The sequence below is a fragment of the Salvelinus fontinalis genome, chromosome 11 (genome assembly GCF_029448725.1).
Source record: "Salvelinus fontinalis isolate EN_2023a chromosome 11, ASM2944872v1, whole genome shotgun sequence".
Taxonomy (NCBI): Eukaryota; Metazoa; Chordata; class Actinopteri; order Salmoniformes; family Salmonidae; genus Salvelinus; species Salvelinus fontinalis.
The window spans coordinates 14441418-14512656 of NC_074675.1; the positions used below are offsets into that span (position 1 = coordinate 14441418).

General features: G+C 42.6%; 5 protein-coding genes across 9 annotated transcripts in view; all 5 read right to left on the reverse strand.

Annotated features, from left to right (window-relative positions):
• Positions 1 to 14131: 14131 nt before the first annotated feature.
• Positions 14132 to 22410, reverse strand: LOC129865108 (E3 ubiquitin/ISG15 ligase TRIM25-like). 5 transcript variants are annotated; one of them, XM_055937600.1, is made up of 9 exons: positions 21491 to 22410; positions 20795 to 20890; positions 19972 to 20205; positions 19572 to 19731; positions 19423 to 19467; positions 19232 to 19294; positions 18940 to 19076; positions 15282 to 15386; positions 14132 to 15085 (listed from the first exon to the last, which is right to left on the reverse strand). In XM_055937600.1, exons 1-8 carry the CDS (start codon positions 21809 to 21811, stop codon positions 15324 to 15326), a joined length of 1119 nt encoding a protein of 372 aa, XP_055793575.1. In that variant the 5' UTR covers positions 21812 to 22410; the 3' UTR covers positions 14132 to 15085; positions 15282 to 15323. The 5 variants fall into 5 exon arrangements, 4 of the variants coding, with proteins under 4 accessions (XP_055793575.1, XP_055793577.1, XP_055793574.1 ...); XR_008761319.1 differs by lacking the exon at positions 18940 to 19076 and having other exon boundaries at positions 21491 to 22409; XM_055937602.1 differs by lacking the exons at positions 14132 to 15085; positions 18940 to 19076 and having other exon boundaries at positions 15109 to 15386.
• A 1266-nt stretch (positions 22411 to 23676) lies between these two features.
• On the reverse strand, positions 23677 to 35232 carry LOC129865110 (plakophilin-2-like). Its single transcript, XM_055937603.1, has 13 exons — positions 34692 to 35232; positions 34241 to 34311; positions 32114 to 32766; positions 31255 to 31393; positions 30797 to 31004; positions 30352 to 30529; positions 26054 to 26171; positions 25590 to 25751; positions 25098 to 25274; positions 24714 to 24867; positions 24356 to 24548; positions 23965 to 24052; positions 23677 to 23861 (listed from the first exon to the last, which is right to left on the reverse strand). Exons 1-13 carry the CDS (start codon positions 34879 to 34881, stop codon positions 23805 to 23807), a joined length of 2388 nt encoding a protein of 795 aa, XP_055793578.1. The 5' UTR covers positions 34882 to 35232; the 3' UTR covers positions 23677 to 23804.
• Positions 35233 to 40420: 5188 nt separating this feature from the next.
• Positions 40421 to 52778, reverse strand: LOC129865111 (diphosphoinositol polyphosphate phosphohydrolase 3-beta-like). Its single transcript, XM_055937604.1, has 5 exons — positions 52305 to 52778; positions 45865 to 45975; positions 44497 to 44541; positions 44140 to 44227; positions 40421 to 42836 (listed from the first exon to the last, which is right to left on the reverse strand). The coding sequence occupies exons 1-5, from the start codon at positions 52398 to 52400 to the stop codon at positions 42628 to 42630; spliced, it is 549 nt and encodes a 182-aa protein (XP_055793579.1). The 5' UTR covers positions 52401 to 52778; the 3' UTR covers positions 40421 to 42627.
• A 13273-nt stretch (positions 52779 to 66051) lies between these two features.
• Positions 66052 to 69623, reverse strand: LOC129865112 (ubiquitin-conjugating enzyme E2 N-like). The gene is made up of 4 exons (XM_055937605.1): positions 69503 to 69623; positions 67923 to 68169; positions 67688 to 67828; positions 66052 to 67375 (listed from the first exon to the last, which is right to left on the reverse strand). Exons 1-4 carry the CDS (start codon positions 69530 to 69532, stop codon positions 67329 to 67331), a joined length of 465 nt encoding a protein of 154 aa, XP_055793580.1. The 5' UTR covers positions 69533 to 69623; the 3' UTR covers positions 66052 to 67328.
• Positions 69624 to 69738: 115 nt separating this feature from the next.
• Positions 69739 to 71239, reverse strand: part of LOC129865113 (39S ribosomal protein L42, mitochondrial-like) — a 3913-nt gene continuing 2412 nt past the window's right edge. The window contains exon 5 of the mRNA XM_055937606.1: positions 69739 to 70249. Coding sequence (XP_055793581.1) covers positions 70204 to 70249 — 46 coding nt within the window. The 3' untranslated portion in view covers positions 69739 to 70203. The remainder of the gene's footprint in view (positions 70250 to 71239) is intronic.

Below are 71239 nucleotides of genomic sequence, written 5' to 3' on the forward strand. Positions count from 1 at the left end.
CTCATTGTATTAAATGTAACATTTAGGTTTTATCCATAGGATAAGATGGTTTATTAGCACAAGTTGGCAGGTAAAAGATGGCACCAATGGCAGTAGGGGTGTGGGTCAGCATACAGTATGTAGGCTGCTGTAAATCAAATCATAAACCCTCTATTGTTGCTTTGTCTTATGGACTTCAAGCTGCCACATGGCAACGACAAACAAGCCCTTGACAAAGAAACTCCTGCAGCATGGAAACACAGAGAGAGAGGTCCAGAAAACAAGGCGCACATTAACGTTACATTACAAAGTGCCTGGAAATATGTCACACATACTGGTGAGTTTGACCTATTCAATCGCCTTACAGAAACATGATTCTTTTTGTCAAGCCTTTCTGAGAGAAAAATTTGGTTCTTGTTCAGTCACACTGTTCATATAAAGGGAGACGGACAAGTAAGCACAAAAACTTAAACAGTTTTGAATATTTAATCTCTGAAAATTATGAAATTCTATTATACCGAAATTATGTTCTTTATATAGACTTCAATGTTTACATGGGTGGATAATTTTGGTCTATTTTCAGTATTCATTTCAGTTTCATTAGGAGCATAGCATGACCAGTGAAATGTGGTGTATCAGGGGAGGAGGAAAATATCCATCTATCTTGTCCTCCACTCCAGAGCGGTTATTAGAGTCTTGGTCAGAGCAGGAGGGCTCTTCTACTCATTACAGTATACAGTACGTTGACTCTTAAGGTAGGGTCAGGGTGATACCAAAACATGACTTTATGCTGTGTACTGTAGTATTGTGTTTAGTGTTCTGTTTAGATGCTAAGTTAGCCTGATCCACCAGCCTGACCACTGCGCTGAACTTTCCTTTCACTTCATGTAAGTTTGCGAGGTCAGGATGGTCGCGCGAGGCTAACACTACTGTAAGTAGACACTAAACATTGTTGTGACACTGTCATAAGAATGACTATATACCTGACAGTACATGAAATGACAAGCAATGACACTGAAGTGATTTCCTCTGAAGCATCATGGCAGTTTCTTAAGAGTGTTCGTAAGGAACACTAGGAACCAGCTGGATGGCATCCACAAAGAGGGACCTTTTGGCTTGCACCTTAGGAATCCATTAGTCCAGCAACCACAGTTATAGCTTTAGCAACGTGCCCTTAACTGACCCTTTAGAGTGGTTGTTTTATTACTGGGAAATATATTTAATCCTGGCTATATCACTGATCCTAAAGCCTGATAAAAGATGAACAACACAACATGACAGTGTTAGATTTGAAGGAGAGTGTATTTCCACTGTAAACTCTGAGACTGGTAACTAGATTGAGGGACGTAGAAAGCAATTGTCATTCTAGAGTAGTATGAGCATTAATCATGAGCACTGCGTGTGGTGCTGATCAGGCAGAATCCCTAATCACTTCTCTCGCTCCCCTCATTTCCGCTCATCCAGCCCACTCCCTATACATGCGTAAGCAGAGAAAGAGAGGGTGTGGGAGTATGATGTGGTGATTAAGAGCACTTGGAGGAAATCAATATATTACACAGGACAATACATATATAAAAAAATTAAAAAAACTGGGGGAATAACATTTACTTTTTAAAAATGTACGAACAACAACTTACAGACACACACAAACATTGACTACATCTCATCTGCCCACACCCCCATCCCTAGTGCTTGCATTATTGTTTGCCACTTGGCCTTAGATTGTACCAATCTGTTTTCTCGGTCGTTACATATTGTTTCAAGCAAGATGTTTATTAAGGACACCCCATCGAGGTTGTTCAGGTATTCACAATGACCTGTGTTTAGTTCCAATAGGGTAGGAGGGATTTGATTTGACCTCACCCTCTGAACCTTCAGGAATTAAAAGGCTCCATGTTCTGACCTTCATGCCTAACCAGATGAAGCCTCTAGGATCTTTGACAGATGTTTGTCTACAGCTTTCAGGATTTAGTCAATGTTGCAAAAATAACGGACTACTCGAGACTTAAATAACTCTTATCAATTACCTGGTCATTTTAAATTACGCCAGTCTTCCAATCAAATAAAATTGTATTTGTCACATACTTCGTAAAAAACAGTTGTAGACTAACTGTAAGGGCTGTCGCTCTCCTCATCCTCGGACGAGGAGAGGAGAGAAGGATCATCAGACCAAAATGCAGCATTAGGGAAATAAGCCATCTTTTATTTGAAACGACGGCAACACGAAAACACAAAACACTTTCAAAAATACAAAACAAGAAAACGACGTAGACGAAACCTGAACATAAACTTACATAACTAAACGTAACACTTACGGACAGGAAACAGACTACATCGAAACGAAACGAACAACCGAACAGTCCCGTATGGTGCAAGACATAACACAGATATGGAAAACAATCACCCACAAACAAACAGTGAGAACACCCTACCTAAATATGACTCTTAATTAGAGGAGAACGCAAAACACCTGCCTCTAATTAAGAGCCATACCAGGCAACCAAAACCAACATAGAAACAGATAACATAGACTGCCCACCCAAAACACATGCCCTGACCTAAACACATACAAAAAACAACATAAAACAGGTCAGGACCGTTACAGAACCCCCCCTCAAGGTGCGAACGCCGGGCGCACCAGCACAAAGTCCAGGGGAGGGTCTGGGTGGGCAGTTGACCACGGTGGTGGCTCCGGCTCTGGACGCTGTCCCCACACCACCATAGTCACTCCCCGCTTCTGTCTTCCCCTCCCAATGACCACCCTAAAACTAACATCCCCTAAATGAATGGCCAGCACCGGGAGAAGGGGCAGCACCGGGACAAGGGGCAGCACCGGGACAAGGGGCAGCACCGGGACAAGGGGCAGCACCGGGACAAGGGGCAGCACCGGTACAAGGGGCAGCACCGGGATAAGGGGCAGCACCGGGACAAGGGGCAACACCGGGACAAGGGGCAGGTCCCGGCTGATATCCTGACTGAACGGCTCTCGACGCTCATGGCTGGCTGACGGCTCTCGACGCTCATGGCAGGCTGACGGCTCTCGACGCTCATGGCAGGCTGACGGCTCTCGACGCTCATGGCAGGCTGACGGCTCTCGACGCTCATGGCAGGCTGACGGCTCTCGACGCTCATGGCAGGCTGACGGCTCTCGACGCTCATGGCAGGCTGACGGCTCTCGACGCTCATGGCAGGCTGACGGCTCTCGACGCTCATGGCAGGCTGACGGCTCTCGACGCTCATGGCAGGCTGACGGCTCTCGACGCTCATGGCTCTCTGACGGCTCTGGCTGCTCATGGCTCGCTGGCGGCTCTGGCAGATCCTGTCTGGTTGGCGGCTCTGGCAGATCCTGTCTGGTTGGCGGCTCTGGCAGATCCTGTCTGGTTGGCGGCTCTGGCAGATCCTGTCTGGTTGGCGGCTCTGGCAGATCCTGTCTGGTTGGCGGCTCTGGCAGATCCTGTCTGGTTGGCGGCTCTGGCAGATCCTGTCTGGCGGGCGGCTCTGGCAGATCCTGTCTGGCGTGCGGCTCTAGCGGCTCCTGTCTGGCAGACGGCTCTGTAGGCTCATGGCAGACGGGCGGCTTAGCAGGCTCATGGCAGACGGGCGGCTTTGCAGGCTCATTGCAGACGGGCGGCTTTGCAGGCTCATTGCAGACGGATGGCTCAGACGGCGCTGGGGAGACGGATGGCTCAGATGGCGCTGGGGAGACGGATGGCTCAGATGGCGCTGGGGAGACGGATGGCTCAGATGGCGCTGGGGAGACGGATGGCTCAGATGGCGCTGGGGAGACGGATGGCTCTGGCCGGATACGGCGCACTGTAGACCTGGTGCGTGGTGCCGGAACTGGAGGCACCGGGCTAAGGATAAGCACCTTCCTACTAGTGCGGGGAGCAGGGACAGGGCACACTGTACTCTCAAAGCCCACTCTATAACTGATGCGAGGTACCGGCACTGGTGACACCGGGCTGAGGACAAGCACATCAGGATTAGTAGGGGGAGAAGATACAGTGTGTACAGGGCTCTGGAGACGCACAGGAGGCTTTGTGCGTGGTGCCGGAACTGGAGGCACCGAACTGGATACACGCACTACAGAGAGAGTGCGTGGAGAAGGAACTGGGCTCAGGAGACGCACTGGTAGCCTAGTGCGTAGTGTAGGCACTGTAGGTACTAGGCTGGGGCGGGGAGGTGGCGCCGGAAATACCGGACCGTGGAGGCGTACTGGCACTCTTGAGCATTGAGCCTGCCCAACCTTACCTGGTTGAATGCTCCCGGTCGCCCGACCAGTGCGGGGAGGTGGAATAACCCGCACCGGCCTATGTAGGCGAACCGGGGAAACCATGCGTAAGGCAGGTGCCATGTATGCCGGCCCGAGGAGACGCACTGGAGACCAGACGCGTTGAGCCGGCCTCATGACACCTGGCTCAATACCCCACTAGCCCTGCCTGGGCTATGCACTCGTACAGGAGACACCGTGCGCTCTACTGCGTAACACGGCGCCTGCCCGTACTCCCGCTCTCCACGGTAAGCCTGGGAAGTGGGCGCAGGTCTCCTACCTGCCCTTGGCCCACTACCTCTTAGCCCCCCCCCAAGAAATTTTTGGGTGTTACTTACGGGCTTTTTGGGCTTCCGTGCCAGACGAGTTCCCTCATAACTCCGGTTCCTCTCTCCGGTAGCCTCTGCTCTCCTCAGTGCCTCCAGCTGTTCCCATGGGAGGCGATCCCTACCAGCCAGGATCTCCTCCCATGTGTAGCAACCCTTTCCGTCCAATATATCGTCCCATGTCCATTGCTCCTTCTTTTCCTGTCCCTTACTCCGTTGAGTTTTCCCTTGCCGCTTGGTCCTAGCGTGGTGGGTGATTCTGTAAGGGCTGTCGCTCTCCTCATCCTCGGACGAGGAGAGGAGAGAAGGATCATCAGACCAAAATGCAGCATTAGGGAAATAAGCCATCTTTTATTTGAAACGACGGCAACACGAAAACACAAAACACTTTCAAAAATACAAAACAAGAAAACGACGTAGACGAAACCTGAACATAAACTTACATAACTAAACGTAACACTTACGGACAGGAAACAGACTACATCGAAACGAAACGAACAACCGAACAGTCCCGTATGGTGCAAGACATAACACAGATACGGGAAACAATCACCCACAAACAAACAGTGAGAACACCCTACCTAAATATGACTCTTAATTAGAGGAGAACGCAAAACACCTGCCTCTAATTAAGAGCCATACCAGGCAACCAAAACCAACATAGAAACAGATAACATAGACTGCCCACCCAAAACACATGCCCTGACCTAAACACATACAAAAAACAACATAAAACAGGTCAGGACCGTTACACTAACAGTGAAATGCATACTTGAAGTTTCTTCCCAACAATGCAGAGAGAAAGAAAATAGCTAGATAATAGAAATGTAATAACACGTAATAGTAAAAGTAATAATAAATACACAATGAGTAACGATAACTTGTCTATGTACACAAGGTGCCATTACGGAGTCGATCTGCAGGGGTAAGTGCATTGGCTATGATGTCATTATGGTACAAAGTCCATGATCAGCGCTTTCATTTGGAAACTAGGCTCGGATTTGGATTACGACATTGGATGATGTTTTATCCTGTTTGCCATTATAGAAGATCCCAATGGCAATATGCAATACCATCTGTTGGCTATTACAGTATTGTTGCACGTTAATACTGTGGGTGGATTTAGTATTTCATTTGATTTATTTAGTGGATTTAGTATCTACTGTTGGTTGACACAAGGACAGACGTGGTATATAACAGTTCACTAAAGCCAGATACAGACATAGAGTAACTCTAAAGCAAATCCACAGTGCCAGAAATTCATGCATATGTTAAAATATTTTTGCTATTTATATACATGGTACACCACAAGTGATAAACAAATTAAAACATAAGATATTCAAGTTGTGGCTTGTGAGACTCCCTGAGAATTGTATATGGTATATGAAATTACTTTAAGCTTGTCCATTAACTTGATTTGTGACTGAAATGTCCTGCCTTTGTGACTCCCATTTTGGAGGAGAGACGGAAGAGTCACTGACCTATTCTACTCTATTCACACAAACAAGAAAGAGTCTGTGTAAGTCACTGACCAACTCTACTCACAAAAACAAGATAGCGTGTGTAAGTCAAACCTTATTTTATCAACTATTCCGTATAGGATAGCTTGCTTTGTACGATAGTTTCAATATCGTGTTTTTGTGATGTGTGTGTGTGTGTGTGTGTGTGTGTGTGTGTGTGTGTGTGTGTGTGTGTGTGTGTGTGCGTGCGTGCGTGCGTGCGTGCGTGCGTGCGTGCGTGTGTGTGTGTGTGTGTGTGTGTGTGTGTGTAAATCACTGTGCTCGGAAAGAGCTGGACTGAAAAGAAGTGATGTTGGGAGGACAGACTGATTCATAGTATAATCGACAATCTGTGGTCAAGCCCGTCGGGAAGAAACGGTGACCTCAACAAGATGATATGGTGTTTCAAAACACTTTCAAACCCCCTCTCAAAAAGGTTCTCGACAAAGAACAAAAACTTTCACATAATTAGCGGTTGCCATGGCACGGCCCCACAATGTTTGTTACATCATAGAGGGTGTTACTACATTCCATACATTCTTAAGAGATCAGAGGGATATTTTGGCATGTAATATGGGCTCCACCTCATGAAGCTGATATATGGAACCACTCTCCACAGCGCTGGGGTGAGTGCTGCATAGTACAGATCTCAATGGCTTCATTATCTTCCAGAGTCCTTCTCTGCGTGAACGTACTTCAGTGGATGATAATTCCCTCTCTTGCAGAACACCACTAACAATGAGATGCAGTGTGGGGGATTAGGAAAAGAGACAAGACACTGCAAATTGACTCTGCATGCCTTGGCTTTAATTGCTGGTTGCCTTTCAAAAGATCCCAAAAATACAATTTTTATTATGTCTGAGAGTTGAATAACAACTACAAAGCAGGGGTGGAAAAAGTACCCAACTGTCATACTTCAGTAAAAGTAAACATACCTTAATAGAAAATGACACAGTAAAATACTATTTGAGTAGTAGCATTCTAAAAGTATTTAGAGCATAAAGCATCAAAAGTAAGTGTACAGTAATTACGATAATATACTTAAGTATCAAAAGTAAAAGTAGAAATCATTTCAAATTCCTTATATTAAGCAAACTTGACGGCACCATTTTCTTGTTTATTTATTTATTTACAGATAGCTAGGAGTACACTCCAACACTCAGATATAATTTACAAACAAAGCATGTGTGTTTAGTGAGTCTGCCAGATCAGAGGCAGTAGGGATGACCAGGGATGTTCTCTTGAGAAGTGCGTGAATTGGACAATTTTTCTGTCCTGCTAAGCATTCAAAATGTATCAAGTACTTTTGGGTGTCAGGGTATATGTATAGAGTAAAAAGTACATTATTTTATTTTGGAATGTAGTGCAGTAAAAGTAAAAGTTGTAAAAAATATAAATAGTAAAGTACAGATACCCACAAAAATTACTTACGTATTACTTTAAAAAATGTTTACACCACTGCTACAAAGACAGTGCTCCACCCAAGCAAACTAGATACCCACTAGATACTTGACTGAAAACATCTGGCGCTTATTTAATGTAGACATCTTGAGGGAGTGCCAGTAATGACAAGTTGTTGACCTTAGAGATGTGAAGTAATGCTTCAACATAATGGTTGTGTTTACATCACTTCTCGCATAGTCAAGTCAAGCACATGTTCATGGAATGCTTTCAGTCATGTAATGGATATAGACACAGTAGGCTACTGCACAACATTAACTAGCCAAACACAAAGACTGCTCCTCACGTTCCAAAAGTTCTTACAACATCCAAATTGGAGCATCAAATGAACACATTCATTGTGGTATCAGTAACAAGTCAAATGAGAGTTGACTTTAAAGTATAACTTGAGCATGATATCAAAGGTTTGGTGTTATAGGTATGTAGATACTAGAAAAGTGCCTGCAAGAGCATTTGATTTATTTTTTACCTTACTAGGCAAGTCCTTTTAGAAACAATTCTTATTTTCAATGATGACTTAGGAACAGTAGGTTTACTGCCTTGTTCAGGGGCAGAACGACATATTTTTACCTTGTCAGCTCGGGGATTCAATCTTGCAACCTTTCGGTTACTAGTCCAACACTCTAACCACTAGGCTACCTGCCGCACCAATGGGGATGTGACTGAATAAACGTAAAGGTCCCGAGTGTACTCAAGCAGTTGGTGAGGTAACGTTGTCGGCTAATTGTATTAGATTCATCAGTCAATACAGATCAATCCATTTAGAGCTATGTGGAATGATTACAGGGGTTAGACATTAACCTCAAGGAACATGTCTGTAGCCTAAATAATGTATCACTTTCTGAGGAATGATAAAACAAGATAACACCTTATTTGATTGGAAGAATGATAGGTGGTGATAAAGTAATTAGCCCACCCTAAAGTTTACCAAAATGAGTTGTGTTGTTTTGCTTTGTAAAACGGTTCAAGGCACAGATGCTGATGTTAAGTGGCAGTGTATATTATTGTTGCAACATTGCCCTCTGTAGGAAATATTTAGGAATGCCTGATATTTAGGAATGCCTGACTAGAAAAATACCATTGTGTCAGTTCTGCATGTTACATTTCTATGTCCAGATCTCCAAACTAAAAGGAAGTTTCATAATCTTTTTAAAGGAATACTGTATTAGCTGTATGACTGTTTCTGTTGATGCTCCAGCTTGGTCTTTTGAAGTGAATTTGAACAAATAAATAAAGTGAAGCCAGTTCAGAAAGGAAACCCGAGTGTGGTGGCACCAAATCAAACTTTGTCACATGCGCCGAATATAACAAGTGTAGCCCTTACCGTGAAATGCTTACTTACAAGCCCTTAACCAACAGTACAGTTCAAGAAGAGTTAGGAAAATATTTACCAAATAAACTAAAGTAAAAAATAAGAAGTAACATAACAACAATAACATAACAATAACGAGGCTATATACAGGGGGTACCGGTACCAAGTCACTGTGCGGGGGTACAGGTTAGTTAGGTAATTGGTACAAAGGGGTGAAGTGACTATGCATAGATAAAAAACAGCGAGTAGCAGCAGTGTAGAAAAAAAATGGTGGCCATTTGATTAATTGTTCAGCAGTCTTATGGCTTGGGGGTAGAAGCTGTTAAGGAGCCTTTTGGTCCTAGACTTGGCGCTCCGGTACGCTTGCCATGTGGTAGCTGAGAAAACAGTCTATGACTTGGGTGACTGGAGTCTCTGACAATTTAATGGGCTTTCCTCTGACACCGCCTATTACAGTTGAAGTCGGAAGTTTACATACACTTATGTTGGAGTCATTAAAACTCGTTTTTCAACCACTCCACAAATTTCTTGTTAACAAACTATAGTTTTGGCAAGTCGGTTAGGACATCTACTTTGTGCATGACACAAGTAATTTTTCCAACAATTGTTTACAGACAGATTATTTCACTTTTAATTCACTGTATCACAATTGCAGGGCGTCAGAAGTTTACATACACTAAGTTGACTGTGCCTTTATACAGCTTGGAAAATTCCAGAAAACAATGTCATGGCTTTAGAAGCTTCTGAGAGGCTAATTGATATCATTTGAGTCAATTGGAGGTGTATCTGTGGATGTATTTCAAGGCCTACCTTCAAACTCATTGCCTCTTTGCTTGACATCATGGGAAAATCAAAAGAAATCAGCTAAGACCTCATAAAAAACATTGTAGACCTCCATAAGTCTGGTTCGTCCTTGGGAGCAATTTCCAAATGCCTGAAGGTACCACGTTCATCTGTACAAACAATAGTACGCAAGTATCAACACCATGGGACCACGCAGCCGTCATACCGCTCAGGAAGGAGACGCGTTCTGTCTCCTAGAGATCAATGTACTTTGGTGCGAAAAGTGCAAATCAATCCCAGAACAACAGCAAAGGACTTTGTGAAGATGCCGGAGGAAACAGGTACAAAAGTATCTATATCCACAGTAAAACGAGTCCTATATCGACATAACCTGAAAGGCCGCTCAGCAAGGAAGAAGCCACTTCTCCAAAACTGCAATAAAAAAGCCAGAGCACAAATCATTATATAATAATAATCAATAATTTTGCTCTTTATTTAACCATCTTACATATAAAACCTTATTTGTTAATCAAAACTTGTGAATAACTCACCACAGGTTAATGAGAAGGTTATGCTGGAAAGGACGCGCGTACATAACTCTGCAATGTTGAGTTGTATTGGAGAGAGTCTCAGTCTTAAGTCATTTTTCACACACAGTCTGTGCCTGTATTTAGTTTTCATGCTAGTGAGGGCCGAGAATCCACTCTCACATAGGTACGTGGTTTAAAGGGCATCAGTGTCTTAACAGCGCAATTTGCCAAGGCAGGATACTCTGAGCCCAATCCAGAAATCTGGCAGTGGCTTCTGATTAAAATCAATTTTCTCAGAACCGCTTGTTGCAATTGTGATGAGGCTCTCTTGTTCAGATATCAGAAAGTACTTGCGCACCCAACTCACTCAGGTGCTTCGCCATATCACATTTGACATTGTCCGTAAGCTTGAGTTAATTTGCACACAAAAAATCATACAATGATGGAAACACCTGTGTGTTGTCCTTGTTAATGCAGACAGAGAGGAGCTCCAACTTCTTAATCATAGCCTCAATTTTGTCCCGCACATTGAATATAGTTGCGGAGAGTCCCTATAATCCTAGATTCAGATCATTCAGGCGAGAAAAAACATCACCCAGATAGGCCAGTCGTTTGAGAAACTCGTCATCATGCAAGCGGTCAGACAAGTGAAATGATGGTCAGTAAAGAAAACTTTAAGCTCGTCTCTCAATTTTTTTAAAAACGTGTCAATACTTTGTCCCTTGATAACCAGCGCACTTCTGTATATTGTAAAAGCATTATATGGTCGCTGCCCATATCATTGCATAATGTAGAAAATACACGAGTGTTCAGGGGCCTTGCTTTAAGAAAGTTTTTTTTTACCATTTTTACTGTAGTGTACAAAACGTCTTTCAAGCTGTCAGGCTTTTCCCTCTCGGTGGATGCTGCAGTGTACCCAAGTGGCGTCAGGAGCAACTGCTTGCACGCGCATTACCACTCCACTATGTCTCCCTGTCATGGCTTTTGCGCCATCAGTACAGATACCAACACATCTTGACCACCAAAGTCCATTTAATGTCACATAGCTAGCTGTCCAGTACTTTAAAAATATCCTCTCCTTTTTTCCTGGTTTCCAGAAGAGGATGGCTTCCTTAATTGACCCGCCATAAACATAACAGACATATACCAGGAGCTGTGCCAGGCCTGGCAGCTGTAATGCATAGAATTCACTGGCTTGAATGCAAAGCAGTAATTGTTTCAAAACATCTCCTGCCATGTCACTGGTGCGTCGTGAAACAGTGTTGTTCGATGAAGGCATTGTCTGTATAGTTTCTTTGGCCTTTTCCCCCAGCATTGTCCCAGCCATATCCACGGCAGCAGGAAGAATTAAGTCCTCCACAATACTATTGGGCTTGCCTGTCCTAGCCACTCAGTAGCTCACCATATAAGATGCTTATAGCCCCTTGTTATTAATGGTATCTGTTGCGTTTAAACATGTCTTACTACTCGAAAATCGTCTTAATTCTCGCTCAAAAAACTCCTGACTTATTTTTCAAATTGACGTTTCTAAATGTCTGCGCAAGATTGATGGTTTCATCGAGTTGTGAGATAGTACTTTGGCACATTTAACACACTATGGCTGAGGAAAGGCACTACTCCCAATATAAGTGAACTCCAAATCAATGAAGTTTTCATCATATTTGTGCCTCTTCGATGGTCAAACGTCCCTGTCTCTTGTTCGGTGCTTTCCCAGGTAGCTCTTCAGCTGCATCAGATTCCCAACTGTCAGTGTCCATGCTAGCTGGGCTAACAACAAATGTAGAATTACTGATTCTAACATTGGATGTGCTCGTGGAAGCAGAACAACTTGTGTCGTCGACAGGTGCAGGTGTAGTAGTGCTGGTAGTAGCAGTACTACCAGTAGAGCTAATATGTGTCTCTATGGACGTGGGCATACATTTTTCTTAACCATTTATCAATTTTCGAGCAAACAGAATGAGCAGCAGCTACGTTTGGCTACATACGGACCGTTAGTGGAATACCCGCAAGAGAGTAACGGTTAATGTGATTGGATGTTACTTATTTGACTTGCCTACCTGTATTTGACATTGTGTTGTTATTTCGCTGAACACTAGATGGTTTAATTTTATTTTTGGCAGTGAAACAAGGCTACTCAGGCGAGAAAAAAAACTCACCCAAAAGTATAGACCCGTTGTAAAATATAAATGGACTGTTTGAAAATGTTAAGAATACATATTTTTTTAAATATATGTTTTTATGTGAATCAAAATTTTATTTGGCGTACCCCTGATGGCATTGTGCGTGCCCCTGGGGGTACGTGTACCCCAGTTTGGGAATACCTGGTCTAGGGTATCCGGAAGGATGCTGTTGATGTGAGCCATGACCAGCCTTTCAAGCACTTCATGGCTGCTTGAAACATGTAGGTATTACAGACTCAGTCAGGGAGAGGTTGAAAATGTCAGTGAAGACACTTGCCAGTTGGTCCACACATGTTTTGAGTACACGTCCTGGTAATCCAATCCAATCTTAATCCTGTATTGATGCTTTGCTTGTTTGATGGTTCGTCTGAGGGCATAGCGGGATTTCTTATAAGCGTCCGGATTAGTATCCCACTCCTTGAAAGCGGCAGCTCTAGCCTTTAGCTTGATGCGGATGTTGCCTGTAATCCATGGCTTCTGGTTGGGGTACGTACGGTCACTGTGGGGAGGACGTTGTCGATGCACTTATTGATGAAGCCGATGACTGAGGTGGTATACTCCTCAATGTCATTGGATGAATCCCAGAACATATTCCAGTCTGTGCTAGCAAAACAGTCCTGTAACGTAGCATCCGCATCATCCAACCACTTCCGTATTGAGCGAGCCACTGGTACTTCCTGCTTTAGTTTTTTCTTGTAAACAGGAATCAGGAGGATAGAATTATGGGCAGATTTGCCAAATGGAGGGCGTGGTAGAGCTTTGTATGCATCTCTGTGTGTGGAGTAAAGGTGGTCTAGAGTTTTTCCCCTCTGGTTGCACATGTGACATGCTGGTAAAAATTTGGAAAAACTGATTTAAGTTTGCCTGCATTAAAGTCCACGGCCACTAGGAGCGCTGCTTCTGGATGAGCATTTTCTTGTTTGCTTATGGCCTTATAGAGTTGGTTGAGTACGGTCTTAGTGCCAGCATCGGACTGTGGTGGTAAATAGACGGCTACGAATAATATAGATGAGAACTCTTGGTAGATAGTGTGGTCTACAGCTTATCCTAAGGTACTCTACCTCAGGCGAGCAATACCTCGAGACTTCTTTAGTATTACACATTGCGCACCAGCTGTTACATCAGAGAATATTCCATCAATTGGATTCGCACTCTACTTATATGCCCTCCATGTAAACTGACCAGTTCTACACATGCTACCTCGATGCCGGATTGTCGCGCGCGCATGTTCTGGTGTCTCTTGCTGCTATAACTAGCTGTTACTCGCTATGCTTGCTGTTTTCTGATATCCCAGGGTTCTGTGTTTCTTCATTTAGGGGATTTGGTATAGCATATCGTGCTCACTACCTGTAGTTATTTGATCATCTTTATATGACGCTTCACTCTGGCAGTGAGCTACCCTGAAGGAGCAGAGCCCAATGCCAAGACAATGCATTGTACTTTTTTCTAATATATAATTAAATGGTTAAACGGACACATGGTGTTTCCTTTCTGAACTAGGCCTTACTGACACACATTAAATCAAGTTGACATACACTATTTGAGAGAAGTGTTTGTCTTATCAAGGATTTTTTTTTTTAACTGTAGCAGACCTATTTCAGTACATAGATGGAATATAATCTCTTCCACACAGGCAATGTGGAAGGTGTCCTGGGATACCCATGGGACTTCAGCATTGGTCCCCAGGTAGGAAAGACTGGCCACATAACATATAAAGATATATGTGTATTTGTATGTGTGTACAAATGTAACGCCTGTCGTCGGAAATGAGTGGACCAAAGCGCAGCGTGGTAAGTGTTCATGATTTTATTTATTATCAAAAAACACTCAAACAAAGTAACAAAACAAAAGCGAACAGTTATGTCAGGTAACAGAGACTAAACAGAAAATAACTACCCACAAAACACAGGTGGGAAAAAGGCTACCTAAGTATGATCCCAATCAGAGACAAAGACCTCTGTGCCTCTGATTGGGAACCACACTCAGCCAAAAACAAAGAAATAGGAAACATAGAATGCCCACCCTATTCACACCCTGACCTAACCAAATAGAGAAATAAAACGTCTCTCTAAGGTCTGGGCGTGACAACAAAGTTTCAAGTTTTCCACCTGGTCCATACCCAAAGAGAGGCCCATGCGAAGAGAACTTTTACAGCTGCAGACATCTACTCCAGAAAACTGCATCAGGGAGCAGATAGCAGTATGTATTTTTACATTTGAATATAGGTATAGAGAAGTAGACTAAAACATTCAGGCAACAAGTCAAGTACTGTCATATTATAACAAACTATAGGTTTAGTTTCTATACATTGTTCTTCTGCTTTCAATACCTAAACCGAGTGTGTGTGAAAGACAGCCAGGCAACACAGGCATGAATACTCCAGGTATGACCCTTGAACACAATCAGTTTGGGAGTAGGAAAGTGTCAAGTCATGCCAAGGTGACTGTGGTGCTGGCCTACTGTGATGATGATGATTAAGATAGTGATGGTGATGGAGAGGATGAGGATGATGATGGAGATGATGATGGAAACGATAGTGATGTTGACTGCGGCGCTGTGCCATAGTGCCTCAGGCAGTGTGCGGATCACAGATGTCCAGCTGCAGGGTCTGTTAGTGAGGCTGGGGAACTCCTCCCAGAGAGAGCAGGACATCGGGGGGTTCCGTCTCCAGCAGGACGTCCCATCGCAAAGTTCCGCTTCCCTCCCAGAACACTCCTCCAGCCAGCTAGCTCTGTTACGGCAGGCCTGTGATGAAAACACAGACATTAATCCTTCGGTGAACATTGGTATAGATTGTCATAGTGTGTCATCTTTTGTTTACAAAAAAAAGCCTCATTTAATTTTCAGTTGAACAACTTAGTCAATCATTCTATGAGGTGGTTTATGCTTTGACAGAGGTTTTGTGAAGTCGACTAATTTTTGAATGTGGTTTGTACTGTACTGTAAGGTTTGGTCTGAAGCCTCTGGAAGGAAGAAACCGAGCTCAGGGGACTTCCTTTGGGTTGGGTTGGAGCGTATCATGTTGGGACCAGAGTGCACCACAGTCCTATGCAAAGACAATGGCCAAGTGAGAACACTGAGGGGTGAAGGATGATTGAGTGACTGATAGTATATAATTGATCCGGGACTACATTATTTGCCCTTTATCACATAATTAATGTAAACAATAAATGTCCTGCAAGTCTCTCTATATGTTAGTACTTGTATGTTAGCATTGAATGTGCCGTATACATAACATATGATGATCTGCATACTCTGGTGGGTGGCTAGGCCATAGCATGGTACACACCTGCACACTGTACTGGGATAAAGCCACACCAGGCCTGGGCTGAGCATCATGAAAAAGTGGAGAGCTGCAGAGAGGACACTTTGTCCTGTGAAGAGGAAAGCATCCCTGCTACAGAGATCAACTGCCCTGACAACACACCCTTTCTTCTGATTAAAAGGTCATTTGTGTATTCAAATGAAACATTCAAGTCATGCTCTGTTGAGGTACCATTAGAATAAGAATTGATTGAAGCATCACATAAAGTGATACTATTTATTTAATGCTAGTGGTTTAATTTTCCTACAGGAAGAAGCATGTGTTTAGGGTGTGCCACAGTCCGTGGTCCTAGAACCCTTCATCCATAACCCATCCTTCCTGCTTCCCCTCTGCTAGACTTCCGGGCCCAGCCGCAGAGCAACCCTGCAAGGCCACACACCGGTACAGACCTCCATAGTTAAAGTCAGAACTCTTACTCCGTCATTGAATTTAATTCCTTTTTTTTCTCTGATTCCTTGATTGAATTTAGAACGCGTGACACATTGAACTTGAGATATAAATGTATCATAGTATGGTTCTCAAAGTCAAACTATGTGTGTACCATCACATGCAGCCAGAGTCCAGGCCAGAAGACCTGCCACCCTACGTTACCAGCGGACTGGAGTGGGGGGAGGGCCTGTTCAATCAGCAGGGGTATGTAAATATTGCACATGCTATTTTTTTTTGTTGCTGCTGACACTGAACAATGTAACCGGTAATTTTGTGGATAGAGAAACTATATGATTCAGTAGGGGACAATTCAAAGTCAGTGTTAGTAACATCCCACTGGGCACAGATATAAATTCAATGTTTATTTAACTGAAATGAAGTGGAAACAATGTTTATTTAACCAGTGTGTGCCGAGTGGGATGACCATTACTCAGAGTACAGTAAACATATGGTTTCTGTGTGTGTTGTGTGTCAGCCCTGTGTAGGAGGAATGATGTTCCTTGGCCCTCAGCCCCCCTGCGCCTCCCCCCTCCAGCAGTACTGCACTGCAGCTACAATCCACACCACAACAGGGTTATCACTGCTTAGATGCATGAAAGTCAAGAGGTAGCTACTGCTGCACAGGCACATGACTCTCCAAGGACTACAGACATGAGACTGAAACCACCTTGGGCAAGCAGCAGAAACAGAGCCCCACTCTAATCTTCATCTGTCCTCCTACAGTTTCATTAGATCTATTTTACAGAAGATCTGCTGTACTGTCAGCTTTGGCATCTATTGGTTGCCTGTTGGTTGCCTGTTTAAATACATTGTACATGGTTAAATGGTCACAAATGTCAACATTACTCAATTGGATAAAAGAAAAAATATATATATATATTTTTTTAAATAGGCAGGTTGCAAGTTGGGATGTATTTTATTTTCCTCCAGGTCAAAGAGGTGTAAGAAATTCAAATGTATTATTCTCAGTAAAAGGTCTTACTAAAACCTGTTCTTTATCGAAAACCATTCCATGTAATTTAAAAAGAGAGTCAACTGACAAGGTCAAGGTGCTTCTACATATGCATCGCTTGGTGTTTGGGGTTTTAGGCTGGGTTTCTGTATAGCACTTTGTGACATCTGCTGATGTAAAAAGGGCTTTATAAATACATTTGATTAATTGATTGAACCAAACCAAGACAAAAACACAGGGGATGGAACAGGGTCGAGGGGAAGCACTACAACAGTGTAAGTGGATCTAGAGCTGTTCCCCACCACATCAATCATCCAAATTCCATCTCCTGGTTTTTCTCACGTAACAAAACAAAAACACCCCAATATTAACACTAACCCCCCTCTCAGGAACTTAGTTTTGTTCTTTATTTTATCAAGTTAGAAATGATGCTACAAACAAAAATGATTTATTTTATTTATTGTAATCTTTAAAACAATGGCCCCACCTCTCCCCGTTAGTAAAGCTGGAATCAAACATTGTAGATAAAGAGCGGCTTCGCAGCGGGACTCCTAAATGAAGGGTCAACTCCCTTCATCCAGGTCACGATCTTAAGCAAATCAACTTCCTCCAACTTTCCCAAGTGATTGGTCTTATATTTCCTTCCTCATTGTCACTCGGGCCGAGCTCCCTGCCATCCAGGATTTCTATACCAGGCGGTGTCAGAGGAATTCCCTAAACATTTTCAAAGACTCCAGCCACCCATGTCATAGACTGTTCTCTCTGCTACCACACAACAAGAGGTACAGGAGTGCCAAGTCTGGGACCAAAGGGCACCTGAACAGCTTCTACCCCGAAGCCATAAGACTGCTGAACAATTAATCAAATGGCTACCCGGACTATTTTCATTGACCCCCTTGTGCATAGCGCACTGGCTCTCACTGGACTCACTGGACTCTACCCACACACTCACACATACTACACTGACACTCCAACACACACACGCATATTGATGCCACACACTCACACAGACACACTTTCACTCTTTGCATACACTGCTGCTACTCTGTTTATTATCTATCCTGATTGCCTAGTCACTTTTACCCTTCCCTACATATACATATTACCTCATACCCCTGCACATTGAGGCAGTTTTTAAATTTATTTTACCTTTATTTAACTAGGCAAGTCAGTTAAGAACAAATTCTTATTTTCAATGACGGCCTAGGAACAGTGGGTTAACTGCCTTGTTCAGGGGCAGAACGACAGATTTGTACCTTGTCAGCTCGGGGATTCGATCTTGCAACCTTTCGGTTACTAGTCCAACACTAACTACTAGGCTACAGGTACTCCTTGTATATAACCTCGTCATTTTATTGTCTTACTGTTTCCTTAAATTTTTTCCCTACTTTTTAACTAGGTATTGTTGGGAAAGGGCTCGTAAGTAAGCACAGTAAAGCCTACACCTGTTGTATTCGGCGCATTTGAGAAATACAATTTGATTTGAAATACACTTGATTCTATGACGTTCAGTCAACACAGAGCCACAGATGATCCACAACCAGGACCAACCCAAAACCCAGCACAGAGGTCCTCAGTGAATGTGGTCTGGACTCTGTGGAGGAGGGTCATTGTATCCGAGATGCTGTAGAAGGCCAGAGTCCCTGCCTTGCTGTCCAGATACACTCCTACTCTGGTGGAGCAGGGGACAGGGATATCAGTCCTATTCTTATTGTGCCAATAGGAACAACTCGAGTTGCGACACACCAAACTCCAGGACTGATCATTGGAACCAAAGCAACATTCCAATCCGCCTTTCCTGCTGATGCTTCTGTATGTGATGGCTACCTCACATTCCCCCCTCCTATCCACCTCACAGTAGTGGGTTCCAGACAGATCCTCTTTACACAACACCTGGTAGTGGTCTGTGAATCTGTCTGGATGGTCAGAATAAGACAGAGCCTTGTCACTCCATGACACTTCTCTATTGCACTCAGACAGACGCAGGTGTTGATATGCCGAGTTGGGATCCAACGTGAGATGGCAGTAGTCTAAGAAAGTGAAAAAATGTAATGAAGGTGAAATATGCATTCGTGATAAGGTCTGTGTGTGTGTGTGTGTGTGTGTGTGTGTGTGTGTGTGTGTGTGTGTGTGTGTGTGTGTGTGTGTGTGTGTGTGTGTGTGTGTGTGTGACGGTATTACTTACTCTCCAAGAACTCCACTCTGGTCTTGGGCTCATGATGAAAATGTACTTCAGCAGCAGCCATTACTATATAGAGTAGGGAGATGCATTGAGTAATCCATGTTTAATTAAGAAGCATTCAATACAAATATATACGAAATTAAACCAAGATGAAATATTCACTCATTGTGTGTGTGTGTGTGTGTATTACTCACATTCTGGTCTTGGGCTGAGGACATAGACTTCGGAGACAGCCGTTACTATATTGTATATATGCAGACAAATGGATGTATTCATTTATAATCAACGCATTTAACAGAAAGTTAAAATATTTGGTTATCTTCACTATATCTGTAACACTTACCTTTTCCAGGTATCTGGACCATTTCCTCCTTCAATACATCCTCCAGTCGCTCCATCATTCCAGAGATGGAGCTCTTCACTTCCTCAAAGGAGAAGTGTTGGTTGGCAGTGATATAGGGTAAGAGCTCAGATCCAGGAGCCACACAAAGAGACTGGAATGTCTACAGCGAGCAAGAGAGAGAGAGAGGGAGGAAGAATAGACAATAAGAAAATATGCAGAATTCTGGAGCTCAGAGGTTATATGTTGTGTAGTAGTAAGGAATCCTGGGTCATGTTCGATGGGCACAAACGGGGAACATATTATGAAACAAAAATAAACATTCTTATTGAACAAGATCAGGTAGTTTCGTGCCTAGCTCTGAACACTACCCTGCCACTGTGGATAGAAAGAGTGATGTCACCTTGAGGAAATTAATGTTATCCTCTGTTTGTGCGAGCTGCTCCAGCTCCTTGTCTCTCCTCTTCAGCTCAGCTATCTCCTGCTCCATTCGCACCAGGAGTCCTTCAGTCTGGCTTACTGACGCCCTCTGGTGGGCGCTGATCAGCTCCTTCACCTCCCAGCGCCTTCTCTCAATGGAGCGGATCAGCTCAGCAAAGACCAGCTCACAGTGCTCCACTGCTGCATGTGCTGAAAGCTGTTACGAGAGAAGAAGAGAGAAGGGAGGGGGGCCATTTTAACCAGCACATTCACTCTGCACTCACCTAGACCCATAGCATTGTGTCATTATAGCATCTGTGACAGCATGGCCAGCGCAATTGAGGCGGGCATTTTGACATAGTACATTTTCTTCCTCACAATTGGCTGATCCCTCCTGATGACCCGGTTGGACATGACTCCAACAAGGTCACCAGGAGGGATCAGCCAATGAAGTTTGAAGTCCCACCCAGATGACTAAATTAAAATGGTAGAAGCCCTCTACATGCTAATATGGACTTTTGGCCACTAGAGGCCTCTATCATTCTCTATGCCTAGACCCCAGACAACCGGTCTGTTCCCTATAGTGTGTCCCGGTGCTATTAGGCTCCTCCCTGGTTTTAGTTTAGGATGGCCTTTTGGCCACTAGAGGCCTCTATCATTCTCTATGCCTAGACCCCAGACAATCGGTCTGTTCCCTATAGTGCGGTCCCAGTGGTATTAGGCTCCTCCCTGGTTTTAGTTTAGAAATAGTACTCAACATTTTGCAAAATAAATGTACATACTCTAAATGGTTAATAAATACTCACTGAAAGGGACATCAACGCCTGTCTTATGTCCTGCATCTCCTTCTCTCTCACACAGATTGTCAGCCCGACTTGCTGCCGTTTCTCCCTCAGCTGCCCCTGTAGAGAATAACATTTTCAAATGATTACCAAAATGACAACATTTTTCATTATTGACCAAGTTATGTTTTTGAGTGGGGAAATAGTTATTGAACTACACTTGTCATATGGCAAAAACATGATTATGCTAAACAAATCAGTTAGACTAAATTAAATGATAAATTGAGTGCCTTCAAGACAAAAGGTTACAATAGTTCAGAGTTCATGCCTCTGCAGTGTATGTAAATGAGTGACCTTTGACTTTTGAGGATACGGTCTGGATGTTATCTGGCCCGTCCTGCTGTTTACTGTAATCTACTCCATCCTTTGTTTTAAAGTGATTTTGTTGTGACAGCCTATTTTGTCTAACAGAGTTGGTTTTTGACTCTATCATCAGTCAGTCAATTTGAAAGCAGAATAGAGAATTTACAAATAAGAACCTAATTGTGGATTATGTGATACTGAACCCAGAGTGTGTGTCACTGGAACAGCTCAATTTTGGAGTTGGCTGGAATTTCCTGCTCTTCCAGTTTCTGGCAAAACAGTCAGCAATAATGAAGCTGATCTCTAAATATAATACATTATAGATGGCAGTATAATGTTCCAGATCCTTAGGCCTACCTGTTTCTCCTTCCTCTCTGCTGCTGCGGCTGAGTCATCACGATCATACTTCACATCTTCAGGTCCAAAGAAACAAGAAGCAGAGGGAACCGTTTTGAAATCTGTCTTCAATTTCTCTACCAACTCAGCCAGCAGAATGTTTCTGTTCAGAGCAGGTCTTGGGGTGAAGGTTTGTCGGCACTGGGGGCAGCTGTGAATTCCCTTTTGGTCATCAAGACTCCAATATCCCTTGATACAGCCTTTACAGTAGCTGTGTCCACAGGGAATAGTCACTGGATCCTTCAGTAGATCCAGGCAGATCGAACAACTGATCGAGTCCATGGCCTCGACTATCCTGGTGCACACACCAACCAACTGAGCAAAACAGTATCAGAGTCCCAAGTGGTGAATGCCGAGGAGTCGAAGAGAAGGGCTATCACATGCGCTGCTGTTACGTGAGAAGTGTTTACACTTCCTGTTTGGGTTGGGTCGTGGGTAATCTCGGAAATCCCAGACGTGTCCGCTATGCCGGAACATTGAGGGGTTCGATTCATCCCGTCCGGGCGCCCGTGTAGGCGTGTTTCGCTTCGGCTGAAAGTTTATTGCATTTGATTTGGAAACGGGCTGCCTCCCGGGCGTGAACCAGGTGCCCCGTTTAAAGGCCAGGGCGAAATCGGCTCAAAACAAAATTGACGTAGGCCTAATTAAGCACGTATAGTAGCTAATAACTAGGATTCTGTGTTTACTCATGAAAAATAGATTGTTTTTGATAAAAATGCGTTATGTGCATGTCATCCCAATGAAAACTAGTTAGAAAATTCTAACATTTTATGGATAAGATTTTTATGTTTGTGGACGATGCCTTGTTGACAAAATGACCGAGTGGTGCAGATTACTATTCAATTCGAGATGGGAGCCCCTCCCCGTTTTCGCCCAATGACGTGAAGCGGTTCAGCATAATCGAATCTGCCCATTGGTAACATTGTGACAGGCAACCCGTATGTCTAGAGTAGTTCGTAATTGTCTTTGCCGTTGTCATGTATGTATAGCGCGAAGCCCTGATTTGTCCCTTACATCCATCCGATCAACGTTCCAGCTAGCCATAGAGATGCAGTTGAAAGGTGGGACTGGGAGGTGGACGGGTGTATAAAGTGCTGCGTCTTTGCTGTCAAGACTACCACCACAAAATAATCATTAAACTTTAATGATTAAACCGTAATTGTTTTTTTCTTTTAAGCAAAGTAGTAAACATTGTAGTAACAAAACGATTCAACACCTACCTACCCATGCAGTTCCCAAGTAATCGAGAGTGCATTGTGTAGGCTAACAAATATGTATATACAAATATTTACTCTAAAACTGGAGCACATCTATCAACTTCAGATTTCTAAAATATTTTGTGGCTTTTAGGCATTTTTTTCAGCACTCTGCAACTGTAACGGATGTGAAATGGCTAGCTAGTTAGCGGGTACGCGCTAGTAGCATTTCAATCAGTTACGTCACTTGCTCTGAGACTTTCAGTAGGGTTGCCCCTTGCTTTGCAAGGGCCGCGGCCTTTGTGGAGCGATGGGTAACGATGCTTCGTGGGCAACCGTTGTTGATGTGTGCAGAAGGTCCCTGGTTCGCGCCCGTGTCGGGGCGAGGGGTAAAGTTAAACTGTTACACAACCCTCTAGTTTATAGTGATTATTTGCATTACAAACGGAGATATCAAACCAGGGGTTCTTTCAGCAGGACGCAACATTGTTTTCAGATAGCAGATTTCTATGTAGAACAAACTTGCCCTGTGACATGTAGAATAAGAAACCATGTCTATCTGCGACGTTCGTGGTACTGTTTTTGATTGACCCCCCCAAAATGTGAATCCATGATTGTGAACTTTTTTAATAGACCTACAGGTAGTAATTTAATATTGTTTACAACCCCAACTATGTTAACATCAAAACTATATTTTACAACTTCAGTTATGACATTCATTAGACTAACATACTTCATAATGTTAACCTTATCTTGTCTTCCACTTTATGCTGATTCATTTTCTTCCTCAAAATCCTTCCTTCAAATGGAATTCAAGTCATTGCTGATCCTCCATCAGTTGTTTTTAATCATTTTTTTTTCTCCATTGTAGAGAACTTGGTCTGCTACCAAGAGCTTGCAGCAATTGTTGTTACTGGAACAGACACATAAATGTAATACCTCACACAGTGGAAAAGTCGACACACAAAACAAGTATTTTATAAAGCAGTGAATTGAGTCATCCAAGTCCACACAGAAGAGAAACTACACTATTGCCTCAATCAGCACAGTGCTTTGTGATCGACCGCTTAGTCCCGTATTTAATGTACAGCCTTTGATGTCCTGCTGTTGACGAAGTCTGCTTTCCTATATCCAGCCTACCACATGATGAGAGGAAAAGCAACACAGATTAATTAAAAACTATTGTCACCACACCAAATGTTTCTTATCCTTTGAGGTTATACTGTGTAGGGGCCTTACCTTCCTATAGGCCCTGTGGAGCTCTGAGTGGCTCCACATGCTGTGTAGTAGGATGCAGGCTGCCTGGCCAGCCCTGGTGGGACCAAACCTAAACGGACACAAGGTTACTGTCATTGGACATAAAAGGAACAGTATAAAGCAAAGGAAAAAGGTTAAACAGATTCAAATAAATTCCCTCCAATCCAACTCACAATGTTCAGGAATAATACAGTGCATTTTAAGGCCATCTACAGTCTTTACATAGCATCAACCAACAGTGCCACATCGACTGTGCAGTTGGGCATCAGATTGCTACGTGCAGTATATCATGATGTGGTTAGTTGACATGTTAAATCCAGGCAATGTAGTCAGCCTGGAACGCAGCCATGGTCTTCAGAAGCTACCCACTGACCCGTTGTCCTTTGCGCTGATGTTGATGATCTTGGGCAGCGCCCCGTGGTTGACGATGGCCCTGACGTGCTGCGTTTCATCCTGGCTCATGTTGATGAGGATGTGGCACAGGGACACAGTCACCTCTGTAGGCAGGTCTGTGCTCGTGTCCGAGTTGGGTAACATGACCACCAGCTGTGGCAACACCTGTTTGACTACAGAGAGAGTGGAACGCTTTGTGAGAGATTGTTTGATTTTCTACAGTGGCAGGTTTTTATGCTTCTGTGCATTTACATACACTTACAAGTCCAAAGGAAAATACTTTGTGGGACTTATGTAGGACTAAAACATTGCGGTTGATGAGTCAATTCACAGCTCACCAATGTGAGCGTGAAGCTCTCTGTAGCGTGAGATGTTACATAGCAGGGACACAGCAGTCTTCTTCACATCCATCCCTCCTTCCTGGAGCATCTTCATGGCCTGGAGTAAACCATTCTCCCGCTGTACTATGGTGTGGGCGATGGCCTGGGATACCTGCCCATACAGAGCCATGAGACCAACATCACCAACTGACAGTCAATATAGTAATGCATAATATAGTAGTCACATCAATGTAATACTTACTATACAGTCAAGTCCTGACAACATAATAGATGGCTGTATTGTAGTTATTCCAATCAAACCCATGGGCAAATCAATTCCACACTCCCAGAACAGTACATAGCCCATAGAAATAAGATCATAGATCTGTGATATAGCCTTACCAGGCCGTTCCCAGCTGTGATGTTCTGCAGGGCTCCGATGGCAGTCTCCTGGGTGTAGGGACGGATGCTGCGGGCCATGATTGACAGGTACATGCGCACTGTGATGGCGCTCCACAGCCACTCTATTCCACATGGACTACCCTTCTCCTCCAGCAGAGGGCGCTTTGGTTCAAGACGCTATAGGACCAAAACAACCAGAAAACAGGAGGCCCTTTAATTCAAAGTTAACTCCCAGATACCAGGTTTCACATTAATTTTCAATTAATGTGTATAAGGCTTTTAACAATTACATTTGTCAAAGAAAACCAGGCTTAAAGAGTTAGTTCAAAATGTATGCTTTACCACTTAACAAGGCGGCTTAGCCATAACATAGGCATTGCCAATTTACTTTAGTGGTAATAACTTAATTATAACCAGATAGAAACAGAGCATGTCAAGTACATAAGGGCAACAACGATGATAACAGCCACAACAGAGGTGATGGGAGCCCACCTGGATGATTTTGGCACTGCGAGAACCGAAACAGCCGGGGGTCTTGGTCTTTGGATTCAGGTTGAGTCGAGACTCATGGAGCTCGCTGGCGTACTTCTGTGGAAGTTCCACCTCCATCTGGTAGGAGAGGTTATGTAGGATGCACACACAGTTCTCTGTGGACTGTGAAGGAGAGAAGTGGTTCTGTTCAAGGGGCTATGATTTTAATATCAAACATTCTGCAATGTCTATTGTAAAAAATGGTTCATGATGTTTTCTCAATATTTAACACTAAAGGCGTGATTAATAAGTTGTTCTAGAGACATAAATTGATCAAATATAGGCAAAAACAGTCTTATTTAACTTCCCTGTGTCAATATTTATTCCACCTACAAATGTTTAGTAATGCTTGTACGAAATAAAAACAAGTGAACATTTTGCACAAAAGTTTAGTAAATGTTACTTTAGTCATTCATATGCAGTACCTTGTCATCGGGCTTGTAGTCAGCTATGGTCCCGCGGATGTAGTATACCAGTGAGTCAATAAGGTTCTCACACTGCCGCATGGCTTTTCTCCCTTCTGGACCAGCCGAGCTTATGTTTCTGACAACAACAATGACAGGTTGTCATTATCGCCACTAGGCAGCAACAGCAAAAGCATTCTTTACATTCTAGACATTGGCCAGACTGGCTAAATATCTATCCTAGCTGTTGGCCGGATGAGCCAAATGTTTGTAGCAGAGATATTTGGTGTACTTTAAAAAGGTTTTCTGTTATCTGCAGATAAAGCCATTACAATAGGTCATTGTAATAACATGTCTCTGTGTTGAGAGATAGCAACGCGTTTCAAGCACAAAGGAAAACGTAAGCAAATGAGCAACATGAGTTAATCTTTCACTTTAATTTCAACCACTTGTCAATGAGTCAACTGTTCCACTTCCTTTTAGATGAAGTCAAGCAAAAACACATGACAGTTGCCTCAATACATGTGACCAAATGGTAATGATTTATTCCTAAAAATTCTGCAGCCTTTTTGTTAACGTCAAGCCAAATACAGTAACATTAGTGATGACCCAAGGTTATGGCTGTGAGTTGGAGTGTTATGTGTTTTCGTTTTAAAATCAGGCCAAAGACTGAGGAATTCCTCAGAGTTACACAAGTCAATGGTTGCCAGGGCTTGATAGCACCAGCCAATATGGATTCAGAGGTTTCAATTCTACTAGAGCCACTAAGAGGGAGAGGGCTCCATTAATAATTTAGTCCAGGACTGTTTTCAGTTGTATCGGTTGCTAGGCAAAAGCAAAACACTCCTTGTTATACCATGTTGTGTTTGTCAGGTGGTATATCTGTGCCAAACCAATGGCAGTCGGTTCAACAGGAACACAAGGTATGCAGGATATTGTTTCCAGCGCATTGCTGTTCCATCAAGGTGATGCTGCCTAGGCAGAAGTCATCATGCCTGTTTTGCCAGGTAGAAAGGAGTAACAGGATGACGATGGCCTTTGAGGAACCTCACAGTTCTCACTCATGGCGAGGAGGCTGTCAGAGATAAATATAATATGCTTGACAAAGCCCTGTGAGATGTAACACTGTGGTGAGAGATGGATTGCACATGAACCGACTGGGTCACCGTATAATAATCAGCGCCTTCAGAAAGTATTCACACCCCTTCACTCTTTCCACATTTTGTTGCGTTACAGACTAAATTTAAAATTAATTCAATTGAGATTGTCACTGATCTACACACAATACCCCGTAATGTTAAAGTGGACTTATGTTTTTAGCAGTGTTTACAAAGGAATTCAAATGAAAAGCTGAAATGTCTTGAGTCAATAAGTATTCCAGTCTTTTAGAGTACAAATGTGCTTAAGTCACATAATAAAGTAGCATCGACTCACTGTGTGCAATAATATTGATTAACATGATTTTTGAAATGACTACACCTTCTCTGTACCCCACACATACAAGTATCTGTATGGTCCCGCAGTTGAACAGAGAATTGTAAAGATTGAACCAAAAAGACCAGGAAGGTTGTTTTTTGTTGCCAATGCCTCACGAAGAGGCGAAGACGTAGATGGGTAAAAAAAGACATTGAATATCACTTTGAGCATGTTGAAGTTATTAATTACACTTTGGATGGTGTGTCTATACACCCAGTCACTACAAAGATAGTCACCATTCCTAACTCAGTTCCCAGAGAGGAAGGAAACCGCTCAGGGCACTAAAGTAAAACTGCAAAAAATGTGGCAAAGAAATTCACTTTTTGTCCTGAATACAAAGCAAATCAAAACACTCTCCGAGTACCTCTCTTCATATTTTCAAGCATGGTGGTGGCAGCATCATCTTATGGGTATGCTTGCCATTTGCAAGGACTAGGGAATTTTTTAGGATAAAAATAAACAGAATAGAGCTAAGCATAGGCAAAATCCTAGAGGGAAAACTTGGTTCAGTCAGCTTTCCAACAGACCCGGAGACAAATTCCCCTTTCAGCAGGACAATTACCTAAAACACAAGGCCAAATATACACTGGAGTTGCTTATAAGACAATATTATATGTTCTTGAATGGTCTAGTTACAGTTTTGACTTAAATCTATGGCAAAACTAGAAAATGGCTGTCTAGTTATCATCAACAACCAATTTGACAGAGCTTGAAGAATTCTCATTAATAAGTGGGCAAATATTGTACAATCCAGGTGTGCAAAGCTCTTAAGAGACTTAGAGAAAGACTCACAGCCAAAGATGATTCTAACATGTATTGACTCAGGGTGTTGAATACTTATCTAATCAAGATATACAGTTGAAGCCAGAAGTTCACATACACCTCAGCTAAATACATTTATACTCACAATTCCACAGTTTCACAATTCCTCACATTTAATCCGAGTAAACATTTTCTGTCTAAGGTCAGTTAGGATCACCACTGTATTTTAAGAATGTGAAATGTCAGAATAATAGTAGAGAGAATGATTTCATTCAGCTTCTATTTCTTTCATCACATTCCCAATGGGTCAGAAGTTTACATACACTCAATTAGTATTTGGTAGCATTGCCTTTAAATTGTTTAACTTGGGTCAAACGTTTTGGGTAGCCTTTCACAAACTTCCCACAATAAGTTGGGTGAATGTTGGCCCATTCCTCCTGACAAGGCTGGTGTAACTGAGTCAGGTTTGTAGGCCTCCTTGCTCGCACACGCTTTTTCAGTTCTGCCAACAAATTTTGGCAGGTCAGGGCTTTGTGATGGCCACTCCAATACCTTGACTTTGTTGTCTTTAAACCATTTTGCCACAACTTTGGAAGTATGCTTGGTGTCATTGTCCATTTGGAAGACCCATTTGTGACCAAGCTTTAACTTCCTGTCTGACGTCTTAAGATGTTGCTTCAATATATCCACATAATTTTCCATCCTCATGATGCCATCTATTTTGTGAAGTGCACCAGTCCCTCCTGCAGCAAAGCACCCCAACAACACGATGCTGCCACCCCTGTGCTTCGCGGTTGGGATGGTGCTCTTCGACTTGCAAGCCTCCACCTTTTTCCTCCAAACATAACGATGGTCATTATGGCCAAACAGTTCTATTTTTGTTTCATCAGACCAGAGGACATTTCTCCAAAAAGTACGATCTTTGTCCCCATGTGCATTTGCAAACCGTAGTCTGGCTTTTTTAATGGCGGTTTTGGAGCAGTGGCTTCTTCCTTGCTGAGCGGCCTTTCAGGTTATGTCGATATAGGACTTGTTTTACTGTGGATATAGATACTGTTATACCCGTTTCCTCCAGCATCTTCACAAGGTCCTTTGCTGTTGTTCTGGGATTGATTTGCACTTTTCGCACCAAAGAATGTGTCTCCTTCCTGAGCGGTATGACAGCTGCGTGGTCCCATGGTGTTTATACTTGTGTACTATTGTTTGTACAGATGAACGTGGTACCTTCAGGCGTTTGGAAATCGCACCCAAGGATGAACCTGACTTGTGGGGGTCTACAATTTTTTTTCTGAGGTCTTGGCTGATTTCTTTAGATTTTCCCCATGATGTCAAGCAAAGAGGCACTGAGTTTGAAGGTAGGCCTTGCAATACATCCACAGATACACCTCCAATTGACTCAAATTATGTCAATTAGCCTATCAGAAGCTTCTAAAGCCATGACATCATTTTCTGGAATTTTCCAAGCTGTTTAAAGGCACAGTCAACTTAGTGTATGCAAACTTCTGACCCACTGGAATTGTGATACAGTGAATTAAAAGTGAAATAATCTGTCTGTAAACAATTGTTGGGAAAAATACTTGTGTCATGCACAAAGTAGATGTCCTAACCGACTTGCCAAAACTATAGTTTGTTAACAAGAAAATATGTGGAGTGATTGAAAAACGAGTTTTAATAACTCCAACCTAAGTGAACTTCCGACTTCAAATGTATTAGTGTTTTATAGTGTAATTTAATATATTTTTTATCTTCCACTTTGACAGAGTATTTTGTGTAGATTGTTGAATAAAAAAATTAAAGACGTCCATTTTAATCCCACTTTGTAACACAACATAAACTGGAAAAAGTCAAGGAGTGTGCATACCTTCTGAAGGCACCGTACACCATTTAGCATCAATCAATAAATTATTTCATGATCATTCCAAACATAACTACTATACCGCTTTCTGCATCCCACTGCCTAGTGTCTATCCCAAGCTGCCCTAAGATGGATCCCTAGAAATACTTGACCACAGATACTACATAGGTCAGTGCAAAACACACAAATGGCCAATAAACGCCTTTGTCCAGACCAGACGACCTACCGGAGGCAGCCAGTGGCGTTGTAAAAGGTGTCTGGGTCAGCCAGCATGCCATCTTTGGGGTTCTCCCCCTCAAACAGGCCTGAGCAGGGCACCAACACAGACGTGGTCAGGATCTCCAGGGCCTCTTTGGAGAGATGCTCCTTCAGCAGGTCATGGGAGGATAGGTTCCACAACAGCCCTGTGGAACATGTTTCATTCTTAGGTTACTACTGTGTCATTACCATTTTACCATGTAAGTTCATGTAAATCACATATTCACAAAGCGTCTCAGAATAGGAGTGCTGATCTAGGATCAGCCCCCCCTCATTCATTATGATTTAAAAGGATAAACTGATCCTAGATCCACTCTCCTGCTCTGAGGCACTTTGTGAATACGCGCCCTGGTCATTAATATAGTGCTACGACGATCTCTTTCAGATCTACACGAGCAGGTGCTCAAACTAACCAGTGAGCTGCCGCCGGGTCTCTATGTCGCGGCTTTTCCTGAGCAGACGCAGTGTAGGGGCCACGCCCTCGTTGTCCTTCACCTCCATCTTGTTCTCGCTGCTCTCGAAGACGACGTTTCGGAGCGCCCCCGCCGCTATGCGCTCCAGCTCCTCGCTGTCGCTCTGCAGCAGTTTGATCAGCCTGGGTATACCGTGGAGGTAGAACACCTGGGGACAGACAGGCAGAGATCTTCATCTACCCTTGTTCCTATGAAGAGTGAGCTCAACTTGAATTTTCATGCGAATCGCCCACAATCTCAATATAAATTGAAGGGAAAATACCCCTACCAATCCAATTATTTGAAAATGGCACATACTGTATTGTCAACATCAGCTGTATTGTAGGCCTACAGCCTGGAAGCCTTTAACCTTAATTGACCGGCCAAGTCAACAGTAGTAGAGATGGGCCCCAGCTCACCATCTTCTTAGCGTCAGCGCTGTTGAAACATTGGTTTTGAATAAAGCTGGCAGCAGTGATCTGCATCTCCTCATTCTCTTGGCCCAGCAGGTTCACTGCCCTCTCCAATGTCAGCTCAGGCACCTTGCTCTCTGGCTTCCTGTGTATGGGAGAGAGCATTGAAAAGGAAATTCCTGTCATTGACAAACACACACACACTCACTCACTTTATCAATCCCAAATTCTGATTAATCCAATTTCTCATCCTCACAACACTTTCCATTATATTCATTATATGCACCTATTACAAAATCTGGGTAAATCATTGACCTGAAACGACAGATAAGCAACTGAACCACCAATAATTCTCTGGAAGACTCTTTTACAATAGCTTTAGTGCCAGCCTAGATAAGCCACCGAAATCTGGAACCAACAGGACCCTGAACAGCTTCTACCCCTAAGTCATAAAACTGCTAAATAGCTAGTTACAGTTAACCAAATAGCTACCTAGACTGCATTGACCCTTTTTGCTGCTGTTGATAATCTATCCTGTTTATTATCTATCCTAGTCACTTTATTCCTAGTTATACAGTATGTACATATCTACTTCAATTACCTTGTACCCTTGCAAATCAATTCGGTACTGGTACCTTGAGTATATAGCCAAGTTATCCTTACTCATTGTGCATTTATTATTACTTCTCTATTTTCTCTCTCTCTGCATTGTTGGGAAGGGCCTGTAAGTAAGCATTTCACTGTTAGTCTACACCTGTTGTTTACGAAGCATGTGACATAACATTTGATTTGAGATGTTGAGAACTAAATTAATTGCCAGATCTAATCAACTTCAGGTTTGTATAGAACACATAAGCCGTCTTACACCGCAGTGACTTCATTCACGTCTGTCTGCTGGATCTCTGGCTCCGCCGCCGCCCTCATCTGGCCCATGTCCACCTCCATGCTGACCAGTGAGGCTGGGTACGAGGGAGGCCATTTGGCTCCCACATGCCCCTGGCTCTCCTTCCCCACCTGGCCCAGCCAGGCCAGGCCCTCTGCTCTCTGGGTAGCATTGAATGACCCGTAGCCTGTTTGTCTCCTCGCCCCCTTTTGAACCTCCATCAGGTAGGGGCTGTTGTCGGTGCGAATCGCAGGGCTGCTGCACAGGAATGAGTGGTCTGCAGAGAGGGGCTGAGGACCTCGAGACTGTCTGAGGGACTGGCCCCAGTGGTAGTTGCCGCCGTTAGCTATGGCGTGTGTCCTTGTGCTACGGGCCATTTCTGAATGGGCATAACGCCGCATCAAGTCTGTCCCATAAGACCGCTCCTCTGAAGTTCCCATCATGGGCGGCTGGCTAGGGCCGGGGAGGGTGTAGGTTCCGAAACGGAGTGTCCCGTAGGCCAGACGGGAGCGAGGTAACTCAGGGCTGGTGACTGGGGTCAAATCCACCCTCTTAGACGGACTTCTTCTATTCTCCTTCAAAGACGACAGGCTGCTGAAGTCCCTGCCTCCGATCTGACCCAAAGATGAGTGTGTCTACATGGAAAGGTGAAAAGCAGTGGTTGCCCCGTTTCAGAAGGCTTACAACTGAATCAACCATAGACATTTCTGGTAATAATGCTAAAACATCTGTAAAGCAGTTGCATATAATTGGACACAGTCGTGATGACTCAAAGCAACACAAAAGGTTTAGGGAAAAAGATCATACAAAATGCTCTCTCTGATGTCTGAATAACCACTGTTCTGTTTGTATTGTTGCATCATCCTGTATTGTGTGTTTTAAAGCCACAACTTACAAGGAACCCAAACCGGCTGCGCGCGAGCGCCATCGTGCATACATTTATTTTGTCCCCCCACACCAAACGCGATCATGACACGCAGGTTAAAGTATCAAAACAAACTCTGAACTAATTACATTAAATTGGGGACAGGACAAAAAGCATTAAACATTTATGGCAATTTAGCTAGCTAGCTAATTTGTCCTATTTAGCTAGCTTGCTGTTGCTAGCTAATTTGTCCTGGGATATAAACATTGAGTTGTTATTTTACCTGAAATGCACAAGGTCCTCTACTCCGACAATTAATTCACACATAAAACGGTCAACCGAATCGTTTCTAGTCATCCCTCCTCCTTCTAGTCTTTTTCTTCTCTTGAACTTTATATTGCGATTGGCAACTTTCATAAATTAGGTGAATTACCGCCACTGGCCTCATATAACCAATGAGGAGATGGCACGTGGGTACCTGCTTCTATAAACCAATGAGGAGATGGGAGAGGCAGGACTTGCAGCGCGATCTGCGTCAGAAATAGAACTGACTTCTATTTTAGCTCTTGGCAACGCAGACGCTCGTTGGCGTGCGCGAGCAGTGTGGGTGTAATAATTGAATAATATAGATTTCTAAATGTATTTTGCAACGCGAGTGGTGTAGTCAGCCTGTAATGTTTCCTTTAGGAATCATGAAGATATTATTCAATAAAACTGCAGTTCAATTCAAATTGTCTATGTGAGATGATAGAATTTCAGCGTTTGGTAGAACAGACAAAGGGGCGATAAATATGTCAAGTGTGCCAGTAGGAAAGGCTTTATCTGTCACATTTTTGAGATATGGGTATCTAACACTCTCTGCCCTATGGGCTTGGAGCTTACAATAGCTGCACATCCCTGAGACTATCCAATTTGTTTTTATTCAAACCATATGGGCAGTACATTCAAAACTAATGCAGCCTACAGTTTATTTTAGGGGCAAATAGATACCATCTCCTTTTCCTGCGAAGTTTATCACCTCAGTGACACACTAAATATGGAATTCAAGTAAAAAAATGTAAAAACACTTCACATATCCTCCAGACACATTGCACTTGACTGCCATGCAGGGTGAAGTCCCTTGCTCCGGAGTTGAATCACGTAGCTGTTATTTCTAACATTCAAGGCTCTCTGGTTTAACTTTAGGGAGGCTAAAGCACCTGTGACTGTGGATAGTGGGTTGTGTATTATTGGACAGGCCTTACCTTCATGTTAGACAAGGTTCCATCTCTGGAACCGGTGATAATTGATGGCTTTCTGGATAGATGAAGACTACCTGAAAGATACACCACATGTGTTCTAAAGGATCATGCCATCGCACCAATTCCCTAATTACCATCTGGACACACGCCCTCTCCTATTGGAAAGGTAAATGGAGAGGACCACAAATACAGTAGGCTAGAGGAGATTGCAAGCATGTTAGAAAACGATTATATTCAAACATCATAACAAGTACAATGTCACTAAGAATTTGACACAAATGACTAGGCCTGCATGTCCATTCGGTTGCATCTGGTTTCGACCCGTCCTGTATTTCCTGGTAGACTATGTCTAAACAGCCCCCCCTTGTCGACAAATTCCCTTGCCGATTTCAATAGGCTAATCTTACAGACCTCGTTTTATTCGTGCAGACTCAATGAAAAACTACTATTTTACCATTGGACGTTGTCTTTTTGCCCTTACGAGCAAGTGTGAGCTGCACTTGTTGCTGAACACGAAAACCCCGGTCGGTTGAATGAGTCTTTGTATTATCCTCCGGTGGTAATGCCAAACTCGTGTCATCTGCGTCAAGTGTGAATGAGTCTAGCGCAGGTAAAACAGACTTCATAAATGGCGGCGCTTCCATGATTCCGTAGCTCTCCAAAAGTGTAATTCCATAAAATAGCCCGCAGATTCAGAAAAAGTGTCACTATCGTCCTTTCCCGATCCGTTCCTACACAGTGACTCGGTGTTCCCGAACAGTGAAGTATTCGGGTGAGTTCGTTCTGGTGCAAGCGGGACAGTTGAGTTCATTGCCACTGGGGTGTGGTCTGTATAGTCGACACCTGTAATATCATTTTACAAATAAGGAAGCGAGGACACGCTGGGAAGAATGCCAAAATATTATCGTTGATAGGCTACAAGTCCAATTCTCTGGCAAATAGCAACCCTTCTAGATTCGGGATGGGCAACTGGCGCCCTCCAGATTATAGGCCCGCGGAAATGTCTCCCCCAACCACATTTTTTTTAAAGGCACTGTCAGGGTCTCAATTTACTGTTGATAGTTGGACTAGTAGAATACACAAGGTGCTATTTCGAAATTTGGTTGTGCATCAGCAGTTTTTCTCTTATGTCAGTTACTGACTGTCACTCAGTTAGTTCATGTCAGGAAAACTTTTTTAGATTGGTTAGTTAGTCTAGCGCCCAGCTATCTAATCATGGTCGAATTATGACAGGCCCCCATTGATCATCAGATATCATATAAAAACTTCAAACATGTCTCCACCCTATGGCAAAATGTAAAAACATTGCAGGAAATTGTCTGTAAAACTGTAATTGTTTCTCTCTGCCCAACCTGGTCTCAGAGCATTTTGTATTATTATGTATGTAAATTCGAGACGTTCCATTTATTATGATATGTTATGTTTAGTATGGTATGTATTAACTTGTGGATGTCCATCATCCATTTTGTATATGTTACGAATGACAATTCGTATGAAACTAATTTGCTAAACTTATGGTATGTTACGGATTCCTGGCTGATGCTAACTAGGTGGATCACACTAGCGAGGCTAGGGGTTAGCGGAAGGGTTAGCTAACATGCAAAGTAGTTGAAAAGTTGCTAAAGTTATACGCCCACCCATCCACCCCGACCAACCACCCTCCTTTTGTTCTTGTCTTAAGTAGCCTGTCTTATATAATCATACCATACCAAATATAACATATCATACTAATTTGAGTGCCTCAGATTTACATTGACTATGTTACATCTAGCCTGAGACCAGGCTGCTCCATTTAAAAAATGAGCAGAATTGCATGAAATGTATTATACAATTGCAAAATCTTCTCTCTGGCCCATGGCAAAATGTGTAGAATTGCAGGAAATTAACTCAAACTTTAATTTTCTCTTTGCCGTCAAGGGGGGGGGGGGGGGGGGGCGCTAAAATGTTTTGCTTGCAAGGTGGGGGGGACAACTTCACTTAAGACCCCCAAATTGCTAGGGCCGGCACTGACTGCACTTGTGGGTTGGCAAACCACTGCGGCCCCACATGAGTGCCAAATTTATTTATTCATTTTTTGGGGGGCCCCCACCCCCATCAACATGGCCATCCCTGTTGTAGATAGCTGGTTCCCAACCTTTTTTGGTTACTGTACCACCAACTGAATTTTGCTGTGCCCGGAATAGCCCTGAAGTACCCCCTCGTGCATTTTACCAGTAGGCCTATGGTCTCTGAGTATTCTCAAGTACCCCGTGTGGATAGGCCAAGTACCCCCAGGGCTCCTAGTACCCCTGGTTGGGAACCAATTATGCAGAATTTCTGGAAAAGTTTTTTTTTTTTGCCATTGTTTCCATGTACTATCCAATCATTTCTGATATACAACACCTGTATCACACCTGTCAATTACTAATACCATTTGAATCTCACAAAGTCACACTTTATGATTTCTATACGACAGTTTGGTAGTTCTGTGTAATAATTGAATGTAATGTTTCCAAGCATGTGATGTGTGTGTTGTGTGTCAAATTGGGTACTGTGACAAATATCAAGAATATTAATGCAAATGGATAAAACAAGTATTTTATTAAACTAATGGCTTATTGATGATAACACGTGTTACAGGCAAGACCATTCACCTAACTGTGTAATGGCTCTCTACATTTTAATTAAAGGAGGTGTTCCCAGTGCAGTACGGTACTAAGTATGACACAGCACTGCAGATTCTGGTGTGGGAGTTCTTCTCCAGATTGGAGGAGCTGCTGCCGGTGCCCAGCTTTACACAGGTACTGATATGACTGCATCTTCATCCTATCAATACAAATGTAAAAAATGTTGCGTTTACAGTTATGAATGAATTTAATAAATGAATAAATGGACTGAACATCGATATGTTTCCAGTGGGTAGGAGATATGGGTTGATTTGGGAGTGGACTGCACTCTCCTTTTCCATTTTACCTTTAAGTTTGCCTCTCTCACCCTCAGACAGCATCTTGCCTCAGCCTTGCCTTCTCTGACCTGGAGGAGTGTGTTCAGTCTGTCTCTGACCCTGAGCACCTGAAGACACTGCTACAGCATCAAAGACACCTGGGACACCTAAACAGAGGTAGGTAGCCTTCAGGTTATCCATACTGAACAAAAATATAAATGCAACATGCAACAATTTCAAAGATTTTACTGAGTTACAGTTCATATCAGGATATCAGTCAATTGAAATAAATTCATTAGGCCCTACATCTATGGATTTCACATGACTGGGAATACAGATATGCATCTGTTGGTCACAGATACCTTAAAAAAAGTAGGGCTGTGGATTAGAAAACCAGTCAGTATCTGGTATGACCACCATTTGCCTCATGCAGTGTGACAACTCCTTTGCATAGAGTTGATCAGGCTGTTGATTATGGCCTGTGGAACGTTGTCTCACTCCTCTTCAATGGCTGTGCGAAGTTGCTGGATATTGGCAGAAACTGGAAAACGCTGTCATACATGTTGATCCAGAGCATCCCAAACGTGCTCAATGGGTGACATGTCTGAGTATGCAGGCCATGGAAGAACTGGACCATTTTCAGCTTCCAGGAATTAAGTACAGATCCTTGCGACATAGGGCTGTGTATTATAATGCTGAAACATGAGGTGATGGCAGCAGATGAATGGCAATAAAATGCAATTATGTTCATTGTCCGTAGCTTATCCCTGCCCATACCCTAACCCAAGGGGGGGGGGGGGGGGCAAAGTACTTCAATCTGGCCCGAGAGACATAAAAAAATATATATAGATTTTTTTTTTTAAATCCATTTTTATCTCCCCAAGAGGCGAGATTGAGAGCCGTGCGTCCTCCGAAACACGACCCAGCCAAGCCGCACTGCTTTTTGACACACTGCCCGATTAACCCGGAAGCACCAATGTGTCAGAGGAAACACGGTACACCTGGCGACCGTGTCAGCGTGCATGCGCCCAGCCTGCCACAGGAGTCGCTAGAGCGCAATGGGACAAGGACATCTCGGCCTGCCAAACCCTCTCCTAACCCGGACGATGCTGAGCCAATTGTGTGTGCCGCCTCATGGGTCTCCCAGTCACGGTCAGCTGTGACACAGCCTTGTATCGAATCCGGGTCTGTAGTGACGCCAAAGACTGCTGCACCACTCAGGAGGCTCCCAAAGGGGCACATTAAATTCTCTGGCAACAGCTCTGGTGGACATTCCTGCAGTCAGCATGCTAATTGCACGCTCCTTCAAAACTTGAGACATCTATGGCGTTGTGTTGTGTGACAAAACTGCACATTTTAGAGTGGCTTTTTATTGTCCCCGGCACAAGGTGCAGCTGTGTAATGATCATTCTGTTTAATCAGTTATTGATATGCCACACCTGTTAGGTGGATGGATTATCTTGGCAAAGGAGAAATGGTCACTAACAGGGATGTTAGCTTTTTGTGCGTATGGAACATTTCTTGGATATTTTTTCGGTTCATGAAACATGGGACCAACACTACAGTCGTGGCCAAAAGTTTTGAGAATGACACAAATATTAATTTTCACAAAGTTTGCTGCCTCAGTGTCATTAGATATTTTTGTCAGATGTTAGTATGGAATACGGAAGTATAATTACAAGCATTTCATAAGTGTCAAAGGCTTTTATTGACAATTACATGAAGTTGATGCAAAGAGTCAATATTTGCAGTGTTGACCCTTCTTTTTCAAGACCTCTGCAATCCGCTCTGGTATGCTGTCAATTAAGTTCTGGGCCACATCCTGACTGATGGCAGCCCATTCTTGCATAATCAATGCTTGGAGTTTGTCAGAATTTGTGTTTTTTTTGTTTGTCCACCCGCCTCTTGAGGATTGACCACAAGTTCTCAATGGGATTAAGGTCTGGGGAGTTTCCTGGCCATGGACCCAAAATATCGATGTTTTGTTCCCCGAGACACTTAATTATCACTTTTGCCTTATGGCAAGGTGCTCCATCATGCTGGAAAAGGCATTGTTCGTCACCAAACTGTTCCTGGATGGTTGGGAGAAGTTGCTCTCGAAGGATGTGTTGGTACCATTCTTTATTCATGGCTGTGTTCTTAGGCACAATTGTGAGTGAGCCCACTCCCTTGGCTGAGAAGCAACCCCACACATGAATGGTCTCAGGATGCTTTACTGTTGGCGTGACACAGGACTGATGGTAGCGCTCACCTTGTCTTCTCCGGACAAGCTTTTTTCCGGATGCCCCAAACAATAAAACGGGGATTCTTCAGAGAAAATTACTTTACCCCAGTCCTCAGCAGTCCAATCCCAGTACCTTTTGCAGAATATGTCTGTCCCTGATGTTTTTCCTGGAGAGAAGTGGCTTCTTTGCTGCCCTTCTTGACACCAGGCCATCCTCCAAAAGTCTTCACCTCCCTGTGCGTGCAGATGCTCTCACACCTGCCTGCTGCCATTCCTGAGCAAGCACTGTACTGGTGGTGCCCCTGACAGAGTGATCTCCAGCCTTGTCCTCGTCAACACTCACACCTGTGTTAACGAGAGAATCACTGACATGATGTCAGCAGGTCCTTTTGTGGTAGGGCTGAAATGCAGTGGAAATGTTTTTGGGGGATTCAGTTTATTTGCATGGCAAAGAGGGACTTTGCAATTAATTGCAATTCATCTGATCACTCTTCATAACATTCTGGAGTATATGCAAATTGCCATCATACAAACTGAGGCAGCAGACTTTGTGAAAATTAATATTTGGGTCATTCTCAAAACATTTGGCCACGACTGTACATGTTTTGTTTATATTTTTCCTCAGTGTACATGGTAGTTACATGAGCAGACACCTTACTATAAAGCACTTTGTGATGTCTGATGTAAAAAGGGCTTTATAAGTACAATTTGATTGACTTTTTTCCAACTTAATTTTCAGTTCATTGGGCTGCAGCCTATCATTTTTTCAACAACCTTAAAAATATTGAAGGCCAGTGAGTCTCATGCATCCCTCCTAAGTGCCCTGGAGCAGTCATCTTGTGTCTGTTTCCATGCAGCATCCTTGTGGACTTCCGGTTCTATACTGTCTTTTTATTGGAAAACGAACACAAAGTAGCACCTGACCCACCCACTAACACCCCCCTCACACAACCATGCACCAACAATGTACCAAAAGACTGGAGAAACACTCAACAAAATGAGTAGATACAGTACAGACATTACAGACAGGCTGGAGTCAAGTAATTCCCTTTTAATTAATTATTATTCCAAACAGAATAGTCTTCAATCCACTTTATCCAATTTCACTGTTCATATGATCATAAAGGAAATTCTGTTTGCATTGATAAACTAGTGAGTGCTTCAAGACACCCTAGTGAGAGAGTGCCTGGAACAAAGTTGATCAGCACACATTCACAGCAGTCCCCCACCCATTCATTATACAGGGACTGTTTAGTGTCAGTAATAAGGGACCATAGGGGTAATTTATTTAAAATAAAACTACAGCTGCTGTACATTTGCCACTTTTTTCCAGCAATACATTTTAAAAAAGGTCCTTGCAATTCAGAACAAATAGCATTAATGTCCTTACTTTCCTTCCTGAATGTAGTGTACCAGTATGCATCAATCCAATCTCCATAAATTGTTATATCCATAAAAAATACAACTGGTTAAAGGTGATGACTGTCCAATCAGACAGGCCGGTGAAATCTTTTCATGCAATAGATTTTAAGAAGGGTCAATATCAAACTCACAATAGATCCCACCTTCATCTTTTAACCCTTTCTTCGGTTATTTACTGGCTCCTAAACACTCCCTCCCAAAAAACTGCTTTGATGAAGCATGAGCACAAATTAAAACAAGCATTATCCACAATGGCAGACCTTGGTCAAGTACACATGTAAAATACAGTGCACTTCATTTTGCTTGCCTAGTAAAATGGAACCAGTGGAATAATCCCAAAAGTACAAACTCCGCCCACCCTACAATACCTCAAGTATTTGAAAGTTGACATACTGGTATGTATTTGACAATGTCTGCCTCAGAGGGGTATTCTTGTGATAAAATGAATGCTGGGAGTCTGGGTGAGATAGTGGTTGAGATTAAAAAGTGAAACCACTTATGTTTGTGTAATCTCCAGTAAAGCACTACAATTTACAAGTGTGTTCTCAACTATAATATCTCACATCCATGTCCATCGTAAGAACATTTCCATGTTCAGCCTAACCGCCAGTGTCGTTCCACCATAAATCTAACTTGGAAAGCACTAATTTCCATCCATTCCCTTTCTCTTTCAGACAACTTCCCTATTCGTTGTTCCATGTCATCTCATCTCTGTTCTCAGGTGGAACTGAACGGAGGACATTTTTTACCGTCACACCTTCACTACATGGTACAGCATTTTTTTTTTATACATCATTAGAAAAACAATCGCAAATATGGAGAAGAAAAGTTAATATGGTTGCATTTCTGTTAACCAGACACATAACTCTACACTTCTCTGCAGAACAGTATTTACATGTCCCCTGTGTGGGGCGGTTCAATCCTCATTCAGTGGTCAGACAAGATGCACAAGTGTGGATTAAGGTACATTATCTCAGCATTGAGGAGACATCATTTGTGGCAATTGAATGAAATATAGATATTATATTAAAGAGGGCCTGCCTTCAACTAGTAAAGATACTCTTATGAAGATTGACCAGATCATATATGGGGCGGGTGTTAATAATTAAATTAGTATATCAAATAATTGTTATTCATGATCATGCTAGATGGAGAAAAAAACTGATGGCAATCAAGGAAACACAATTAAAGGCAATTAAATGTGAAATGCTCCATATAAGAAATACAAAATGTGTTGTTTTTACAACTAAACTTGAAGAAGGGCACCAATTACTGAGGTGAAGGGGAGGGACAATAGTGAGCCCTTGTCTTCTGTCCACACATTATGGTACTACTTGAAGTAGATAAACAGTTGTATTTTTGAGCTGTAGTTTGTTTGTAAAGGTTAAACACCAGCCAAAAGGAATCCGACACCGTGCTAAGACATCCTTCCAGTGCTCGTCCAACTGAGGTAGCATCTCTTTGTTGTCAATACTGCGCCAGCTCCCGAGGTCCAATGACACTGCCATTTTCCATCCTATTGTCAGCCAATGACTCTTTTTCTGTGGTAGCCATGTTGTGTGATTTTCTTAGTTATGGAAGAAAATAATAATACAATTGACCCCAATAGAACATTCTTAAAGAAGTTACTGAAAGGCATTCCTTAACTGAATCATCCAGACACAGTTCCAAGTATGGCTTTGGTTTGTCCAAGTATACAGTAATTTACATACATGTTGCGTGAGCCGTGACTCTGAGGATTCGTATATTCATGCAAAATGTCAGTTTTCAGTGTATCTGTACAGGTAGAAGATAGTTCATAGGCGTGGGAAGGGGCCAGTCCTATCTGCGCGAGGGGCCCAGAACAGATCCTGTGGTGGGGGGGCCGTAGCGGGGGAAGTTGTCATTAGGGGGCTGGCTGGGGAGCAGGGAGTTCCCATTAGTTGGAGAGCAGCTGAGATGAAGCCGCTTCAAGTACTCAGCGTGATCCGGCTTGTGGTGCTGCAGGACTTTGATGGCTTCTTCCACTGTAAACCACTCCCGTTTACGACCTGCAGGGGGAGACAGAGACAGAGTGTGATTCACTCCTTCTATTGACCACCAGGGGGGGGCGAGTAGTGGACGTTATACACCAACCACCTGAAGGCGTCATTGTCCTGAGTCATTTTGAAATTGAATATTGTTAAGGGTTTCATAAAAGTTATTTGAACCAGAGACCTTTTGGTTACTGGCCCAAAGCGCTTAATACTTGCTAGTCGCCAAAGTTCCAGATCATGTCTTTAATACACTACCAATAACCAGTCAGCGTTCAGAACTAATGGGGTTTTCCACATGAACTTAGTGTGACATTTGCCCTTTGAGGGGTGGGGATCTTCTCACAAAGAAATGGGATCTGGATCAACCCCATGTGGCACTGTCAATAAAATATTCTGGTATCACCATACCAATCTGCAAACACGCCCAACGTTTGTCATCTAAACATTCAAAATGCCCCTATTAATTTCAGCCTACCTAAAGTCTTGTGAAGGGTGCTAATAGCCATTTTGAATACATGTTTCCAGAATAGATGTTATCAGAATATATTGATTATCTCTAACAACAGCTACAGTGTTATTGCGTGAAGATGAGGCAATAGACATGAGCTCATTTAAAGGAAAGGTCAATCACAGTGGCATGCTTTCACAACATTATTTTTGAGGAACAAGTTGTAGCCCATGTTTGGTAATCCTGTGTGTTAACAGGAATGAGGATTATTAGTGCACAGGAACAAATATTGGTGCGGTTCAGTCGGTAAACAAAAACGAAAGAAAGACTTGAGACTGATATACTGCCTACTGTAAGATCTATAAGGACTAAAAGCTCCAGCCACTCAGGAATAAAAGACTGATGAAGTCTAAAGGATGTTTAATGGATTTCAGAGGTCAGGTCACATTGTTTGGTGCAGTCAGTGGTGAGTCACGGTCTGTTTGGGAAGGCCTGGGATAGATGACCTGCTCAGTAATCCAATCGCACGTTCACATTTTACTCTACCGTTTACCAGCTACTTTAGTCCACCTCTCCAAAGCCAGCAGGCTGGTGTAATTTAGCTGTTAGCAGCATAAGTTGAGTCCTAATCAGCCACTTTGGAATTGATGTGTTATGACTCCAAACTTTAGATTAGGTGAAGCCGGATATTATTGGACAAATATTGAACTTGTTTGTTGCTTGTTTTCTGCAATCCCAGGCCTTTTAGTCAGTGAGTGGGATTTCATTATTTAGTCTGTGAGGCCTGTTGATACTGGCAACATCCTTCCTGGAAAAACAGATTATTATACTAGACATTGAAGTCCTGATGTCATGTGACCATAAACTCACCTATGTTAACCGAGTCCTCCCATGCTTCCAATGTCTCCGTCACAGTCAATACGTAAACGTACGTTCGGTGCTTTCGGTCCTGATTCTGCTGTGAAGTTAAAAAGAAAACTACATTTCAAAATGCAGGTTGGAAGAACCTCTACCTGTGGCACCTCAAGAAAAAACAGCTGCTTTCAGAGGGTGCACATGCTTCAGGGTAGTTTGTCAACCCTTGACTAGGCATCAACCAAATCCACTCATTTTCTATTCTTGAATTTCATTCATGTGACAATTTACACTAAGATAGCAATGACAGTTTTTCAGGGAGTAAAAATGTAACTGTCTTATAATTACTGTCAGCCCAGAGTCACGCCTTACCTCAAACACACCTAGGAGACGTCCCAACTTGCCTTTCACTCCTGCCTGGTGGGGGAGAGAAGAGAGGCATTAGGGGGATGACAGTATTGGGCCTATGGCAATTTGACAAACCAAAACACCTTCGACTGGAGTTAGAAGTGTGTGTGTGTGTGTGTGTGTGTGTGTGTGTGTGTGTGTGTGTGTGTGTGTGTGTGTGTGTGTGTGTGTGTGTGTGTGTGTGTGTGTGTGTGTGTGTGTGATCAGAATGTTGACCAATATAATGTGATTGAATATCACAACACAAACCCACCCAGTCCTGTTGTATATTTAGAGGTCAAAATCAGAGAGGTTACTGTTTCCAAAAAGACACATGATCCACTCCCTATTCCCCTTCCCCTTTATCAAGCTTCACAAAGAATCTGCCCATGTCCACTGGACAGACTTTAGGACCTGTGGATGTGCTGGAATCCAGCAGGGAGCCAAGTTTAGCCTGCTGACGTACCCAAGTACGTTCGGTTTCCCACCAGCTGGACCTTTGGAATACCACGAGCTCCTCAGTCACTACCCGAACCAAATCCTTCTGACCCCTTTCTCTACAAACCCACCTTGGACCCACCAAAATGTACCTCCCAATTCTGTCATGTCATAAGTGAGTTCCCGTCACTCACAATCTTTGCATACATCACATCTCTCAGAGCTGAACCCTTTAGCGGTGAAGCCACTTTGGAGAAAACATGCTGTGAAGTGCCATTGAGACATCCCAGGAGATCGACAAGGTCAGTCTCATGCCACAAGGCAGGCAGTGGTGAATTATAGAGGGTGTCTCTATCTATCTCATAGTGTATATAAGAATATTTAGGGCCTACAGACATTCCTGCACGTTGCCTTTAAATGACCAATCAGGGGCCAGAGTTTGATACTCATGTCATAGATGACATGATCACTACATGACTTGAAGCCAGAGTTTACATCTAACACATTACAATAGTCTCACCCATCACTAAAAGGCATGTTCTTTACAGACAACTCAATGAATGACCATCAGATCAATGTGTGTTTTGTGTGTGCATATAGCTATTAGTTACACACCCACTTTGTGATTCATTTAAATTTCATCATCACTGATGATTATGGTGATGATTGGATTGGATTAAAGTACAGATCCAATCATTCTGAATGTGATATTGTTTTTGTGCATCTCTGAGCGATGCTCTATCAACTCCCAGGTCATTCTTTAATTGTTATGTGCATCTGAAAAGGTTTTGCATCATATGAAAACATGAAATGACCCCGGGAATTGATAGAACATCACTCAGAGATGCACAAAAACAATATAACATTCAGAATGATTGGATCTTTCCTTTATATGATGATGACAGGTGAACTCACCTCTTCAAACACCTCTCTGACCGCTGCGCCACAGGGCTCCTCCTCCGGCTCCATCCCTCCACCTGGGACGATCCACTGGTCCGGATGCCGACTGCTGCTCACCAGCAACACCTGGAAGAGAAAACACAATAGCTCTGTGAGTCCAGCTCCACCATAGGGCCCTCTGCTACACCACAGGGCCCTCTGCTCCACCTTGGCTGATTGATTGACCCAGACCAGGTCCTTTTGGGCACATCGAAGCAGGTGCCTGAGCTTAAATTACACCACAGTCTGCCATGTACAACGATCTGTACAGATTGAATGAGCATGTATCTGCATTTTCATGATGCAATACACACACACATGACCTACACACACACGCGCACTCATGACCTATGGGGCTCATAGTTGCTCAGTTGTCTCTTTCACCATGCTGAGGAAACATCCAACTCAAGTCAGTCGAATACGACATACGACAGTGATGCAGCGTCAGAAGTAGCTTGTGTGGCTTTCACCTTCCATCTTTTCCACATCCAGACCCCTCTATACGGGACAAGTGTGTCAGCCTGACAACCATGTAATATCAGCTAGCAGCTCGGCTTTGACACTCCTCTGTGCTGCTCTAATGGGATTGTGGGATTGCTGGAGCAGACCCGTTGCTGTCTAAGCCAGGAGCCAGGTAGTGACAAGTCAAGTGGTCAAGAGAGGCCACACAGTGGATACGGCACGTGTCACCCTTCCACTCTGGGTCACCACGTCATGTTCCTGGACCTTAACTGAGCCGACAGGCTCATCCCGGGCTAAGAGGGGATGGAGGGTGGACAGGGAGTGGGACGGTTAGCTATATTTACAAGCGCCACATACAGTTGAGGGGATCCAACTGAAGCAGCGGGGTGGACCAGACTGTCTGCTTAGTACCCTACATTATAAAGCCATAAACCATGGAGATAGAATGAACCTACTAACCTATTTATAACAGACTGCTAGCGCTTCAGAATGTGAGTGTACGTGTGTGTACACAAGTGTGTGTGTGTGTGTTGGGGGGTTACTGTCTGTGTTTATATATGGGGGTGGGGCACCGCTGTGGGCCTTTTGCAAATATGTTTTTGGGGGCAAGGCTTTAAGCAGCTCAGGGATGTCACTGCATTTGACAGTGTCTACCGTGGAGTTTACAAAACAAAGCTAGCTAGACTACATCTTGCCAGTGTTATTTTTGCTTCATTTTAAGTCCTATCTTTTCTATTTCTTGCTCAAAATGTGGTTGGATATGAACTGTTACGAATTTAACTCATTCCAGGAAAGACCTAAAGCTTGTCAGCACCTCATACAAATTCATGCAATATACAAAACATTGTTCATGTCATTTATGTCAACAGCTTAGGCTAACAAGGTATGTCCCACTGAAAAATCATGGCACTGAGGAACACTCGGCACAGTGAGGAGCAAAACGCCACACCAACATATTAGATAGGTCAAAGGTCAGGTGCAGATGGAGGGGGGGGGGGGGCAAAGGGAATAGAGCAGCGTCTCCCAGCGAGATTCCAGTGCGTTTTGTAAGCCTGCTAAACGGGCCAGGAATCTCAGGGAGGAAATAAACACCTACTTTCTCGGAGGAGCAGCACGAGCAACACGCCTGTAGCTGTCAAATAAACCAGTCTCCCACATGCCAGCCTATGGAGGTTTGAAGTTTTAGACTGGAGTATTTTAATGCATTAGGAGAGTGGTTAGTCATAACCAAAATCGACCTATGAAGTCAACATACGGAAGTTTACTGCCCCTTGTTTTATACCAAATACACCTACTTTCAGCCTAGTCGATATAAGAAAACTAAGCCCAACTATATGCCAATTCCAGACCACACACATTCAATACAGCTTTAACTCCTATCTAGAAATGTACAAGTAGGGCAACATCATTTGCCTAGTAATAGGCTACCCTTCAGTCCATCCAGACCAACCATAAACCGTACTTCAACTTTACCAAATGTCAACAACCCCTTAGTCTTGTAGCGACACAGTGGACTGAAAAGACACAATGTACTATAATACAGTCTCAGGGAGACACCTATTGCTGGATGAAGGCACCCATAACAGATTGCTCATACCCTCCGGCATGAACGCTCTTCTAGTCTCTACTAGATGTTGACTGATTAATCGGAATGGCAAATTAATTATGCCAAATTCAAGTTTTCATAACAATCGGAAATCGGTATTTTTGGACACCGATTTTACACCTTTATTTAACTAGGCAAGTCAGTTAAGAACACATTCTTATTTTCAATGACGGCCTAGGAACGGTGGGTTAACTGCCTTGTTCAGGGGCAGTTCAGGGATTCAATCTTGCAACCTTACGGTTAACTAGTCCAATGCTCTAACCACCTGCTTTACATTGCACTCCACAAGGAGCCTGCCTGTTACGCGAATGCAGTAAGAAGCCAAGCTAAGTTGCTAGCTAGCATTAAACTTATCTCATAAAAAACAATCAATCAATCTTAACATAATCACTAGTTAACTACACATGGTTGATGATATTACTAGTTTATCTAGCGTGTCCTGCGTTGCATATAATCGATGCGGTGCGCATTCGCGAAAAAGGACTGTCGTTGCTCCAACGTGTACCTAACCATAAACATCAATGCCTTTCTTAAAATCAATACACAAGTATATACTTTTAAACCTGCATATTTAGCTAAAAGAAACCCAGGTTAGCAGGCAATATTAACCAGGTGAAATTGTGTCACTTCTCTTGCGTTCATTGCACGCAGAGTCAGGGTATATGCAACAGTTTGGGCCGCCTGGCTTGTTGCAAAGTATTTTGCCAGAATTTTACGTAATTATGACATAACATTGAAGGTTGTGCAATTTAACAGGAATATTTAGACTTATGGATGCCACCCGTTAGATAAAATAATGAACGGTTCCGTATTTCACTGAAAGAATAAACGTTTTGTTTTCGAGATTATAGTTTCCGGATTCGACCATATTAATGACCCAAGACTCGTATTTCTGTGTGTTATTATGTTATAATTAAGTCTATGATTTGATAGAGCAGTCTGACTGAGCGGTGGTTGGCAGCAGCAGGCTCGTAAGCATTCATTCAAACAGCACTTTCGTGCGTTTAGCCAGCAGCTCTTCGCAATGCTTCAAGCATTGCGCTGTTTATGACTTCAAGCCTATCAACTCCCGAGATTAGGTTGGTGTAACTGATGTGAAATGGCTAGCTAGTTAGCGGGGTGCGCACTAATAGAGTTTCAAACGTCACTCGCTCTGAGACTTGGAGTAGTTGTTCCCCTTGCTCTGCATGGGTAACGCTGCTTCGGGGGTGGCTGTTGTCGATGTGTTCCTGGTTCGAGCCCAGGTAGGAGCGAGAAGAGGGACGGAAGCTATACTGTTACACTGGCAATACTAAAGTGCCTATAAGAACATACAATAGTCAAAGGTATATGGAATACAAATCGTATAGAGAGAAATAGTCCTATAATTCCTACAACCTAAAACTTCTTACCTGGGAATATTGAAGACTCATGTTAAAAGGAACCACCAGCTTTCATATGTTCTCATGTTCTGAGCAAGGAACTTAAACGCTAGCTTTCTTACATGGCACATATTGCACTTTTACTTTCTTCTCCAACACTTTGTTTTTGCATTATTTAAACCAAATTTAACATGTTTCATTATTTATTTGAGGCTAAATTGATTTTATTGATGTACTATATTAAGTTAAAATAAGTGTTCATTCAGTATTGTTGTAATTGTCATTATTACAAATACATTTTGAAAATCGGCCGATTATTCGGTATCGGCTTTTTTTGGTCATCCAATAATCGGTATCGGTAAACGCCGTTGAAAAATCATAATCGGTCGACCTTTAGTCTCTACTGTTGTTGGAGGCAAATGACCCACCCACTGGCCCTGAGGGATGTAATGTTCCTGTTTTCCCTTGAAGGACTTTAAACCTTGTCACTGAACACCTGACCCAGAGGGTTCCTCTTTCGCCTTTTCCATTCCTTAAACAAAGTCTCTGACATCACACAGAGTTCCTATTAACCTACTCAGGCCCTCTCAATGAGGGGATCATGTCTAACATGTCGTGTGTGTGTGTGTGTGTGTGTGTGTGGGGGGGGTGCAGGTGAAGCTACATTTTTGTTCCATCTCCACAAATGGGGACTGAGATTTGATTGCTGAGATCTAACCAAAGCAGGTTGAGACAAGGTCTTCAGATACAGATAGGCCACAATCCTCCAGGGATTCAACAGCATGGGATTGGCACAAAGAGGTGGCATTGGCAAAGACAGTGTTGGCCACGCAGGAGCCACAGAGGCTTTTCTCCTGTTCAGCCTTAATGAGTGCATGCAAGTATGACAGAGTAGCTGGACAGTCCCAGAGCAAACTCTGTAAATATGTTCCTGGGGATGGGCTCTATACATTACAACCGCTCAGTAACAGTTGAACAGACACAGGCGAAGCATTTCTTGACTTAACAATACCCTTGACCAGAGACACAGGTGGGTGATTGAAGATGGTCTCCATTTGTTCCACCACAGGTATCTTAAATATTAAAACAAGCTAAGATATTACACAAAGGTTTACTTGTTTTATAGCATTACATATGAAATGTCAGCAACAAGATTGTATGTGTAGGTAATTACTAATTTTAATAAATAGTTCACAAGTAAAAATTAAAGGGGAGATTGGGACGCAGCATTGAGACTGAGATTGGGCAGTCTCATTAATATAACTCAGTGAGAAAGCCTTCCAGCTGCTCTACCACAATGCAATGTGCCTTTGGCACGGACACACTGACACACAGCAAACTGATATATCTCTATTCCTTGTTCCTGAAAGAACCAGCTGAGGGAGAGAACAAGGCCCCCACAGTCTTAAGGGACAACAGTTTCTCCCTCAAGCCATATATATATATATATCTCGTACAAATAATTGAGTGCTCTGATAGAGTTCTTAATGACAGACAGATAAAGTCTGCAGCTTATACATTGCATAACAGTGGTGCAGGGAAGTCAGAGGCTGCAGTGTCTTGAACTGTCTGATACAAATTTGGATTTCTATCAGACAGTACAAATCCAAATGTAGGAGCTGTTCATAAACAAGGCGTGTGGCTCAGTAAGAAATTAAAAGCATCGCCACTTTTACATTAATGACCAACCTTAAGTCTTCTCGACTTTAGTTCATGCACTGAAAAATGACATAATTTGCTTACTAAGTCTCCTATGACAACAAATCAAATCAATCAAATTGTATTTGTCACATGCGCAGAATACAACTGGTGTAGACTTTACCGTGAAATTAAATAGTAACACATAACAATGGAATTGGTCCTTAGATTTTGGTTATGATAAAGTGGGCCTATTTAACTTGTTACGGTAGTAGGTCTAAGTCATATCTGTATAAATGGTGGCTTTAAACAATTAAATAGATATTGGCAGAAACAATTGGAGCATGCTATATTGACTGAAATGACACATGCACAACAATATAGCCTATTTCATGGAAATAATTGCTTCCCATTTAATAAAATGTTTTTAAAAAATGTGTGGAACGAGTCCTATATGTTGTTGTAATTTCGGGGAAATTGACTTGGGTAGATAGTCCATTTTGTTAAAACATAGACTGTGGACGCTTGCATCATGGTGGTGCGTAGGCTATCACCGTGAAGCCCGTTAAAACCCCAAAACTATTACGAGGAATATGTCTAGGACTACAGCAATTTGTTAAAGATATTCTCTCAAACCAGAAATATAAAAACAAAGAATTGATTGAGACTACTTTTCAGTAGGCTACCTTTGGTTTAAGCCTAGGATACTGAAACCGTCTTACAAAATGGCCACTTCATCAATAACGCATTTTCATTTCAATGTTATGAGGCAGCAGAGATTATAACGTGTAAAATGATAACGGTGATATTGTTACTATTAGTATTTAAACTCGTATGCATTGGTACAGTGGTATCGTCATACAATGTAGCAATGGCTGGACTGATGTCCCGCCCGTCAAATGAAACATGCAACAGAGCGCCTCGCCCCCCTCGCTTTGCTCTCAAACTAGCCCAAACTGGATAGCCGCGGGCAGTCACACAACACCACTAAGGATGTATTACTAAAGCTATGGAACGTAGGCCAATAAAAGGCGTATAAATATACTATAACACTCCTGTTTTTTTTGTTTAACATCGAGCCTACATCTCTGATCATTAGGTTTTAAAAACCCGCCGAAGCATTTCTTTCAGACACCGCAAGACAGCCCCCGCACATCGACATTTTCTGATGAATTAAGTGGTAAAACCAAAATGAAAACCTATTTAAGTCTATTACAATAGGCAATTATAGATAAAATATTAACACGTGTGGGATATAGCCGAGAACAGTGGGTTGGCTTAAAGACAGGACAGCATCGGTCCCCTGAACTGTCAATGAGAAATATAACCATCTAACGTTAACGTTATACCTCTTCTTCACGGTCGTTCTTGAAGCACAAGCATGCCGCTCGTTTCTTGAAGCCCTCGCCATCATAAGTTCTGGTCTGGTTCGGCTTGAACTTCATTATGTAGGTTACTACTCTCCTCACCGGGCAGGCAACGAAATCCAGAAAATGAACGAACGAAGAGTGAGTCACCAAAACAAGGTTCTGGATGGCGAAGAGAAAACTGGCATATGTGTATCACTGAGGTCCAATAACGCGATATACCGGCAAACTACCCATCGACGGTGTATTTTCCCATTCACTCCAAATTCGTTTAGTGCGGTTTTGTCAGGGAATTCACTCCGTGATGTTGGGTTAATGGATGCAGTTCAGTCCCCCATACCCTCCACTTCTATGTGCAATCTCTTATTTAAGTAGAGATTGTCAATACTGTATCCTCCTCCGAAGTCCTCCCACCTTAGGTAGTAGACTACAAGGTAGGCTTTGCGCAGTCGCTGACTGTCAATAGACAGAAGGCAACTGTTACGCACGTCACCATACGTCTGATGAGGATAGGATAAAAATGTAGGAAAAATCTAGCTGTGATTGAACATCTATGCCGTGCTCACTCCGTCTGACTTTATGCTTTCTTGAAAAGTAGCCTGTCCTGTTTGTTCCATAGGCCCACCCATATGAATATGCAATCTAGAAAAATAGTAAGGTTACAATTTTTAACCCTTAAGCCTATAACTTCATCAGAGTATTTTCTCAATATAAAATGTAATGTGACATATTGCCCTGAAATGTCAGTAGCCAAGGTCTTTAAAAGACTACTCCACTGTTAACCACTGTCTTGGGATTGGGGGTGGTGGAAAAGAGGGTTTCTGACCTTCCACTTTTTCTTTATTCACATCAGAAAAAAAAAAAAAGAATTTCACAAATAAACACTGTCAATTTTATAGCCTACCTTAGCTACTCTGTGATGACTATTCATGCTATTGACTGAAAGCAAGTTGGGGATATAGACCTAGTCTAGGTTTGTTCTGTTTATAGCCTATAAAGGAAGTTGGGCCTACTTGAAGATGTCTAGTTTTGTGTGTTAATGTATAGCTTTTATGCTATATAAGACAGGTCACACCTACCTTCCCCTCATAGAAAAAGGTTCTATATAGAACCTTTTGGGGGTTCCATAGATGAAGCAAGCGATATAACCCTTCTTTTTTAAGTGTATACACATACCAAAGACATTCTGTATTTATTTATTTATTTTATTTCACCTTTATTTAACCAGGTAGGCAAATTGAGAACACGTTCTCATTTACAATTGCGACCTGGCCAAGATAAAGCAAAGCAGTTCGACACATACAACAACACATAGTTACACATGGAGTAAAACAACCATACAGTCAATAATACAGTGAAAAATAAGTCTATATACAATATGAGCAAGTGAGGTGAGATAAGGGAGGTGAAGGCAAACAAAATATATATATAAATAAATAAAAATATAAAAAGGCCATGGTGGCGAAGTAAATACAATATAGCAAGTAAAAAAAAAGAAAAAAGTAGAGATAGTAGAGATAGAAAAAAGTAGAGATAGAAATAATGGGGTGCAGAGGAGCAAAATAAATAAATAAATACAGTAGGTAATGAGGTAGTTGTTTGGGCTAAATTATAGATGGGCTATGTACAGGTGCAGTAATCTATGAGCTGCTCTGACAGCTGGTGCTTAAAGCTAGTGAGAGAGATAAGTGTTTCCAGTTTCAGAGATTTTTGTAGTTCGTTCCAGTCATTGGCAGCAGAGAACTGGAAGGAGAGGCGGCCAAAGGAAGAATTGGTTTTGGGGGTGACCAGAGAGATATACCTGCTGGAGCGCGTGCTACAGGTAGGTGCTGCTATGGTGACCAGCGAGCTGAGATAAGGGGGGACTTTACCTAGCAGGGTCTTGTAGATGACCTGGAGCCAGTGGGTTTGGCGACGAGTATGAAGCGAGGGCCAGCCAACGAGAGTGTACAGGTCGCAGTGGTGGGTAGTATATGGGGCTTTGGTGACAAAACGGATGGCACTGTGATAGACTGCATCCAATTTATTGAGTAGGGTTTTGGAGGCTATTTTGTAAATGACATCACCGAAGTCGAGGATTGGTAGGATGGTCAGTTTTACAAGGGTATGTTTGGCAGCATGAGTGAAGGATGCTTTGTTGCGGAATAGGAAGCCAATTCTAGATTTAACTTTGGATTGGAGATGTTTGATGTGAGTCTGGAAGGAGAGTTTACAGTCTAACCAGACACCTAGGTATTTGTAGTTGTCCACATATTCTAAGTCAGAGCCGTCCAGAGTAGTGATGTTGGACAGGCGGGCAGGTGCAGGATCGGTTGAAGAGCATGCATTTAGTTTTACTTGTATTTAAGAGCAAATGGAGGCCACGGAAGGAGAGTTGTATGGCATTGAAGCTCGCCTGGAGGGTTGTTAACACAGTGTTAAAAGAAGGGCCAGAAGTATACAGAATAGTGTCGTCTGCGTAGAGATGGATCAGAGAATCACCCGCAGCAAGAGCAACATCATTGATGTATACAGAGAAGAGAGTCGGTCCAAGAATTGAACCCTGTGGCACCCCCATAGAGACTGCCAGAGGCCCGGACAACAGACCCTCCGATTTGACACACTGAACTCGATCAGAGAAGTAGTTGGTGAACCAGGCGAGGCAATCATTAGAGAAACCAAGGCTGTCGAGTCTGCCGATGAGGATGTGGTGATTGACAGAGTCAAAAGCCTTGGCCAGGTCAATGAATACGGCTGCACAGTATTGTTTCCTATCGATGGCGGTTAAGATATCGTTTATGACCTTGAGCGTTGCTGAGGTGCACCCATGACCAGCTCTGAAACCAGATTGCATAGCGGAGAAGGTATGGTGGGATTCGAAATAGTCGGTAATCTGTTTGTTGACTTGGCTTTCGAAGACCTTAGAAAGGCAGGGTAGGATAGATATAGGTCTGTAGCTGTTAGGGTCAAGAGTGTCCCCCCCTTTGAAGAGGGGGATAACCGCAGCTGCTTTCCAATCTTTGGGAATCTCAGACGACACGAAAGAGAGGTTGAAAAGGCTAGTAATAGGGGTGGCAACAATTTCAGCAGATAGTTTTAGAAAGAAAGGGTCCAGATTATCTAGCCTGGCTGATTTGTAAGGGTCCAGATTTTGCAGCTCTTTCAGAACATCAGCTGACTGTATTTTGGAGAAAGAGAAATGGGGAAGGCTTGGGCGAGTAGCAGAGGGGAGGGCAGTGCTGTTGACCGGGGTAGGGGTAGCCAGGTGGAAAGCATGGCCAGCCGTAGAAAAATGCTTATTGAAATTCTCAACTATAGTGGATTTGTCGGTGGTGACAGTGTTTCCTATCTTCAGTGCAGTTGGAAGCTGGGAGGAGGTGTTCTTATTCTCCATGGACTTTACAGTGTCCCAAAACTTTTTTGAATTTGTGTTGCAGGAAGCAAATATCTGCTTGAAAAAGCTAGCCTTGGCTTTCTAACTGCCTGTGTATATTGGTTTCTAGCTTCCCTGAAAAGTTGCATATCACGGGGGCTGTTCGATGCTAATGCAGAACGCCATAGGATGTTTTTCTGTTGGTTAAGGGCAGTCAGGTCAGGAGAGAACCAAGGGCTATATCTGTTCCTGGTTCTAAATTTCTTGAATGGGGCATGCTTATTCAAGATGGTGAGGAAGGCATTTAAAAAAAAAATCCAGGCATCCTCTACTGACGGGATGAGATCAGATCTGATCTGTATAGGAGTTCCTCTATCTTAGTCACTGCATTTCACTGTTAGTCTACAGCTGTTGTTTACGAAGCATGTGACAAGTATTTGCTGAGGGTGTTGTCAAAGTAGAAAACAGTTTATTATTGAGCCAATGTTTTAGCAACTGTAAATGCGACTATGTTTTGTTACTTACTGAAACTAGTATTGCATAGCAGTAGAGAAATTGTACAGACTATACATTCAACAACATCTCTACCGGAACCTGAATATTATATTTGTCATTACTGGTATAGGGATCCTTTAGTTGGTATTAAAATACAAAGTCTCCTGTTTTTTCCTCTGCAGAATCTATTATCAATGTTTCGGTAAGAGACCTTTGTCAAGACAAAGTGAGATTCACACAAACATCCACATATATGGTATATATACACACCTCTGAGTTCATTCATTGCACCTCTGCTTTGGTGCTGTAACTCTCTGCACCATAAGTGAGAAAAGCATGTAATTGTAAGTGTTAACCCTTCACCTCTAAAGGTTTTGAAATATCAGTAAGGTCAGTGTAGTCATCTGTCAACCTGTGTTCTCGTCAAAATTGGAATTCGATGACTGAATCAAAAGAGCTGTTAACTTGATTTACTTTTCTAACTGGATGCCAGTAGGACAAGCATCCTACCTCACACTCTTCATCAAAGAGATTGTCACTCACAGAGTATCAGAGTTTTGGAACAGACAACCAGTGTATCATGATGTGATTGTTTTTAAGAGAGGATGGACTGAACTTAAAGAGAGAAAAATTGATTAGGTCATGGGGTGAGATAGCCTGCTTTTTCTTAACATAATTGATCGTTACAGTTTGAAATGACTAATCAAAATCTTATCAGAGTCTTACGTCAGATAGCGCAATGATTCCGCCTGCACTGAGCGACGAGCGTTGTGTACGAGTGACGAAAGGCAATGGGGTAGCCTTTGATGTATAAAAATCTCATATAAGCGGAATTGCAAAGATGTCAGACTGTGTTGTGGAACACCAAAATAACATATGCCTCGATGCTATCTTCCCTGTCTCAATGGATCTCTACCATCTACCATCTTTCCATAACTTTAATTGGTCTCTAAAATCCCTTTTACCAAAATAATAACTTATTTCTCTTACTCAAAGTACTGTATATCTCTGTCAATATCTTAGAATAGACAGGGTCTCAAAAGTCAACACTCCCAAAGAATAGACCTGCAGAAACTTCTGTACAAAAAGTCAATATCGTCATCTAACCCAAAAGCAGTCATCTACAGCATCATCTTGACCAAAGTAGAAAGGATATCAACAGCCCATAATATTAGCTGCAGTCCAAGTGAGGGAGAAGGGGGATTTGATTTCACATGCTTTAAGGATGACAGAAAGATGTGTATGAAGTCACCAGATTTGAACCTCTGCTCATTCCTGTAACCATTCTAATGATAGAGCCGCAGTCTAACACATTTGTTCTCTGCCATCGCCAAGGCAATCTCAAAACACACACAGAACACACACAGCTAGGCTAATCCGACTGTTCTTCATCTATTCTGTCACTTTCCTCGTTTGCTAATGATCCACTCTCTCAGCACAGCCGGCTCGGATTGCCCTATGTGCCAAGTAGAGTTTGAGATGATCAAGTCACTTGCTGTAAGTCCCTTTTAGACAGTATTAAAGGGGAGGTGCTTTGGTCTTTGAATCTCCCAGAATCATGAGGGCATGGCCCATTGCCAGTTAATTCTAAGAGCAGCAAGCTCTTGAGCGGCAATAGCACAGCCCCCACCACGACCCATAAACCTTTCCCTAAAATGTCATATTAGGATATTTATATATGGCTTGTTGAGCAGCATGGGTGTAATGTATAGGTCACTATTACTGCCTGGATGGGTTTAGCGAAAGCTAATGGTCCTGCAAGGATAATTTATCCTATATCACACATCCACACTCTCTCTCACACACGCAGGCACGCACACACACACGCACACGCAGGCACGCACACACACACGCAAGCACAAAAACAAACAACTGCTGCAACCAGACTCTTATTTACTATTGCTAATACTGCTAAATGTAAACACTTGTCCCCCAATGCACCCTTCTCTGATAAATGTGTAAATGTTGGACTATAAATTGTGCCTTCCTGTATTATACTTATGCTAAAATGTGTATTCTATTCTACTGAGTCATTTACTTTATGTTCCTATTCTTATCTTCTATTATTTATTATTGTTGTTGATTGTCGAGAAGGAAACTGCAAGTAAGCATTTTATTGGACAGTGTATACCATGTGTATCCTCTACATACGACTAATAAAAACGTCAAACTTGAAATTGAAACTATATATCATGCGTACATCTAGATATTTGAAGTGTGTGTCATGTGAAATACTACCACCATTACTACAAAGAATATTAATAGTAATCCAAATGTAATTGTTATATCGGTTCTTTAAAATATTTTCACATGTTTTAATGTTGAGACCAATGTGTTTTTTCTCTCTAGAGAAATCAAATCAAATCCAATTTTATTTGTTACACGCACCGAATACAACCTTACAGTGAAATGCTTACTTACAAGCCCTTAACCAACAATGCAGTTTAAAAAAAAATAAGAATAAGAAATAAAAGTAACAAATAATTAAAGAGCAGTAGTAAAATAGCAATAGCGAGGCTATTCCTGAGCAATAATAGGTATCCATCCACCTGTTGCCAGTTTTTCTTGATGTCATACTCTGACAGTGTGTCCTCATTGAGAGACAAATAACAGATGATGAAGTGAACTCTGACCGTCTGCTTCGACGGCCATGATGGATCTAATGTTGCTGTTGTCACTATTGAATATATAACTCCCCTCTATCTGTGTGAAACAGAATCCTCTGCCTCCATATCAGTATTTACCAATGAATGATCCGTGACCCAAAAATAGAACCACAAAGAGCAAAATCATGCAGCGTCATTCTAGGTTACCTTGTAAGGATTATTTTAAGCCTTTATAAGCATTACATGAAACATTTGTACACATGTACTCACAGTAATTGTCATAACTGATCACCAGGAAACCTGGTAGATATACTATACCCAACCAAACAAATGGCTGTTGGCTTAATTTGATATCTATTTTATTTCTTCCCTGACCCTCGGGTCAATAGTACATTGCCCTCTGACCCTAACCCTATAAATTGAAGGGTCAAACAAGCAAACAAACAAAATGATAGCATTAGGGCATGTCACAATGTGAAGGAAACAGAGCAACTATTGTGACAGGGAATGAGGCCATAAGTAAACACAGCTTTCACAATTATTATATCATCACAATAACCTGCTCTTAAAGACATAATACTAACAATGGGTGTTTATCACGGCCAGGTCTTTCTCATGGCCTTTCATTAGGATAGGGAAAACATCACTTAGACACAGACCACCTGACATTATAAGCTACGCTATTATAGGGTTGTGTGTGTGTCTCTCTGTGTGGGTATGTGTGTGTTTGTGTGCCTCACTGCCTCTCTGTGGGTGTCTCTGGGTGGGTGGGTGGGTGGGTTCGTGGGTGGGTGGGTGGGTGGGTAGGTAGGTAGGTAGGTGTGAGTGAGTGAGTGAGTGAGTGAGTGAGTGAGTGAGACTGAACTGAAAAAGCAACCTTCATGGTGTGGTGCCTTGAGGAGTAGAAACTTAACAGGTTGTCACGCCCTGGCCTTAGTATTATTTGTTTTATTTATTATTTTAGTTAGGTCAGGGTGTGACATGGGGTATGTGTGTATTTTGGGGTATTATATGGTAGAGGGGGTGTTGGTTGTAGTTTATGGTTTTGTGTTGAGTGTATGTGTCTAGCTGTGTCTATGTTGGGTGTAATTGTCTAGGGAAGTCTATGGTGGCCGGAATGGGTTCTCAATTAGAGACAGCTGATTTCGGTTGTCTCTAATTGGGAGCCATATTTAAGGCTGCCATAGGCTTTAGCTATTTGTGGGTCATTGTTTATGTTGACGTAAGTAGTTTGTGTGTGCACTTACGTTTGAAGTTTCACGATCGTTTGTTGTTTTGTTAGTGTTGTATAAGTGTTTGGTGATCATCTTCGTCGTGGTAAATAAAGAAGATGTATTCAAATCATGTTGCGCCTTGGTCCTCTCGTTCATGTCAACGCGATCGTGACACAGGTAACTTTAGACATGTAGTCAGCCTGGAACGCTCATGCTGGGGGAGTCTACTAAGCGATATGGATTTTTTTTTAAAGAAGGCTCCTTTAAGGCTCCTTGAAGTATAAAAAAATGTTTGATGAAAAAAATGTTTAGGCCTTACAGCTATTAGCCCATACAAACGCATTGAATAACAGATTCCCTGCATGGAACAACAGATAGCCCCCCCCCCCCAAAAAAAATAGAAGGAAGTTTTGTTCTGAAGTGTCTGTCCTATATCTGAAAGATACCCCTTATTTTTGGCACGAAACATTCTCCATATATACTTCAATATTTCAACTGGTACCGGGGTCCTTCAGACGAGTCTTGTGAGGCCTGTGGGTGTCCTACAGAAAACTGAAATGTACAGTACGTGTTCGTGAGATCATAATAGTTTGTACGCCAAACCGTTTGGACTCTACAGAAGATTTTGTGAGAAGACCAATTTTTGGTATGTCTCACGGTCTGACAAACACCACGCTAGCTCTGTCACCTTTCACCGCAGATGCGGAAGTGCGAAATCAGCAGATAGAGACGCATCCAATGCAAAAAAACAGATCTCTCTTAAAGTAACAGATTTTATGGGAATTTTTTATTTTACGCTAATTATATTTCTGCGGGGGCTCGAACATCGACTCTATGGTGTTTTAAGGGTGTGGCTCACAGCTCAGTCAGCCACCACACCATGGGTTACGTCCTCATAATCTCTCCTTCCTCCTCATTTGTGCACTCATTCACTGTTCTCCACAAGTTTAAAAGCATTGGGTTGGTGTAGGCATGGGCTAGAGGAGTTTACATTCAACAGTAATTTCCTTTCAAATCCACGAAAGGAAGTGAATAAGTCCACACTTTGGGAGAAAGGAGATGTTATTTGGACACAACCCATTATCAGTGGCTGCCTCCTTCATTTTGAGCAGTGTATACCAACTCCAGTCTTCCAGTACCACCAACAGCACAGATTTCTGTTGTAGCCACAGACAAACTCACCTTTCAACTCATTGAGGGCTTGATGATTAGTTGACAAGTTGATCAGGTGTGCTCACAAAATGTGAGCTGTTGAGGGTACTAGAGGACAAGTCGGGAAAAACTGATTTAGAGAGGACTGAGAGCAGGTAGCTCTGTTTGAACATTTACGTTTTATTCATTATTGATTCTTTAGGTTGTAAACTTCGTAGGCAATAAAGCTATTTTGTTTTGAATGTACCCTGTCTCATGAGCCTCTGTAGTGGAAGCCTAGATCTGGTCAGTGGAAGCACTTCTCTCCCCGTGCTGACACAATGGCTTTAACCTGGCTTTATAGCCTTAAAAGCTAAACAGAAATGAGTTTCAATCTATGACAAATTTTACCACGAATAACACTAACCAGAATGACACATCAGATGTAACTGCAGAGGGGGTTTAGACGGACAGTGGAATCTTGAGCAGTTTATATTAGAGCGCAGTACACTGTGGCTAAAAGCCTGAGTGAACAGATGATACACCTGAAGGACAGCATCATCCATCTAAGAGTAATATTTTCCACCATTGTGACTCAATTTGACCTCGGTACGGAGTGCTCTCAAGGGGACTGTCTGCAGGCCTGCCTGCCTGGCCGGCCACAGAACTCGCAAGATGAAGAGATGACAATATAAGAGGCTCCATGACATGAATTGTAGCCCTCCCTCTAGTGTTCAGAGTACCTTGCTACTTATGTAATGCCCCATTCATAAATCAACATCAGCCTGCTGGGAAATGAGATGCAGACTCAATTCTGGATTTGGAAGTGTAAAAGGGGTCCTTGCTATCTGGAATCCTTGGGACATCCCTACCCTATTGAAATTGGCATTTTAAATGGTTAAGGTAAGGGTAAAGGTTAGGATTAGGGTTCGGCAAGGGTTATGATTAAGGTTAGGGGTTATGGTTTAGGACGGGGACTTCCCAAGGATACCGGATAGCACTAACCGTGTTAAAATGGGCAGTCGGAAAACAGGAATTCACCGCAGTTTGTAAATCTGTCTTGCTCCCAACATATCCTAGCATTGGTTGTGTGTTGCTAGCAATTAGTTAAGAGTCATACTAATTTCTCTCCACTTTTAAAACAGATTATTCCTCCTCTGTTGACATTGTTGGGCAATGTCACCCATACTAGCTACCTAATCTCTGTCCTCTGACACTTGTGGACTGGGTTTGGGTGTTCCTCAAGCACTGATATACAACATATTCAAAGTGTCATATAGCTATTATCTAAATCACTCACAAAGCTCACCTACTGAGTAATATTTTATTCCAATAGATGTCACAACACTTTGACCCTAAATGCCCAACCCATGCAATCAGTAAGTCTAGATGAAATAAAGTAATCAATTCTATTTGAATGTAACAGGAAAGGTAACTCATCACTGCCACAGTTGTTATGATGTACAGTTGAATTCGAAAGTTTACATACACCTCAGCCAAATACATTTACTCAGTTTTTCACAATTCCTGACATTTAATCCTAGTAAAAATTCCTTGTCGTAGGTCAGTTAGGATCACCACTTTATTTTAAGAATGTGAAATGTCAGAATAATAGTAGAGAGAATTTATTTATTTCAGCTTTTATTTCTTTCATCACATTCCCAGTGGGTCAGAAGTTTACATACACTCAATTAGTATTTGGTAGCATTGCCTTTAAATTTTTTAACTTGGGTCAAACGTTTTGGGTAGCCTTCCACAAGCTTCCCACAATAAGTTGGGTCAATTTTGGCCCATTCCTCCTGACAGAGCTGATGTAACTGAGTCAGGTTTGTAGGCCTCTTTGCTCACACACGCTTTTTCAGTTCTGCCAACAAATTTTCTATGGGATTGAGGTCAGGGCTTTGTGATGGCCACTCCAATAGCTGGACTTTGTTGTCCTTAAGCCATTTTGCCACAACTTTGGAAGTATGCTTGGGCTCATTGTTCATTTGGAAGACCCATTTGCAACCAAGCTTTAACTTCCTGACTGATGTCTTGCGATGTTGCTTCAATATATACACATAATTTTTCATCCTAATGATGCCATCTATTTTGTGAAGTGCACCAGCCCCTCCTGCAGCAAAGCACCCCCACAAGATGATGCTGCCACCCCCGTGCTTCACGGTTGGGATGGTGCTCTTCGACTTGCAAGCCTCCCCCTTTTTTCCTCCAAACATAACGATGGTCATTATGGCCAAACAGTTCTATTTTTGTTTCATCAGACCAGAGGACACTTCTCCAAAAAGTATGATCTTTGTCCCCATGTGCAGTTGCAAACCTTAGTCTGGCTTTTTTATGGCGGTTTTGGAGCAGTTGCTTCTTCCTTGCCGAGCGGCCTTTCAGGTTATGTCGATATAGAACAAATCTTTCTGTGGATATAGATACTTTTGTACCTGTTTACTCCAGCATCTTCACAAGGTCCTTTGTTGTTGTTCTGGTATTAAATTGCACTTTTTCGCACCAAAGTACGTTCATCTCTAGGAGACAGAACGCTTTTCCTTCCTGAGCGGTATGACGGCTGCGTGGTCCCATGGTGTTTATACTTGCGTACTATTGTTTGTACAGATGAACGTGGTACCTTCAGGCATTTGGAAATTGCTCCCAAGGATGAACCAGACTTGTGGAGGTCTACAATTTTTGTACAATTCTTGACTGATTTCTTTAGATTTTCCCATGATGTCAAGCAGAGGCACTGAGTTTGAAGGTACCCCTTTAAATACATCCACAGGTACACCTCCAATTGACTCAAATGATATCAATTAGCCTATCAGAAGCTTCTAAAGCGATGACATCATTTTCAGGAAATTTCCAAGTTGTTTAAAGGCACAGTCAACTTAGTGTATGTAAACTTCTGACCCACTGGAATTGTGATACAGTGAATTATAAGTGAAATAATCTGTCTGTAAACAATTGTTGGAAAAAATACTTGTGTCATGCACGAAGTAGATGTCCTAACCGACTTGCCAAAACTATAGTTTGTTAACAAGAAATTTGTGGAGTGGTTGAAAAACTAGTTTTAATGACTCCAACATAAGTGTCTGTAAACTTCCGACTTCAACTGTATATAGTGCTATTTGTATGGTTTTAATTACCATTTTCATTATTTTATTTCACTAGTCCTGCATTTTGGAGCTCAGAGCCTGTACATGTCACACCTGTACATGTACATTAAAAACTCTGAATCTAGACATATTTGACATGGTTTTACCACTGAGCTGTGGCTTGTTTTCTTCCTGATAACACACCCAGTATTTCACAACCTAATTTCAAAACATACAATATCTACATGAATAGAGGATATTAATCATTGGCATCTAACACAATTGTGTGTGTGTGCTTCTTCTGTACCTTTGTTTGTGTCTGCTGTACATTCTGATAATATAATGCAGTGGATCACTGTTCATACTGCATCACACCCATGTCATCCTCCTATCTTGTCACACCAACACCAAAATAAGGCATCTTACACCATTACTCCATACAGCACTCTTGGAGGCCATGCACTACCACCCCTTTCCCTGCAGTCTCCACCTCGGTGGCTGGTTATATGTAAAGGTCAGCGAAGGAGAAGCCTGGTGCACAGCACAGTCTGTTTTCCCACTGCAGATGAAATATTCACAGGAAGAGATCCCCCCCACTCACCCCTCCCTGTCTTGTGGAGAGTGGATCTCCAGGCAGTGCAGATATTCATAGTCACAATTCACTCTCATACTGACTGCAGAAGGAGAGGAATCCCATCACAACAAACAAATACTTCATAACGACGTCAGATCAAAAACAGTTATTACCATGCAACCACTAAGACTAGAGAATCACACCACAAATAATGTATTTCTACTAGTGAACAACGAGAAAGTGTTATATTTCCGTGACACATCGATGACGCGACATCCAAAACATACTGTCTACTGTGAGTGGCCGGACAGTGTCCTACCCTGTGCCGTAAGCACCTGGTGATGAGTAATGTTCACCTGTCAGGTCAATAAATCAATGCCTGTCACAAATGTTCTGTTTATATTTGGACGTTTCTGAGCTGTCAGCAGTAAGTCACCCTGTAACAATGGATAATCTAATAGCCCAACCCCCACATCTTACTTTGAGGAAAAATGTACTTACTATGACTGGGATGTGGTTGTCCCACCTAGCCATCTTAAGATGAATGCACTAACTGTAAGTCGGTGTGGTTAAGAGTGGCTGCTAACTGACTAAAATGTACAAATAAAAAATAAAGTGATGGACTAATTTCACTGACAAATCTTTATTGCTTTGAGGTTAGTTAATGTTGAGTGTCTAAAAGATAATACAAGGAATAATATCCTGCATTTATATTCTGAGGATTAGTTCCTACACTGAGTGACTCACTGTTGCCATATAAACGAAGACAGGACCATAATACAAGGAATCATTTCCTGCATTTACATTCCGAGGATTGGCACATGGGTCATTCTATGAAAATTGTGGCTTTCCTTTCCCCACCTTAACCACTAGGGAAAACACTTGTGTCAGATAATGACACAAAATGTTTGTTTTAATTGAAGTGCTGTGTGTTAATAGACAGTATATACAGTGCGTTCGGAAAGTGTTCAGACCCCTTGACTTTTTCCACATTTTGTTAGGTTACAGCCTTATTCTAAAATGGATTGATTCCATTTTTATCCTCATCAATGTAGATTGATTTTCATAGAATGACCCCCACTGAGTGGCTCACTGTTGCCATGTAAACAAAGACAGGACAATAAAACCATTGTGACATACTGGCCCCTAAAGACAAGCATGGCCCTGACATACAGGTACCCATCTACTCAGACAGAGCAAGTGTGTCAATAAACAAAACAAGTGAGTCACATCCCCTTACCCAGATACACAACAGCACACAGACACATTCACAGGAGTCTTACTCAACTTATTTTATTTACAGGAGCCACAAATGCTAATGCATTGGTTTATTTTCCCATATCATTTCAGACACCGGTAATACACGATTCTCTTTGCCTTTTTCACATGAGTGGACTAACCAGAGACGCGGAAGCCATTCTCAATCTAAAGGCCAGACGCTTGGATGATGAATCATTGATATTTAATTCTAAATCCCTTAGAAAAAGATAAATAAATTAGAACATTCTCTGACTTTCTCCCCTCTTTCAGGATGTTGGTTGAACTAAACACTGGATACACTTGCAGTAGAGAATTGTGGAAAAGACACGGGTGAGGACGGAGTATGGGAAAAGCAATGAAACACCACCTACCAGAATATGTAGGTAGTGCTAGCAAGAAAGAGATCAAACAAAATGGCATAACAAAAATATTTTTACTACAACATAACATTTACAGAAAATAAGTACAGAAGCAACAAGTCTTGTGTGGATCTCAGCAATGAAGTGACAATGATAGCATTTCATGCCTCGTTGTTTCATGTCAGAATTGGGTGTACATTTCCCCCCCATCAACACCCCGAAAGTGATACTTCTCAGTATCAATACGGATCTAACTTGTTAGAACAGTCATGTTCTGGGCTTGGGTAAGTACATGCTTTTAATGAAGTATCATAGGAGAAAAAATAAATTAAAATAACATTAAAAGAAAATGAAAAGAACGCCTTTCTCCCCAGAAGGACGTCGTAACCGACACCCTCACGTCCCTAATCTGAGCTTCTGCCAAGGGCTTGCAAACACAAGACTTCCGAACCCACAACTTCAACTGTCTGAGGGAAACAAAGTTTACTCTAAATTCAACAAGAGGCTAGGCAGCATAACCTCAAGTGGACATTTTCAAATGGGTGGGTATTTGGTGTCACAAACTCCCTCAGTTTATTGATCTTTGACTAAACTGACCCATTGTATGACTGTGGGTCCAGGGCGATGTCCTATGTTTGTAACCCCTCGGTGGTGCAGAGACTTGTCGTCCCCCCCCCCCCCCCCGAGAAACAGAAAGCTGTGGTTGGGCATCAGCCTCTGTCCATGCATTCGAGCAGTGAGCCAGGACAAAGACAAAACACATTGCTATGTGCCATAAAATCAGAGGGCTGCAGTAGTTTCGTTTTCTTTTAAATATATTCTTTACCATTTTTTTGCTTGCTTTTATCTTGTTTTTTTGTCTAAGACTGTCCTTTAAATGCAAATAAAGGAGATCATCTTGGTTATGTTAACATCCAGTGCCCGTCTGTTTTCTTCTATACCTCAATGCTGTTTCCCGCATAAAGCCTGGTCCATGTCCGAGCTGCAAGGTGCACAGAGAGGGGGTTCATTAACTACAGGTATCAGCATTCTTCTTGAAGGAATGTCTTGCTATCTCTGAATTGATTTGACCTGCAGTGGCACTTCAGGAGGCTGAAGTGAAGAGCACTACAAGAGCAGTAAGTAATTGGTTCCTTCTCACACTCACTGCCTCTGTTTAAAACCAGGCTTTGTTCACATTCAGCGGATAGGTACTCTTGATCAGAGGATGCAAAATAATTTACATGCCAAGGGGTGAGAATTTAAACTGGGTTCACTTTAAACATGAACATGACACATGCGTGCGCTGTCTCACCTGTCTCAATGGCTTGGGCTTCGTTTGATTTCCACTGCTCTGCAACATCGTTTGCCAGTGGGTCATCAGGGTTAGGAGCGCTTAATAATGCTTGGATTGATAGCAGCACTGTGCGAATCTGCAAAGCTGGGGACCACTTATCTGTGAGAGAAAAATAAAATTGTGGAGGAAGGAGTCATACTTTGAGTCAGGACATGACTGTGACTAATGATAATTGTGAATCTGGATAACTCACCTTTCAAGATGTCTAGGCATATCCTACCCAGCTTGTCCACATTGGGGTGGTAGATTTTGGTCATGAATCGCACTTTGGGAGCTGCCATGGGATATTCTTCTGGCAGAAAGAGTTCAAGTTTAAAGGTGCCTCCTTCGAAAGGGGAGTCCTGGGGCCCTGAAATCACCACATGGAAGTAGCGTGCATTCGCCTCATCAGGCTCTGCCTTTATTCCAGGAACGGGTTCGGCCAACAAACGCTGAGTCTCCTGAACACGGACAGAGATACAGATCGAGACATGCAGGTAGATAGACAGAAACGTGTCATGTTTGAAGTGAACCCAGTTTAAATTGTCTCAAGGAGAATGCGATACAGATGTAGCAAGACAGATTAGCACCAACAACCAGATGTCAGGTCAGGGTCAATAGTTACCAAGGTTTTGGACAACTATGTTTTGGTGCAAGGACAGCCATCCATGCATTCAAGATGAGGTTTGACATTCTGTTTCTGAACTTTTTAGGGACAATGAACATTCACTTCTGTCTTGTCTCTTTCAAGAGCACAAAATGGTCACTCACGCAGTGTTTTAGATCCTCAGTTAAGAGCTCATAGGATACATTCTATTGCAGTTAAATAAAAGGTTAAACAAACAAAATACATAATAATTACATGCCTGGAGGTGGACTAGCTGCAAAGTCTGTTTTTTGTGAATTATGTCTGAGGCCTAGTGAGAACAAACATGTAACATCGTCATGGTATGACTGTCATTCTGATGGAAAAAAATGTATTATCAATAACTTTCAAATATAACTCACTGATAGGCCCATGTACACTATAACACCCCTGTAAATGTTCGTCTTCTCAGTTTTTTTATTCAACTAGGCAAGTCAGTAAGTTAGGCCAGTTGAGTAGGCTGATAAATTGAATGTTTCTGTCAAACATTTGTTTTTGCAGCCACCTAGTATATGTATGACAAACTATTGTCCCATGTCGCTTCATTCATTTCTGACACAGAACTCCTGCAAGACCAACAATCCTGATCCTGCTCATTGGGCCTAGACACAGTATGAGAGAAATACCTGCACTGCCACCGGTTCCTATACCAAAGCCAAGTTAGCTTTGCTACCCAAAGCACTTTCATACACAATAAACCAAGCAAGTAAATGTGAGTTTATAATACATACTCTGGAGTCCAGTAGTACAGCAAGTTCCATCAATATCTAACTAGCTAAATTTGCTAGCTGTATGTACGTTGCTAACGTTAGCTAGCAGTGCCAGTCGAGGGTCATTGCTCAGATCGCTAACTTGAGACCATAGCAAGGTTACTTCAATACATGTACACTAAGAAAAGTATTACTTTCAACACATAGGCAATTAAGTAGACTTGGGCCATACTCAGAAGGAAGGTTAATACATTTGACCAAACATTCCTCTGACTTGGGGCTGAGCCTGAGACATACAGTACCTAGCTAACGGAAGTAACGTTAGTTAGCTAGCAAATACATGGCAATGCACGTGCCGAGTCTTATTTTTCTATGCAACTCAAAGGGGACCGAACTACGGCTTGTGAACTATTTATTGCATGGTGTTTTTGGAATTACCTTTATAATCCTGCGGGGTAGTCCTGCCATCTTGTTTTACTGTATACAATATTTTTGTATGTTCACTCCTTCGTCGCCGACAAACACGCCTTCCGGTGAATGGTGTTGGCCTCTGACGGGATTGTGAATGCTGGGAAATGTATTTTGGTCAACGACCAGCGTGAACATATTTCAATTAAACGAACTTCATGTTCCAGGAGTGGGTGCTTTCAAAATCTTAGAGAAAATACTAGAAATATGAACGTACTCTTTATTGTAATTTCTTTGAATCCCAAAAACTTAAGACATGGACTGAATTGAAATTATCGTAAAAATGGACAGTTATCACAATCAATGTAATATTGTTCTGCACAGTAGAAGCCAAAGTTTGAGTCCCAGTTGCAGCTTTTTCTTTCTCCCGATACGCCGCTATTGCAGTGTTCTCCTTCTTCCTCCACAATAACATGCAGATACCTTAACCATGTCCCAGAATTTCATGAAATAAAAGGTATTCAGCACATAGGGAAAATATATATTTCACTGACAGTTTTGGTAATCTGCTTCAAAGCAAACATAAAAGTGCGCAACTACAGATTTGTTAATTTTATTTTACAGCACAAATAATTGCACACAAAACAGTTTGGGATTTGGGGGGGGGGGGTGAGCCAAGATAAAATTATGTAAGGTATCAATGATTCTTTAGGTAAGAAACTCCTTAACAACTATCTGTCTTTTGGAGGATCTCTCTTTCTGCGTCGCATATGGTACCTAAGAAAAAAAAGGAACAAAAGTTAAAATTTTCAATATACAGCGGATTCGGAAAGTATTCAGACCCTTTGACTTTTTCCACACTTTGTTACAGCCTTATTCTGAAATGAATTAAATTGTAATCTCTCAATCTACACACAACACCCCATAATGACACCGCGAAAACAGGTTTTTAGAAATCTTTGCAAATGTAATTAAAAATAAAAAACTGAAATTACATTTATAAGTATTCAGACCCTTTACTCAGTACTTTGTTGAAGCACCTTTGGCAGCGATTATAGCCTCGAGTCTACTTGGGTATGACGCTACAAGCTTGACACACGTGTATTTGGGGAGTTTCTCCCATTCTTCTCTGCAGATCCCCTCAAGCTCTATCAGGTTGGATAGGGAGCGTCGCTGCACATCAATGTTCAGGTCTCTCCAGAGATGTTCAGTCGGGTTCAAGTCCGGGCTCTGTCTGGGCCACTCAAGGACATTCAGAGACTTGTCCCGATGCCACTCCTGCATGGTCTTGGCTGTGTGCTTAGAGTCGTTGTCCTGTTGGAAGGTGAAACTTCGCCCCCAGTCTGAGATCACGAGTGCTCTGGAGCAGGTTTTCATCAAGGATCTCTCTGTACTTTGCACCGTTCATCTTTCCCTCAATCCTGACTAGTCTCCCAGTCCCTGCCACTGAAAAACATCCACACAGTATGAACCTGCCACCACCATGCTTCACCGTAGGCATGGTGCCAGGTTTCCTCCAGACGTGACGCTTGCCATTCAGGCCAAATAGTTCAATCTTGGTTTCATCAGACCAGAGAGTCTTGTTTATCATTGCCTGAGAGTCCTTTAGGTGCCTTTTGGCAACTCCAAGTGGACTGTCATGTGCCTTTTACTGAGGAGTGGCTTCCGTCTGGCCACTACCATAAAGCCCTGATTGGTGGAGTGCTGCAAAGATAGTTGTCCCTCTGGAAGGTTCTCCTTTCTCAACATAGGAACTCTAGCAGCGTG

Bases quoted from the DNA above. Each gene is read 5' to 3' on its own strand.
- LOC129865110 (XM_055937603.1), bottom strand. From the start codon at position 34,881: ATGGAAGCGCCGCCATTTATGAAGTCTGTTTTACCTGCGCTAGACTCA. The intron at 32,767-34,240 runs GTAAGGCCTGTC...CTTTCCATGTAG, and splicing joins GAACCTTGTCTAACATGAAG to ACACACTCATCTTTGGGTCA. The intron at 25,752-26,053 runs GTACTGCATATG...TCTCCTTCACAG, and splicing joins ACTACAAGCCCGATGACAAG to TCCACAGAGAACTGTGTGTG.
- LOC129865108 (XM_055937598.1), bottom strand. From the start codon at position 21,811: ATGGACTCGATCAGTTGTTCGATCTGCCTGGATCTACTGAAGGATCCA. The intron at 19,468-19,571 runs GTAAGTGTTACA...TATACAATATAG, and splicing joins GGTCCAGATACCTGGAAAAG to TAACGGCTGTCTCCGAAGTC. The intron at 19,295-19,422 runs GTGAGTAATACA...TACTCTATATAG, and splicing joins CCTCAGCCCAAGACCAGAAT to TAATGGCTGCTGCTGAAGTA.
- LOC129865111 (XM_055937604.1), bottom strand. From the start codon at position 52,400: ATGAAGTTCAAGCCGAACCAGACCAGAACTTATGATGGCGAGGGCTTC. The intron at 45,976-52,304 runs GTATAACGTTAA...TTTCTCTTCCAG, and splicing joins AGAACGACCGTGAAGAAGAG to GTGTTGCTGGTGAGCAGCAG. The intron at 42,837-44,139 runs GTGAGTTTATGG...CTCCCCCTGCAG, and splicing joins GGAGGACTCGGTTAACATAG to GTCGTAAACGGGAGTGGTTT.
- LOC129865112 (XM_055937605.1), bottom strand. From the start codon at position 69,532: ATGGCAGGACTACCCCGCAGGATTATAAAG. The intron at 67,829-67,922 runs GTGAGTTATCCA...TTTCTCTCACAG, and splicing joins ATGCCTAGACATCTTGAAAG to ATAAGTGGTCCCCAGCTTTG. The intron at 67,376-67,687 runs GTGAGACAGCGC...TGCACCTTGCAG, and splicing joins AGCCCAAGCCATTGAGACAG to CTCGGACATGGACCAGGCTT.